General features: G+C 39.5%; 1 protein-coding gene, 1 long non-coding RNA gene and 1 other non-coding gene across 4 annotated transcripts; all 3 read right to left on the reverse strand.

The window, feature by feature from the left end:
* Positions 1 to 29,089: 29,089 nt before the first annotated feature.
* Positions 29,090 to 44,548, reverse strand: LOC125107944 (uncharacterized). 2 transcript variants are annotated; one of them, XR_007129709.1, is made up of 3 exons: positions 44,536 to 44,548; positions 41,470 to 41,480; positions 29,090 to 29,216 (listed from the first exon to the last, which is right to left on the reverse strand). It is a non-coding gene; the product is annotated as an uncharacterized LOC125107944 (long non-coding RNA). The 2 variants fall into 2 exon arrangements; XR_007129710.1 differs by lacking the exons at positions 41,470 to 41,480; positions 44,536 to 44,548 and adding exons at positions 37,878 to 37,881; positions 39,970 to 39,997.
* Positions 29,923 to 30,060, reverse strand: LOC125108025 (U4 spliceosomal RNA). Its single transcript, XR_007129734.1, has one exon. It is a non-coding gene; the product is annotated as a U4 spliceosomal RNA (small nuclear RNA).
* LOC125107943 (protein EFR3 homolog B-like) lies at positions 31,225 to 32,770 on the reverse strand. Its single transcript, XM_047743462.1, is given in 2 exon segments — positions 31,225 to 31,571; positions 31,573 to 32,770. Coding segments are annotated over 2 exon segments (1,251 nt in total). The 5' UTR covers positions 32,719 to 32,770; the 3' UTR covers positions 31,225 to 31,466.
* Positions 44,549 to 72,089: the final 27,541 nt, after the last annotated feature.

Raw genomic sequence — 72,089 nt, forward strand, 5'->3', positions numbered from 1 at the left:
AACCTACTGAAGTGTTCTATATTATCCCATAAGTTCTAGTGGGGAAAAAAAATTTTAAATGCATTGAGCTAGGATTTGGTGATTTTTTTCTAACTCATGCCCTACACTGCCAATGACAGTGTGTTTCTAAGATGGCTATAAGAGAGGTTAATGGAGTAGATGGAGCATATAGAGGAATCCTCAGGGCACTCAAGAAAACTGGTGAGCTACTGTACACACTTGGCAAAATGTTCTCAAAGCCACTTAACAAAGCTGCCCTCTCTGGGCTGGCTCATCTCACACTCTTTTCTCAAGGCTCTGCCACTTTTAAATATATTCTAGCCTTCTCTGGAGAAAAAGCAAAAAAGGAGGGGCGCCAGGGTGGTGTTGGCAGTTAAGCACGGGATTCTTGGTTTCGGCTCAGGTTAGGATCTAGGGATTGTGAGATGGAGCCCTGAGTTGGGCTCCGCGCTCAGCAGGAAGTCTGCCCAAGATTCTCTCTCTCCCTCTCCCTCTGCCCCTCCCACTCATGCTCTCTCTCACACAAGTAAATAAATAAATCTTAAAAAAAAAAAGTACATGGAAGAGAATCCAAAAAATGAATGACATTTTCAGGCCATTCATTTTGTTACAGACAGAAAACATACTAAGCATATCACATTGAGCAGAAGGACAAACACTGTATGATCTCACTTAATATGTGAAATCTCAGAAAGTCGAGCTCATACAAATGCAGAATAGAATGGGGCTGGGGGGCGGGTCAAAGGGTACAAACCTCCAGTTATAAGATGATTAAGTTTGGAAGTTCTAAATGTACAGGGTGGGGATTATAGTTAGGAATACTGTATTGTGTACTTGAAATTTGCTGAGAAAGTAGATTTTAAATGTTCTCACTTCAAAAGGAAAAATGGTAATTGTGTAAGGTGATATATGTGTTAATTATCTTGATTGTGGTAATCATTTCACAATGTATACATATAACACATCATCATGTTATATATATCAAATATAAAAACAATTTTTATTTGTCAGTTACACTTCAATAAGCTAAGGAAAAAACATTACAGGAAGAAGGTGTATTGTCTCAGTGAGTTTATAATAAATACATTTAGGATGTTTGCATTCATACATGGTCTGATCCCAGGACCTGGGGTTCATGACCTGAGCCAAAGACAGATGTTTAACCAAGTAAGCCACCCCATCTTACATTTATTTTCTTAAGAAACTGCCTATTTTCCAAAGTGGCTGCAGTACTTTACATTCCTACCAGTGATGCAAAAGACTTTCTCCACATTCTCACCAACATTTGGTATTGATAGACTTTTAAATTTTAGCCATTCTGAAAATGTACAGTAGCATCTCACTGTGGTTCTAATTTGCACTTCCCTAATGACTAATGATGCTAAGCATCTATTCACATGCTTGTTAGCCAATCATATTCTTTCCTTGCTTTATTACAGTCTTTGGCCCATTTTTATTGGACTTAATTTTTGTCCTCTTAGAGAGTTATAAGAATTCTTTATATAATCTGGAGTCCTTTATCAGACAGATGCAAAATCTTTTCCCAGTTTTTGGCTTGTCTTTCATTTCTTAATAATTAATTATTTCATTTTCTTAAACTTAAAAAACAAAGTTTTTAATTCTGATGAAGTTCAGTTTATCAAATTTTTCTTTCATGTGTCATGCTTTTGATATCTAAATTTTTGCCAACTTGAGGTCACAAAGATTTTCTATTTCTTGTGCAAGATATATAGTTTTACCTGTTATATTTTGGACTGTGATTCATTGAGTTAATTTTATATATGGAGTAAAGAAGGATCTAGATTCTCTTTTTTTTAATTTTTATTTTTAAAATTTCTTTTCAGTGCTCCAGAATTCATTGTTTATGCACTATACCCAGTGCTCCATGCAATACATGCCCTCCATAATAATCACCACTAGGCTCACCCAACCTCCCAACCCCCTCCCCTCCAAAACCCTCAGATTGTTTTTCAGAGTTCATAGGATCCATGGTTTGTCTCCCCCTCTAATTTCCCCCAATTCCCTTCTCCTCTCCATCTCCCCATGTCCTCAGTGTTCTTTCTTTTTTTTTTTAAGATTTTATTTATTTATTTGACAGAGAGATCACAAGTAGGCAGAGAGGCAGGCAGAGAGAAAGGGGGAAGCAGATCCCCTGCCAAGCAGAAAGCCCCATGTGGGGCTCGATCCCTGGACCCCAAGACCATGACCCGAGCTGAAGGCAGAGGCTTTAACTCACTGAGCCACCCAGATGCCCCTCTCCGTGTTATTTCTTATGCTCCACAAATAAGAAAACCATATGATAATTGGTTCTCTCTGCTTGACTTATTTCACTCAGCATAATCTCTTCCAGTCCCGTCCATGTTGATACAAAAGTTGGGTATTCATCCTTTCTGATGGAGGCATAATACTCCATAGTATATATGGACCATATCTTCCTTATCCATTCGTCCATTGAAAGGCATCTTGTTCTTTCCACAGTTTGGTGACTGTGGCCATTGCTGCTATGAACATTGGGGTACAGATGGCCCTTCTTTTCACTACATCTGTATCTTTGGGATAAATACTCAGTAGTGCAATTGCAGGATCATAGGGAAGCTCTATTTTCAATTTCTTAAGCAATCTCCACACTGTTTTCCAAAGTGGCTGCACCAGCTTGCATTCCCACCAACAGTGTAAGAGGGTTCCCCTTTCTCCACATCCTCTCCAACACTTGTTGTTCACTGTCTTGTTAATTTGGGCCATTCTAACTGGTGTAAGGTGATATCTCAATGTGGTTTTGATTTGAATCTCCCTGATGGCTAGTGATGATGAACATTTTTTTACGTGTCTGTTAGCCAATTATATGTCTTCTTTGGAGAAGTGTTTGTTCATATCTTCTGCCCATTTTTTGACATGATTATCTGCTTTGCGTTGTGTTGAGTTTGAGGAGTTCTTTATAGATCCTGGATATTAGCCCTTTGTCTGTAGTGTCATTTGCAAATATCATTCATTCTTCATTCCGTGGCTTGCCTCTTTGTTTTGTTGACTCTTTCCTTTGCTGTGCAGAAGCTTTTGAAATCAATGTACAAAAATAAGTTACTTTCTCATACACTAACAATGAAAATACAGAAAGGGAATTTCAAACCGATTCCATTTACTATAGCACCAAGAACCATAGATACCTGGGAATAAACCTAATCAAGGAGGTAAAGGATCTGTACTCGAGGAACTACAGAACACTCCTGAAAGAAACTGAGGAAGACACAAAAAGATGGAAGAACATTCCATGCTCATGGATTGGAAAAATAAACATTGTTAAAATGTCTATACTGCCTAGGGCAATCTATACTTTCAAGGTCATTCTGATCAAAATTCCACTGGCATTTTTCAAAGAGCTGGAGCAAATAATCCTAAAATTTGTATGGAATCAGAAGAGACCCCAAATCGCTAAGGAAATGTTGAAAAAGAAAAACAAAGCTGGGGGCATCACGTTGCCTGATTTCAAGCTTTACTACAAAGCTGTGATCACCAAGACAGCATGGTACTGGCATAAAAACAGACACATAGACCAGTGGAACAGAGTAGAGAGCCCAGATATGGACCCTCAACTCTATGGTCAAATAATCTTCAACAAAGCTGGAAAAAATACACAGTGGAAAAAAGACAGTCTCTTCAATAAATGGTGATGGGAAAATTGGACAGCTATGTGTAGAAGAATGAAATTTGACCATTCTCTTACACCATACACAAAGATAAACTCGAAATGGATAAAAGACCTCAACACGAGGCAGGAATCCATCAGAATCCTAGAGGAGAACATAGGCAGTAACCTCTTCAACATTGGCCACAGCAACTTCTTTCAAGATATGTCTCCAAAGGCAAAGGATCTAGATTCTTTTGAAAGGAGGGTAAAGATATGGTTATCCAATTGTGTCTCAACAGTTGTTGTAAATGCTCTCCTTTCCCAATTGAAATTACGTGGCACCTCTGTCACAAATCAATTCACCATAAATATGTAGTTTGGGGATTTTCTTACATTCTCCATTTTGTTCCTTAATTGATACATCTGTCTTTATATCAATATTACACTGCCTTGATTACTATGGTGTTATACTGTAAGTTTTAGATACATTTTCAACAGTTTGACTATATGTATCTGGTATGAATCTCTCTTTTTTTTTTTAAAGTTCAGTGTTCATAGATCTGTAGATTAATGCTCTTCATCAAATCTGGGCATCATTCAACCATTAATTTTAATTATTTTCTTGCCCCTTTCTCTTTCTCCTCTCCTTCTGAAATTTCCATGAAACATACATTGGCAGGTCAGTTTATTAAGTCCCCAAGTCTCCTCTCATTTTCATCAACATCCTTTTTCACATGATCATTGGAATGAATAATCCCCATTGATCTACCTTCAAATTTACTGATTCTTTCTTCCTTCTATCATCTTGAATCTGCTATTGAGATTATCTCAGGACTGTTCCATTTCATTTATTGGGGTTTTTTAACTCTAAGATTTTCTTTTGATTCCTTTCCCAGCTTCTGCTTCTTTAATGATATTTCCTATTTGTTGAGCTACTGTCATAGTTTCCTTTAACTCTTAAGAACATATTTGTAAGCACTGCTTTGAAGGTTTTGTCTGACAAATCCAATATTTGGGCAATTTTGGTGTTATTTCCTTTTTTTCCTAAACATGAGTCACACTTCATTGTTTAAATTGTGCTCTTAAATCGTGCTCTTAAATCGTGGTTGAAAAGATCTGGACATCTCAGATGATGATATATTGTAGAAATTAAGAGCTCTATTTTATTTTTTCTGAGGGTTTTGTTGCTGCTGTTGTAACTTGCCTGGCCTTCAACTTTGGAATCTGTCTCCCCTGCAGGATATAACCTCTGATGTCTCTGCTCACTTTTTCTGTTATTTTTATTTTTTGGCTTCATTTCCTAGAGGTTGCTTCTGGGGCTGCATACCTTCGAAGTTAGCTAATGACTAGGGCAGAGACTGACTAACCACCTTGAACTATACACCTTCCATCTTCTGTGAGACAATCTGTTTGAGGTTTGGGAGCATGTTCAGAACTGAAGCCAGTTCTTAGGTCTGTCTTGCCTTTTCCTGTTTGCTTGTGTGTAGTTTCTCAGTCTACCAGGCATAAGAGCAAAGCTTATCTCAGCCCTTTCTGACACTCTTATTTGAAGAACCGTGCTGTTGATTTTCTGGCTGTCCATACCTCACCTCAAACAGGAACAGGACACTGGACTCTCAAAAAGGTTCCACTGCATTTGAAAAGCTCATTTGACTAGACAGTGACGTGGCTCCTTATCTGAAATTGTTTGCTCCCTCTAGCAGCAAAGCTGTTGGTTAGTGTGTTTTGCATCCATCTTTATTCTGGTAAGCTGGCAAAACTACAGATGGAAATGTGGCTGGGAGTATTCCCAGGCAAGAAGGCTGCACATATCCTGCTAATATTACCTGAAGCTCAGTAATAAATGCTTCTCAGTATTTTGCCTGCCTTCATTCCATTTGCACAGCCCAGAGGGGGTTGTTTTTGACAGTTTTATGCAGTTTTGTACCTGCTTGTTGTGGAGAGATTTCTCCAAACTCTTCACTTTGCCACTTTGCCCTCTGATTTGTGTATTTTTAAAAATGGATACTGATGGATAACAAATTGCTCTGGTATTTAGATTTTACTGGGGATGCTTTTAAAAAGATAAAATAGTTTTCTTTTAACTCATTGACATTTACAGTATATGGGAAACGACATACCTTGTAAGCTCTTAACATGCTTAAAAATTTGAGATACCAACTTAAAAATGTGAGGGCATGTGCAGTTTGTGAAAATTTAGTAGGTACACAAACCGAAAGTTTAAAAGTTTAAACTCCCAGTCCTAGAAGACAGGAAAATTTCATGATCCAACTCCTGGGCCCAGAGATATGTTTGAAATATACCAGATCTGAAAGGAATCAAGCCCACTGATTTTTGCCTACATTGGCTCAACTTAAGTAAAAAATGACTCGGTTCCACATCCTAATGTATCCTTGCTTGAGCTTCACCACATACAAAATAAGTACTAAATATATTTAATAATTTCTAAGGCTTAAAAATTAGACTAGCAATTATATTCTTTAGTTTTGATGCTTCATGTTAGGCATAAGACTCTTTTTATACATATCCTACATCACCCACTACTAATAAGAAAGTATACAGTAATATTTACTAATTATCTTAGAATTCTCAAAATTTTATGATGTTAGGGTTTTACAAATTTTTACCAAAAAATATGTACCTTATAGTAGTATAACAGACCAATAAGTGCACTTCAGTTAGGCAAGTTGTCTCCTCACCTTTCAAAAGATTTATGATGAAGCAATGATAAGCACTCAGCAAAAATACATTGCAGATCACGGACAATGAATTAAAACTCTGAAAAGAAACATTATTGCACTTGTTACTGTGCATGCGATTTATAAAAGTACTAAAACAAGTAGAAGGCAATAATTCAAAAGCAGCCAAAAAAACCCTAAAGATCCAAGAGAGAGAAATGTATTTCACAAAGTAGTAAATTCTCCCTTCTGTGTCCCAATGCAAACCATATCACGGTCTCAGTGGTGCTCTCTAGGGAGGAAAGTGTAGCTGGAGACAAGGAGCAAGAGAGGTACTCATTTTCCTCTCACTACTCTTTTGGATATTTAGAATTTAACTTCTAATTCCAAGAAATAAATAATTTAAAAATATAAAATGAAGAAAATCTTCAACTTATTATATAAAACATGTTTCTTATTAACTCAGCTATTACGTTTCTAATGAAACTATTCAGTGTTCTTTGAATATACATTAGTAAATCAAGTATGAAGGAAAAGTAGAGATAAGTAATTAGAGTCAGGAAAACCAAATTAAAAACAAAGATGGTGGGGCACCTGGGTGGCTCAGTGGGTTAAGCCGCTGCCTTCGGCTCAGGTCATGATCTCAGGGTCCTGGGATCGAGTCCCGCATCGGGCTCTCTGCTCAGCAGGGAGCCTGCTTCCCTCTCTCTCTCTCTCTTTCTCTGCCTGCCTCTCTGTCTACTTGTGATCTCTCTCTGTCAAATAAACAAATAAAATCTTTAAAAAAAAAAAACAAAGATGGTGGGGGAAAAAAGACAAGTTTTAGGCTAGAGACACCAAATACAATATGAATTAAAGAATGGAGAATGTAGAATTCAGAGGGAAATCTGGGTTTTTATTCACTGTTTACATCACTTTCTACTTTGGGAGTAAATGGCAAGCTGACTGGAAAAATCTGATGATTTCAGAGCTAAAAGATAAAATATAATTCTCTGTAGCACCAATTTTTCCAAGATGATTATCTTACAAAAGATGCAGGTGTAGAGATTAAGAATGTTGGCTCAAAAGTTCAAATTAAGTTTCTGTCACTTATTAAGTGACCTGGGGTCCAGTATTTAGCCCTACTCACCTCCATTTTCATACCAGGGAAATAGGCTAATGACAGTAATGATCTAATGTGGTGGGTGCAAGATCTAATGTGGTGGGTGAGGCGGCACAGGTAACACCCAGAACAGCCCAGGCACACAATAACCATCCATAGATGTCCGTAGATGTCAGTTCTCACTGTTACATGTTAACAACAATGTTGATATGAATCCCATGGCTTAAAAACCAGTGAAAGAATTTGTCACTGTGCCAAAGACCTTCTGCTGCTCTATTACTGTTTCTATGTATTTGATCAGGCTTAACAAATGTGAGTTCATTAATAAGATTAAAAGTTGGTAGATTTTAGAATTTATGACATACTTCTCAGGTCAAAGCAATCACATTGCCATGGTGTCTATGTACCTGCTCCATGGTACCCAAATCAAAAGACTGGGTAAAGGGGTGCCTGGGTGGCTCAGTCAGTTAAGTGGCTGCCTTTGGCTCATGTCATGATCTCTGGATCCTGAGATGGAGTCCCACATCAGGTTTCCTGCTCAATGGGGAATCTGTTTCCCCCCTTCCTCTTCTGGTTTTCTTTCAGAGCAATTCAGGCCATAACAACAACCCATTAGAAAAGTGGGCAAAGACTTAAAACGGGCACTGCACAGAAAGGAAATCAGAGTGGCCAATAGTACAGTATGAAAATATGCTGAATCTCATTAGTGTTCATAGAAAACACAAGTTAGAATCCAGAGACATAGCATTTCACACCCACCAGATTGGTGAGAATTTAAAAGTCTGACAGTATCAAATATTGGCAAAGACATGGATCGAAGAGATTGCATATACTTGGTTGATGAGATTTGTCTAATGACTTTAGAAAAAAGTTTCACTCATTCAATAATGTTGATGGTGTCTAAGATTCACAAATATCAACCCTAGGAATATTAACTAGAAGAAGTCTTATACATTTACACCAATAAGCATGTAAAAATTGTACATGCCAGCACTGTTTGTGGTAGCAAAATTGTGGAAAACCAAAGTTCTATCAATAGCATGATGCATATATAGTGGTATAATCCTATAATGAAATAATCTATAGCCATTAAAAGTAATCAATTATAGCTAAAAATAAAAATGTAGATGAATCTCAGGAACATAAGGTGAGTGAGTGAAAAAACCTTATTTCAAAAATAATACTTACAGAATTATTTGATTTATACAGATTTCAAAAACATGAAAGCTACAAAGTGTATTTTTAGAGATACAAACATATGTGGTAAAACCATTTAAAAAAAGGAAAAATACAAACAGAATTCTGGATCATGGCACCTCTGCATCAATTGGAAGAGAATGCACTGGAGAAGAGGTACACAATACAAAGGCACTCACTGAATTCATCCAAAATTCTAAAGTTTATCGAACATTTTAGTAAAACCTTTGTGACAAATGCAACAGTTAATGAAAACAGTTTAAAATTAAAATGTTAGAATACATTAAAGTGCATGAAAGAATATGAGATTAAAATGCTACAGATTGTTTATTAGAAATGAGCAGTCTAAAAAAAAAATCTGTGTATAACTCAACTATCTCTGCCAAATCCTAAGCATTGTCATTTCTCATTTTAAATCACAAGATCACCGTGTAATAAAAGCAGAATTGAAAGAGTATTAGAGAATAATCTTGTTTATAAAACACTGGGTGTTATATGCAATCAATGAATCATGGAACATTATATCAAAAACAAATGATGTCCTGTATAGTGACTAACATAACATAATTTTAAAAATCATTTAAAAAATACAAACACTGCAAACATTGCAACCAGATAAATGCCAATAAAGTGATTATTTCCCCATAAATATTAATTAATTGAATGCTCTATAAAGGTAAGATGTTACAGTATTAGATTTTTGTCCTTTTTAAAATATATTCATTTTATCTATTTCACAATATTTTATGTGAAAATATTTTCCACTTTCCACATATAACATTTCAGAGCCATCAGAACTATACTGGAATTAATTGGGGGAGCGGGAACAATACACATATATTCCAATTTTTTATAGCAAATATACCAAATATTCAAATTCAAAATGCATGCAGGTGTATAAACACGCAAGTGATATTTCAAGAAAGGGAATCTGAACCCAAATTACAGACTATCTGGCAGAGACAGACAAATTCCATTATGGCCTCTTATACTTTGCCAGACCCAAGTCTTTACAGACAGAGCCATAACCTAGACCCAGGAATCCATGGCCTGACTGAGTTGCCAAGTATTGGCCCAAAAGGAAGAGAATAATCATACACCATGTTCTGGTTCATCTACCACTGCTTTAGGAAACACGAACCCCACAAGCCTGGGAGAGCTGAGGCCTGTTCTCTGGGGCTGCTAGGCTAGGTGTAGGTAGAATACAGGAGGTAAGGCCTGGGAGGAAAAGTAGTCTGTCTTGTGAAATCACCCCAGATTTTTGCCCTAACTTGTGTCCATTCAATAGATGTTTTTAATATTCTTACTATAATTCAAAAGCAGTTAACATGGAAGCTGCTTTTAGAGACATAGGGGATATTTAAATACAGTATTTACTCTGTTAGTAAAAAGGATTCTACCACCTTTCCAATCTTTGGAAAATCCCAAAGAATTGTTTCCTGGATTTTTATAGCACTCTTCCATCTATTCCAGATCTTCAACCCAACTGGGAATGGAGCATTCCGCCAACCCAGACATATGGACAGAGACACAGACCAACTGTGTTTCTCTTCAAAGGTTTTTGGAACCATCATCCCTCTCTTACCCATCATAAGCTTTACAACATTTCTTTTACTCTGTACCTTTTATCCTTTAACAATTCTAAAAATCCCATCCCTGCTTAAAAATTGGGCATACACAAGCAGAGAGAGTCAATTATCATATGGTTTCACTTATTTGTGGAGCATAACAAATAGCATGGAGGACAAGGGGAGATGGAGAGGAGAAGGGAGTTGAGGGAAATTGGAAGGGGAGGTGAATCATGAGAGACTATGGACTCTGAAAAACGATCTGAGAATTTTGAAGGGGTGGGGGGTGGGAGGTTGGGGGCACCAGGTGGTGGGTATTGTAGAGGGCACGGATTGCATGGAGCACTGGGTGTGGTGCAAAAATAATGAATACTTGGGACACCTGGGTGGCTCAGTGGGTTAAGCCTCTGCCTTCGGCTCAGGTCATGATCCCAGGGTCCTGGGATCGAGCCCCACATCGGGCTCTCTGCTCTGCAGGGAGCCTGCTTCCTCCTCTCTCTCTCTCTGCCCGCCTCTCTGCCTACTTGTGATCTCTATCTGTCAAATAGATAAATAAAATCTTTAAAAAAAATTAATGAATACTGTTATGCTGAAAAAATAAAAAATTAATTAAAAAAAAATTGGGCATACAACCCTAAACCATGGTTGGAATAATAATTGAGTAACAATGACACATAATAAAAACATCCCTAACTACAGATCAGGAAAAATTAGGAAGCCAAGACATTCAAATCCTCCACTATGAAGACCATTCAAAAGATGGAAAGACTTGTTTTTGCTTTATCTACTTGGAAATTAAATGCATGCTTAAAAGATTATCCTGTCCTAACATCTTCACGACTTGTAATTAGCCCTGATGTAGTTAAGAGATAATGAATTACATAAACATGGTAACAGGACAGCAAACACCCTTCACAACCTTCCAGAAGGCACTGCTGAGCACAGCAGGAGAATATCACTGCTGCTCTGGACTGATTCGGCTGATGGCATCATCAGAAGCAATTACATTTCACAAAATGTCAAAATGCAGCAAGGAAACCATAACACATAATGTCACAGAAGCTCTGCATCTGGAGAAATTCTTTGCATAACTTATTGAGCATGTGCTATAGTACTGCATGATCAAAACAAAAGGAAGGAAAAGAAAGGCCCACTATCATGGACCTGAATGATCAACTGAAACACAAATCCATGATTTGCACAGTGAATACATATCTGGGGATTACAGGGAAATGGAGCCCTAAATTGCATGTACATCACTTGGAGATTTAGGGAACCATAACAGTAAAATTTTCTTTGAAGTTTAAGTTGTAAGAGGGCTTATCACTTTCTACACAGGTTCTCACACCTATTAACAAAAGCAAAAATAGTTGGAAAATGGTGAGTTTTAAGCACAGCTTTGGCTAGACACACTGAGTTAAGTATCTCCCATTAGGTTTATAGTAGAAATCCTTTTAAAAGAGAAAAGAGCCTTGTGAAGACGCTGGGGCGGGGAGGTAGGGGGTGGTCCTCTTCACAAGAACAGGACAGTCTGGGGCTGCCATGACAGCCCGCACTCCAAAGATACAACGTGGTGCTCGAGTCCCAGGCTCCGTGTGTAGATCCAGCCCCCTAATCAGCTGCGACAGGGAATGAGAATCCATGAGGCAAAACCGAGCCATGCCAGATGCCGGTGAGCCTCTCTGATGTGGAAAGAGACAGCCGCTTGCAGAGCAGCCGCTGTCTGTCCCAAAGCTCCCACACTGTCATCGGAGCTCAGCCTACGGGGAGGCTCCCCTGTCTAGAACCCCCAGCTGGTCAGGACCAGGAGGGCGGCATCAATGGCAGCTTTAACAAGGGGCACCTTAAGTCTGAAATCGGGGTGGGGGGGCAGAGGGCAGTGCAAGGTTGGCAAGCTTGGTTGGGCTTCAAAACATGCCACCTGCTCATGGCACCCATCGGGAAAAGGAATGGCAAGGAGATGAACTGAACTGAGCTAACCAGAGTCTTATCCTTATGACTGGACTTCACTTTTCTCTCTCCACGTCCTTGATCCCTCACCACACAAAGCAGCTCAACAGGCTTTGGTGGAAATGCAGATGCTCAGGCCCCACCTCAGGCCAACAACTATTTTTATACAAGATCCCTAGAAGTTTCCCATGCACTTTAAGGTTTGAAAAGCAGGGCACTACAAAGTGTTTAACTCTTACAGTCCAGCAAAGCAGGACTAGAGACAAACTGCCTGGGTTTCTATCTAGTCTCCTTCACTTACTAGCTATGTGACCCTTCCATTCACTCTCTCTGTTCCTTCTGCAGAAGCATTACAATACTTACCTCACCCAGTTCTTGTGAGCAATACATAGATGAACATATAGGAAGTGCTTAGCATGATGCCTGGCATAAAAGAAATCTGATATAAGTTTTAGCAATTATTACTTTAATATCATTTTTATCAAGGGAAACCTCAGAAATTATCTACTTCTGCATTTATATATGACTCTGCTTAGAAATATGGACTTTGCAAGGCTTTTAAGAATTCATATAGTGATTCCCCAGTGTTTTCAAAGAACAGAGAAACTTCCAGGTTCAATATAAAAGAACTGCTTCCAATGTCCACAATAGCCAAACTATGGAGAGAGCCTAGATGTCCATCAACAGATAAATGGGTAAAGAAGATGTGGTATATATATACAACAGAATGCTACTCAACCATCAAAAAAATGAAATATTGTCATTTGCAAAGACTTGGATGGAACTAGAGTGTATTATGCTAAATGAAATAAGTCAATCAGAGGAAGAAAATTATCATATTATCTCAATGGTATGTGGAATGTGAGAAAAAAGGCAGAGGATCATAGAGGGAGAGAGGTAAAAAATGAAACAAGACAGAACCAGAGACAAACCATAAGAGACTCTTTTTTTTCTTAATTTTATATTCTTTCAGTGTTCCAAAATTTATTGTTTACGCACCACACCCAGTGCTCCATGCAAGACGTGCCCTCCTTCATACCTACCACAAGGCTCACCCAATCCCCCATCCGCCTCCCCTCTAAAACCCTCGGTTTCTTTCTCAGAGTCCACAGTCTCTCATGGTTTGCCATAAGAGGCTCTTAATTTCAGGAAACAAACTGGGGGTTGCTAGAGTGGAGGGTGTTGGGAAGGACAGAGTAGCTGGGTGATGGACATTGGGGAGGGTATCTGTCATGGTGAGTTGTGAGTTGTGTAAGACTGATGAATCACAGACCTGAACCCCTGAAACAAATAATACATTATATGTTAATTAAGATAAATTTTAAAATAAATAAAATTAAAAAGCTGCTTTGTGTCTTGTCTCTGCTTGTACTCCAATCTCATTTTTGTCATAATGCCCACAGAGTTCTGGATTACTCAGCAGGTCAACTAAGCATGCTTAGGAGACTTACAAAGCACTTAGGACACTTACAAAAAGCCACATTTCCACCCTACCCCCACAAAAAAACTGAGAACAGTGCATTTCTAGGAACATATTGTAATTTTGCAATCAGAAAATCTAGAAAGAAATTAATTTCTGCATTCAGGTAAGTTTTGAGTTATTTTAAAATGTAAAATCTTTCTCCAACTTTTATACATGTTATTTCTTTTCCTCATCTAATTACACAAGCTAGGAAAAAGCAAAATTTATTTCTGCATACACAAAGGGGGCACATTTATAGCCTCTAATGAACTTAGATAGTACCAACCCTTGTGAACTACTTGTATTTTCCCAAGGCAACAACGCATCCATTCTATGCATTTTTACGTGTTGTACCATTAATCTAAAATGCCTTTTCTCAATGTTAACCAGTGTTAACATGCTCCAGGTAAAACTCACCAGGAACACACCTGTGGTAGAACACGCTGAGTTTATTACTCATTGCAGAGAGGGATTATGCACAGCTTGGGGGAGCTCTGGGAGGCCTTGGTAAGAGGGGTTAGAAAGAGCCTATTAAAGGTCTGTGGCGAGTATTAGGTGAATCTGGGTTTGAAGGAAAAGCTTTGATCAGGACGGCTGATGTCTGTGCCTGAGTTCCAATAAATCTTATCAATCAGGTGGGTGAAACGAAGGAAAGTTAAATCTGTAATTTGTGAAGAAAGAGCAATCACTCATATTATCCAGGATGGAGGAATACTGGCCGTTTTGGTGACTGGAACATTTAAACTTTCATCTTTGATCAGACATGATTTCAGAGTGCCGTTGTTTTTTATTTAATCCATCTCAGTACAGATCCTTCAACATTTTCTGATGCTGATGTTTTGTGAAATTGTTTATGTGCAACAGAATAGCTAGGACTAACTGTGAGTGCCAGGCCAATTCCTAGCTGTCAGTGGCTAGCTTTCTCACCAGGAACACTCTGCATCATTCAAAATCCAGGAATGCCTCCTGTAAATCCCTTCATCCCCCCTCGCTCTGATTTAGGGACCTGTCCTCGATACTCCCCAACTGCATGCTGTGTGCACCACAGTTAGAGCACACGGCACACCAGGCTGTCCACATCTGCTCACCCCTTTTTCTCCCCACTAGATTGGGTGCTGTTACTAGCAGAACATTTGATCTGTATTTGCTGAGTGTCTTCTGTCTCCCTGACACCAATTCTTTTCCAGCCCTTTTCTCGGCTTGTTCCTCTACTCTATTCTATCCAGAAGCTTGCCTCATCTGGTCAGCAACTTGTTCCCATGCCCTCTGCCTTCCAGTTTGATTTCAGTGGGGTGAAGGGGAGACTGGTAGGAGAAGGGAGAAAGGGGAAAAAGGGAAGAACGGGAGTTTGGGGCATATTCCTATGGCACCCTCCCCACGAGGCTGCCTCAAGATGGATGTGCCACTCCTTGTAAGTCTCAAGGGAATATTTCTACAAGACTCTCTCTCCTGGGTTTAAGTAACTGTCTTCCCCTTCCCCTCAGGCCTAGATGCAATCACAGCAACTCTGCTCTTCCTAGCCTAGGGTACCACACCATTCCCTTGCAGGGCTCCCTACCTGCCTTTGTGAACAAAACCACCTTCAATTATCTTAGCTTGAGTGTGTCTTCCTGTCCTGTTGTGATTGTGGCCCACACACAGTGTCTCTCTCTGGTTATGGGTCTATCTCTGTGCCATATATGATTCTATTGCTGAGAATTAGAGCACAACTTCACGGGTTTATATTCTGGACCCAGCCCAGTGCCTGTCACTCATTTGAATGAATGGATATGTTTACTCTTCATGTTAAACCTTTCCCTTTTCTCTGTATTTAGCATGCTTTCCAGGCTGTTGGTTATGTGTGTGGCAGATTCTCCTGAAAAGGACTCAGGACAAGATGGGAATAAGCCAAACAAAGGGAATATTCCCAGAATCAGTGGCTGGTTGAGGGTTAAAGAGAGCTGGGGGTAGGGGTCCCATGAAGGGTGCTATAAATTGGGAAAATGGTATAATAACTTCCACCTAAATTCACTTATTCTTACCTCACTAATTCTAAGATTCTGAAGATATTTTACCTGAATGAGATTTAAAAATGAATACAGAATGGAGCTAGTTTTAGGACCTTACCTATCCAATTCAATGATCGTATGTAGCTCAACCTATCTTCCCAAGAATCATCCCCCACATAAAGTTCCAAGGTGGCTTTTAAAAAATGCATTTTGGGGGCACCTGGGTGGCTCAGTGGGTTAAGCCTCTGCCTTTGGCTCAGGTCATGATCTCAGGGTTCCGGGATCGAGCCCCGCATTGGGCTCTCTGCTCAGCAGGGAGCCTGCTTCCTCTTCTCTCTCTGCCTGCCTCTCTGCCTACTTGTGATCTCTATCTGTCAAATAAATAAATTAAAAAAAAATCTTTAAAAAAAAAATAAATAAAATAAATAAATAAATAATTGGGGCGCCTGGGTGGCTCAGTGGGTTAAGCCTCTGCCTTTGGCTCAGGTCATGATCCCAGGGTCCTGGGATCGAGCCCCACATTGGGCTCTCTGTTCTGTGGAGAGCCTGATTCCTCCTCTCTCTCTGCCTGCCTCTCTGCCTACTTGTGATCTCTCTGTCAAATAAATAAATAAAATCCTTAAAAATATATTTAAAAAAATAAAAAATAAATAAAAAATAAATTAAAAAAATAAAAAATGCATTTTGTAGAAAACAGCCACCTTTCTTCACATAAGAGGCAGATGGATTACACTAAATGTATTATTAGTAACATACACTCCTGGGCTTGAGTGCCTTGCAAAACCATCTTCCACATCTGTCTACAATTTCAACAAAATAATACCCATTCCTAAAGACGAGAAGATGTTATCATGTCCTTTCTTCCACTTATCCTTTAAAATAAAGTCAGACTTCCTGCAAACAAGCAGAGATTCTACATTTAGAGCCATCTCTGAGAAAGATCTTTGGAGGGTGACAGCATTGCCATCTGCAACAGAGGTATTAGCAAAAGGATGATATAATTATTTCTTGATGCCAACAGAGGTTCCACCTGATTGTTCTCCAGCTGTTGCATATTAAAATAAATTACACACATTTAAAAGAGCCAGTAAACAGGGTAATAATGATTCCTATGCTCTCGCATCTTGATAGTCAACTTTGTACAGAATTATTTGGAGTATAAATAAAGTAAGAATCATATTGAGAAATTCTACTTAATATTGACCCAAAAGGGGGAAAAGTCTCTTTGAGAATATTTTTAATTCTCTATTTTATGCAAGGTAATATTAACAATTATGCAGAACAGCTATATTCTGTCCTCTAAAAATAGCTGTAGGCAAGATGGGAAGGTATTCAAAAAGAGGAAAGTCATGAGAGTTTGGATCTCAGATTCTCTTACAAATATCATCCATTAGTATATGAAACAGAAACAGGTTCTACATATTTCTAAGGAAGGTGCGGAGAAAGGAGTGAGAAGTAAAGTAAAACTAATCATAAAAATCTGATTTTTTTTTGCAATATTCTATCAGTGAACTATATAGTTCCTACTAAAAGATTTAATTCAACAAGTATAAAAATGGATTAAATACCTAGCCAAGCAAATATGTATTTAAAATACACACACATACACAACACAAAACAACATGACAAAACACCAGAGTATAAATATTAAGTCCTTAAAAGAAAAAATTTTAAGACTAGGTAACAATATTCAAACCTACGTGACTACAGAAATTGCTTGCTCCTTGTGCAACCAAATACTGGAAGAAGACACAATAAAAATTTCTAAATCCAATACCAGTTTTACTTCTACATCATATTCTTCTCATTTACATGGATGAAGCAGATAATTAAATAACATCACCATATATAACAAATTCTGTTTAGGGGCACCTGGGTGGCTCATTTGGTTAAGCGGCTGCCTTTGACTCAGGTCATTATCTGGAGGTCCTGGGATCAATCCCCTCATAGGGCTCCCGGCTCTCAGGGAAGTTTCTTCTCCCTCTGCCTCTGTCCCTCTCCCTGAGCTCCTGCTCTCTCCATCTCTCTCTCAAATAAATAAATAATATTTTTAAAAAGTTATACAAAAAGATACATAAGAGAAATGAAATGCTACTTAATAGCTACATCTGATATCCATTTTCCTTTATTTTAGCTGCTGCATTTTGTTACACATTGAAGGATTTGAGGCACTTGGTTGATCAGTCTTCCAAACTGGTAGGCAAATCCCAATGTGACTCTTTTATGTTCCATCCCTTTTTTGCCTCTTTATTATAGCTTTTCTTTGGCTGTGACTTTCTGAATTCACTACTTTCTTTTCACTGAAATAATCAAGAGGATGAAGACTCCTAATTCTAATATCCATAAGCTGTGACGTGTGCTATAGTTTTATAAATTTGTTTTCTTTTATGTTTTAAAATTATCACCCTTAATGAGTATACTACCTTTTGAAAACTAATTAATTAATTAATATTTATTATGCTAGACGATGTGCAAAGTAAGGATTTCTAGAGGCTATAAAAAAGAAGACCTGGGCCACAAGGGTTTGGTCATGTATTTGAAAAGACAAGGCACAGACCCATGAAAGTGTAAGTAAGAATATGCACTAGCAACGACAATTACTGGGTGAATAAGCCAAGAAGAAGTTCTGTGGGTTCTCAGATAAGCTGCCGCAGGACTGAGCAAGATGTTCGAGAAATAGTATCAAATGGATTGCTTTACGTGAAAGAAATTATGGGGGAGAAGATATGGAGGTAAATGACAATACCAGAAAGCCAAGGCAATCGGAAAGCAAAAGGTACACTTTGTGGCGACAAGGAGGGGGATTTGGTAAGTACCACATATTTCAAAGGAGCAGTGTGGGGTCGGGGGGTCGGGCAGGGAGGCTGGCCAGAATCGTGGACATGAGGCCCCTCAGCCTACAGCAACAGAGAGAGACATGTTCGTTCCAATTTTAGTTCTGCCACCTACTGGCCCCATTTCCTCATGTGCAAAATGGAAATGATAACTGCAGCTACCTCAGAGAATTCCCATCAGTATTAAGTAGGAAAACATTTTTCATGGTGCGAAGCACATATCAAGGGACTAAAACCATATGAGTCTTGTTGTGTCACCACTGAGTGATGTGATGACTCATTCTATTACAGCCAGGGCTCTCCAGAACCAAGCCTCTGGCCTCTGTATTCAGCTGTCAGTTCACGATAAGCTCCACATCTGCCCTCACACTCGCTAAGCTTCACAGTACAGTTCACAAGAACTTGGATCAAGAAAGACCTAGACTCAAACAGTGACTCTAAGTGTCACTCTTGACAAGTTATTTGCCCTGAATTCAATTTTCTCACAGGTAAAAATATGTAAATAACAGCAACTTTTAAATGTTGTTTTGATGCTTAAGTGAGATGACTACAGCATCTTACCAAACGAGTGGGCATGCAATAAAGGTGACACTACCATGGACCCTGTCAGGGCCCCGCTTCATCCCCTGCAATGGTCACTGTCTTGTCTGATCATCAAACAATCCTCTGACAGAGGTGCTGTGACTGATCTCATACTGTAAATAAGGAAACTGAGGTTTAAAAAGCTCAAGTAACTTTTCAAGTCACAGGCAACAAGGATGGCAGAACTGTGTGTGAACCAAGCAATCTGACCCCAGAGACACCCCATCGTCCTCTCCTTCCCACCTTCCCAGAACCCCAAGAGAGTAACTGAAGGGGCCAGTATCAGCTGCCCCAGGCCCAGGACCTCCTTGGCCTCATTGACCCCCGCATGAGAATGGCTTTGGTAGATCAAACAGCCATAATCAAAGGGAAATCCTTTGTGTTCTCTAGGAAATTGTTACATATTACTCTCTGCATTTTATCCTTAAATTCAGACCCTGACACCATTACTAGTGTACAGAGAGGTGGCAAGAGTCAGCTAAGGTCTCAATTGTTCAACTGTCAAATCCTTTTTCCTTCCAGAGGAATGAGTTTTGATTAAAATTACCATCTTTTGAATACAGCTGGCCTTCTCCCTCTCCTAACTGTGACCTGACAAAATCTGTAATCAGGTTGATTTTATGCCTCAGAGTGCACCTGAACAGCTCCTCACTACTCTTCATTTCAATCCCTCACTCCTCATCAGCTGTCCCCTCAATCTTTGCCAACGGTAACTTTTCTGTACTCAACAGCTCCGCTCTTCTTCACCTGTTTCAATATTGCATCATTTGCTCTATTGTTTATCTTGAGGAGCTTCCTGTTTCTTTGCTTTGACAACACAAGGCCTATTTTCTTTAATGTCAGTTTCCACAGAAGAGTAATGAACCCAAAACTGTTCACTTCCATTTCTTTGAAGACCTACATTCAGCATTTTACTGAGGGAAATAAATATAATGTACTTCTAAGAATAGGGCTCAAGTCTTTTTACCTTTTTATAGTATAATGATCTACCACCGTCTTTTACTCTAACTATATAATGCATCTTAAAATATATGTTGAGACATCTGCCACCTCACCAAGCAGCCAAAAGCTATCTGCTTAAACTATGATTCACTCCTCTCAGATAGACCTTGACATTCTGTCTTTTTGCTCCTCCACATGCCTCCTGTGATGTCCACAGGGATGGTGTATTTCCTCTCAAGCACCCGTTGGGGTCAGCCTCTGTCTAATGAGGCCACATACCTTTGCTGACCTGAAGAAGAAGTGGCCTGATCTGATTTTGCCCTCGGTTATGGGAGATACAGCACATTTTTCATGTGAGTGAACCCCTAACCTTTACTTCAGACACCAATACTTCTTGACTCTCCCTCGCCGCTTCCAAGCCTTTCTCAGGGCTGCCCCAGTGAGCAGATGGGTGAGCACATCAGAAGCTGGAAGGTCACAAATTACACTGAGAAGTCTACCAACTAAACAGGAAGAAAAACCAAAATCATTTTGAACTGCATTATGGAAATAGTGAGAGAATCAATCATTAGGAATGTGCCAGATTCCCCATGCTATTCATGTGGGATCACCATTATCAATCTTTGTGAAACTCAACTTTATTTAACTTTATTTTACTTCAATTCAGGAGCTGGTGATTTGCATTTTTGCTTTGGCTTGTTTTGCTTTTTACAACTGAAACAGTTATAAGAGATACTTCCAGCAATCACAGGTCCCTCTGCCCAAGGTGGTTAGTGGTTTAGCGACAACCACGCTAAGCCACACTGTGATTACGGAAATTATGTGGGACCTGTGGGGTTTTTTCAGTTCTGTGTAAACATTTCAGAGCATAATTAGGTGCATGTCTTGGTGTGAACTTTGTTTCTTGACAACATTTGGCTCCTGTCTCAAGAATTAGCCCATTCCAGGCTATGTAAAAACTAAAATAACCAATCGTCTCACAACTGTGGGCTCATCAAGTGCAGAACCAGGCTGTACCTGGGTTAGGTGGACGGGGTAAAGCTCATGATAAAAGGAGAAAGCAACACCCACTTGGAAGGCTGCCCCATCCCCCAAATGGTATATATGGCCCTCAGTGTCAGCCACGGCAGTACCATCTTTAATGTAAAAATTCTGTCCAATTGTGAAGTTATGAGTTCCTGCCATAGCTAACTCTGTCTCTACATAAGGTGAGTGAATTAGTTAAGAGCAGGGACAAGGTATCAGCCTACAGAAGTCTGATTTCCAGCTTCACTAACCACTAGCTGTGTGATCCTAAGTAAACACTTCGTTTTATTTTTTTTTTATTTGTAAAATACAGATAATAATAGTACCAACTGCATAGAATTGTTGAGGGTTAAATAAGTATGAGCACATTGAGAACATGCACAAACATAGCAAAGGCTGAATAAATGTTAGTGTGATGCTTAATTTTAAGTATCAACTCAGCTCAGCTATGGTACCCAGTCATTCAAACAAACAGTATGCTAGAGTGCCGCGAAGGTATTTTGTAGATGTGATTGACCTCTATAGTCAGTTGACTTTAAGTAGAAATTCACTTTTATTATCTGGGAGAGCCTCACTGATTCAGCTGAAAGGCCTTAAGAGCAAAACTTAGATTTCCCTGAGGAAAAAGAAATTAAACATCTGGCCTGCATTGCTAGCCCCTGCCCAAGAGTTTTTGGCTGGCTGGCCTGCCCTACAGATTGTGAACTTCCCTAGCCAGATCCTGCAATTACATGAACCAACACAATTCCTTGACAAGAAGCTGATTCTCATTATTCCCAGCAGTGATATTCTACAAAGTTGCCATGATCACTGAATTCATACATATGCAACTGTTGTTCCTGGGAGAAACACAGCTTAGGTTCCTACAAGCCTCTGGCCACAACATTTTTGTCAACCGATCAATACATAATCTTGTTTCATGTGTTTCCACTTAAAAACACCTTATTTAATATGTATTTATTACAAATAATTAATTGCATGATCTTTGAATGACTTAAAGCTAGGAGATTTAGAGACTATTTGCATTATATAGGTTTGTTCCCCAGTGTTCTTATTAAACAAGCCAGTCTCAGTGTGAAAATCTGTTCTTTCATAGAATCCTTTTCCTGTCTACCATTTATCAGGTATTTTTAAAATTCTTATGCAGTCTCCTGATCTGCAGCACCTACCTCATCTGCAAGTTAATATTTTTCAAGCTGTATCACCTTTTGAAACATGTGAGCAAGTCAGCACTAGCCAAGAAGGCTTAAGCGTATTCCTGACCATGGGTAACATGGCCTTAAACTTCTTTCACTTTCAGCCTCACAACATTGCTGTTCACTGTTTTTTTTCTATGTGTTATTATCTCATGAATCCATAAACTTAGCCATTTTCCATCTTTTCTGTAGGTTCATTCTCACACTACAGTTGTTACTTTAGCACTTGGCAGAGCAGCCTCATGTCCAGACTAGTAAACATCTTGTTCGTTTTTCTGGATATGTTCTGTTGTTGATTCATTAACACTGAACTCACAACTAGCAGCACCCTGCATGAACCATGCTTGTCTAGCACACATATTCTTTCCAGAAGGCACAGCACAGCCTTCTGGAGCTGAGAACACCAGTCAGAACTTGGGGGCCACTGCAAACACTGAGATCACCAACAGAAAGAACAAAAATATGAAAAAATGTGGCATAAAGTGGACCAGGAAAGGACACTTGTTTACAGTATGGTAGCTGAAGCAAGAAGGCCATAGCCTTATTCAGCCTCAGCAGAAAGCGTGTGCCTCAGGCAAGCCAAAGCTTTCACCCTTCTGTGTGTGTCCATGAATGACCACACAAGCACCACAAATGTTGATTTTGGGGTTACAAAAATTTTACCAGATAGGTGAATTCACAAATACAAAATCTAAAAATAGTATCAACTATATATACCAGATATACATTGAGATGATAGAGATAGAGATCCTGCTGCTTTTGTAATTCTGGTAAAACCCTGGCTGTTACAGCTAGTACTATTAATTATTCCAGATACATCTAAATCCCTGCGGTGTTTTTTATTGAATTCAGAATTGCATCTGATTAGTAGGTGTTGAATAAACATGAATAAATATTTGTATAATTAAACTAACAGAAATGACTATGTTTCAGAAAACATTCTGGCACAAAATGCGATGGCAATGAAGGAAAGTTAGCCTACATGTACCTCGGATGCCTGCCTCACAGGGTGAGGTATGTGTCATTAAGAGTCACAGTTGGGAAGAGGTGCCTGGGTGCCTCAGTGGGTTAAGCCTCTGCCTTTGGCTCAGGTCAGGATCTCAGGGTCCTGGGATCCAGCCCCACGTCAGGCTCTCTGCATAGCAGGGAGCCTGCTTCGCCCTCTCTCTCTGCCTGCCTCTCTGCCTACCTGTGATCTCTCTCTCTTTGTCAAATAAATAAATAAAAATTTAAAAAAAAAAGAGTCACAGTTGGGGTCAGGGGCAGGTCATGTTTAGGGTCAGCATGAACTGGAAAGCAGCACCCACCCATACAGACTGAATGTCCACTGTGCAGAATGTGTTGTCTTAAGGGATAAGATAGGAGAAAAGAAAAACAAGCCACCTAAGAGGGAAGCAACACCATAGAACATCACTAATCAATGTAGTATTACTGCAAAATAAAGCAATTCATGTGAGCTAAAAATAACAAAATTAAGGGAAATATATCACACTTCAGGAAAGAAGGAGATATTAAGCTAAAGGGAGTAAGGGAGGGATTTCAGGGTCCTTCTAAAGAAAAAGCACAGTGACTTGCAACAAAGAGGAATGATTATGCTGAAAAAAAAAAAAGAACAATAATAATAAACAGGTTATGGCGGTTTGCCAGGAAAAGAAATATTTAAATGGTTTCTCTGAAATATAAATCCAGGTTTAACAACAAATTTCACAATAAAAATTGAGAGCCAGAACTATAGAGAATAACTCTGCAAACAAAAAATCCATGGCAAAAAGCATAAAGGTACATATACTTTTGTTAACAAAAGACACCTTAAACCTGTAGCACCCCAAAGGTATAATTATCTATAACTGAAATTGCAATATTCTTAAGATGTAGCCAAATATGCCTAAGTACCAAAAGCAATAAAGAGAATTCTTCCAACAAAACACATAAAGGGAAGGACAGATGTTGGATGTGGAGAAGTCAATATTTGTCTTGCAGAGGAAAAGAAGATGTCTTTTGGGTTGTTTTGTCTGGACTGGAACATCCCAAAGAATTCTCAACAAGCTAAATAGTTCCCAAGTAATTTTTTTTTTCTTGTGATAACCTAGATATTCCAGGGTAATTCAATCTAAATGACACCAAGAAAGGTACCTTAGTGAATGTTTAGTTAAGAACTATTAGTTTTTAACTCAGAAGTCATTTTTTGAGCCTTTAATACAAGCCAGACACTATTCTAGGAGCTGGGAATATAGCAGTCAACATGAGACTTGAGGCCTCTATATTTGTGAAGTTTATTTCCCACTAAGGGGTACAAACAATAAACAAAGAAGCAAAAAAACATCAGACAGTGTTAAGTGTTCCACAGAAAATAAGGTGATGTGATAAAGAATGACCTGGAGCTGTACTAGATGGAATGATCAGGTCTGGCTACTCTGAGGAGGTTGGACTTATATAAGCCGGGATCTGAATGACAAGATAGATAGGACTACACCAAGATCGAGGGGAGGGGCATTTCAGAGTGAAAGCCAGCACAAAATGTCCCGCTTGGGATGCACTGAGCATGAGCCAAGATCAGAAGACAAACAAGTATGGATGGGATTTCGTCAACCAGGGAAAAAGTAGTAGAAAATGGGGTTGTAGAGGAGTAGAGATGCCATGGATGGAAGGCCTTTCAGGCGGGTGAATGGGAAGAATGGGAAGCCAACAGAGGTATTTAAGTATGATTAAGACATAATATTAACCTTTTTTAAGGATGACTCTGATGAATAGTGGATTGCTAGAAACGGAGAAGCTAATTAGAAGCTTTCAATGTAGACTAGATAAGAAATAATGACAGTTCGGATCAAGATAGCAGCAGCAGAGGTGAAGCAAAGTAGACAAATGTGAGATATGGTTTGAAGGTATTATTAACAATCTCATCAGGAAAAAGGGAAATTCAAGGTAACTCTCTCAGATTTCTGGCATGGCAATGGCATTGAAGCTGATGCCATTTATTGAGATAAGGAGGCTTGGAAAATATTTTAGAAGGAAGGTTGAGACACCTATTAGACATCTAACTGAAAACACCAAGTAGGCATTTGATTGTACGGATCTAGTGTTTAGGGGTGGAGACAAATTTGAGTGCCAATAGCTTATACATGATATATAAAACCACAAGACTGGATGAGAAAACTAAGGGAGAGACTATAGACACAGAAGAAAGGAAACCTCTCTTCAGAGACCTAGGGAATGCCAACATTTAGCAATCAGACTGACATGTAGTGGCAACCAGCCTCTAAGATGGACTCCAAGGATCCTCATCTCCTGGTATCCATGCCTTGTGTACTTCCCCCTAAACCCAGCCACTGAGCAATGAATCTGGGCTAGTATGTGTGACCAACAGAATACTGTGGAAGTAATGGTATATGACTTTCAAGGTGTGGCCATTAAAAAAACTGCAGTGTCTGCTCAGCTCTCTTTGTCTTCTCAAAGGAGAGCCAATCACTGTACAGGGATGGCACACGAGCAGCACCACAGACAGGCCACATGAGTGAGTCAGTCCAAATTAAACCTTCAGATGACTGCAGACCCTGCTGACATCTGACTGCAACTTCATGAGACCTTAAGCCATTCCCAAATTCCTGACCCACAGAAACTGAGCAAGATCATTAGAAACTGTTGTTTTAAGCCAGCTAAGTTTTGAGGTAATTTGTAAAGCAAATTATTACAGTATTGATGAGGAACAAGCAAAGGAGACCAGAGGGGGGAAAAGCCAATTAGGAAGACAGTCAGGAAAACTGAGGCAATAGAACAAGAATTATAGGTTTGAAGAGAAAGAATGTATAAACAATCATTTTGGAATATGGGAAGTGAACAGAGTAGGAAGTTTAGTAGGACTGACTGGCAAGTTGAGTCCCCATTTAAGCTTTATATTCATAAATCTGCAAGTTACATAGTTTTCTTCATGAACATTTAATTGCTTGGATTCTTGCAGAATAGGTAGAAAACTGTAATTAAGGTAGAGTTGTGGTTCTGCCAGGTGAATATAAAGAAGGTAGAGAGGAAGAGAGAAGTTGATGTTGCATGAGAACTATAATGAGGAGCCACAGACTCTACCAAGGGTAGGAAGTCAGCGGCACATGGAGGATGACTGAGAGTGAAAGGCAGTAGGATCCAAATCTTGGAGATGGTGGTGGAATGGAAGAAATGGTGGAGAGGAAGTCTCAGAGAAAGTGAGGTGAAAGGGAAAGAGCCAGTGTTCAGACATCAGTGTGCTTGAAACTGGGATCTAAGGGAGATTGATGTATCTGCAATGTTTCATTTCCTGAAGGACCTGGAAGAATTTCAAATGTTCAAAGTTTTCTTTCTGGGCCAGGAAGACTATGGATACTTATGTTTTTTCCTATATAGTTTTTCCTAATTTTTTTAACTTTTTAGAAAAGAAAAAAAAAAAACAGGAAAAACAGTCTATGAAAGAATACCAGAAAGTATGTTTGAGTAAGGAATAGTATATTCTAGATAACGAATTGAAAAGTATAAACACAAAAGTCAAAATTCGAGAACATTTCATTTCTAAAAGGACACATATTAGACCACTACTTACTTGAATTAACTGCCTCACCTTTTTTCCCCAAGAAACTAATGAGTCGCTAGTATATGACCATGACCAATTGCGGTGAAACACTGTTTTGGCAATGCCCACAGTGAACTCCCACACCGACATGCATTCACTTTGAAGAGTTTTGGACAAAAGCTCAAAAAAGTAATTAGGACCTTGCAAAGAGAGTCCATCCTGAAGAAATGTTAAATGTAAAGTTATTTCACTGAGGAGCACAACAATTCAACAACAACAACAACAACAACAAAAACCCCATCATCAGAGCTCTGATTTTCATTCTATCATCTAGCTGGCTGTCACTTCACAGCTGTTCAAAAATGTTTTAAAGGGCTACTTAGAGATGGAGTGTGACACATTTCATATTTTACTTCAGGGTGAATAAGGTCCTTCTGAAATGTGCTAAGCCCAAGGCCCTGGACAGTGAAATCCCACTAATCTCCAGCATGATGATGACATGGAAGAGTAGAATAAATTGTCAGTGCCCAACATGTGTGAAGTGTAAGCTAAAGACACTTGAGACTCACAGGGTAAATGTCAACAATGTCTTCGTGTCCAGTGAATGCTTCCAGCTATCTAAGATGACACTGTGGGCTCAGTCTCCAGAACTTGGTGCAGCTACAGAGTAAAATCAGAAAACTCTGGGTTTCACACCCTGGACCTTCAACTACTGGCTGTGGAATTTTGTGCAAATTATGCAACCTCCTCAAGCTTTCCTTTCACAGTGTGGCAAAAAGAACAACTTCACAGGGACATGCTGACTGATAAATGTATTAATTTGCTGGCTTCTGGTAGGCACTCCATGGTAGTTCCCTTTTCCTCCCCAAATGCAGAGAGGTAATGAAAAAATAATCTAAAACTCAAGAAATTGAAGAACAGCCTCACAAATGCATTAGACAGTTAGCTTCTCTGTTCTGACACTATATCCCTGCATTCCCAATTTCGGAAAAACTGGCCAACTGCAGGAGATTATCATACAATAATAACAACATCAAGGAATTGTCTACTGAACGCTTTAAGTTGTGTTGGGTCTTATGCTAAATTATTTCTATACTTAACTCCGTTTAAATCTTACAACTACCTAATGAGGTTGTATTATCATTATCCCATTTTTGGAGCAAAGGAATAACCTAACTTCGCACTACTACTAAATGATAAAGCTGAGACTTGAACCCAGTACTTTTAATTCCAAAGAACCCAGTACTTTTAACTACCTATGTACCAAATCACAGAGCCATGCTACTCCATCATTATTAAGTAATAAAGGAAAATCCAGGACCATTTTTCAGGAAAAAAAGAAGGTATACCAGTGTAGCCCTCCAAGTCATTCAATTTTCCTTATGTGAAAACCAAACTCTGTTTCTTACTATTCGAGTCTTAACTGTAAGAGCTTTGATACTACAGGCTTTGTCATCTATTCTTGATCAAAGTGAATTCTTGACAATTAATGGCTACAGTCCAATGTTGAGCTGCACTTGCCATATTACTTATGAAAACACAATCAATAGTAGGTTACAAAGCTTCTGAATTATCAAACTAGAAAAATACATTTATTGTGCATCTGTTTATTTTCCTTGCCAAGTAAATAAGCAATAAGTTGCTCTGGTACAAAATTCATCAGTTGCCTGGATGCAACAAGCATGAGTTAAAGACACTTGAGACTCACAGGGTAAATGTCAACAATGTCTTCGTGTCCAGTGAATGCTTCCAGCTATCTAAGATGACACTGTGGGCTCAGTCTCCAGAACTTGGTGCAGCTACAGAGTAAAATCAGAAAACTCTGGGTTTCACACCCTGGACCTTCAACTGCTGGCTGTGGAATTTTGTGCAAATTATGCAACCTCCTCAAGCTTTCCTTTCACATATGTAAGTGTGGCAAAAAGAACAACTTCACAGGGACATGCTGACTGATAAATGTATTAATTTGCTGGCTTCTGGTAGGCACTCCATGGTGTGCCTTTTTTTTTTTTTTTTTTTTGTATTTGTTACAACCTTTTAATGTAGAATGTGACTTGAGCACTACATTTCCACTCACAGAACTTGTGGAGTTACTTCTCCAACAGCTTTACAACATGCCTAAGTAGGCCTAGAATGTCGCTACTCTAAACAACGCTCCTCTTTGGAAAACAAGCCCTATACACGGTTACTCCCATCCGGTTGGTTAAACTAGTAGTTTCTAGAGGCCTGGTACATGCAGCTGGTAACTACAGGGGACAGAAGATTTAAAAAGTAGATCCTAGAGGGTGAGAGCTGTTTTAACCAACATTTCTCTTTAAAACATCAAGGTATAGCTCGGAACACTTCAGTGACAGACAAATTTGGTCTTACTAAGGAATCCACTTGGTAGCTAAACACTGTAGATCACAGTTAACGTTAGGTTACGCACACCTCACAACAAAGGTCACCTTGTCCGGTTACAATGAGCCGGCGTGGCACTAGGGAAGAAAAACTAGCTGGGCTTTAGTTCCTACACATCACAGTATCACACTCGAACTCAAACAGAAATTACCATGTAATTAGTTGAGCTTTTCATATCAACCAGGTACCCCAGAATAATCAGATGGAGGCATGCTTAATACATAGACTTTATTTTACTTCTCACTGGAAGACCATTAATGAAATAACATTCTCTATTCTTTCCCCAAGGGAATTCATATGTTCCTTTATCAATATAAACTAGCTGCCATTTCATTATTAGAACATCATCATCATAACTGGATAACAAACTTGCAAATGAGGTTGCAAATGAGGCTAAAATGCTTAATGTGTTTGTAATAACAAGAAAACAAGACTTACTGCCAATGTATTCATTTTATTTCCAATTACCAATTTTGTGGGAACAAATTTCCCCTCTTCCAAACAAGGTCTCAAATCTCATTGGCCAGTAGACAACTCTCATTTTACCCAACTATATCCAACTGTACATGTTCAGAAATGATGAAATGAATTAAAAGCCAGAAATAAATTTATAAAATTAACACACTAGATAAATATTCAGGAAGTTCCCAATGATTTTATGTTCTTTGGAGGAGAATCGAAATTTTTAGAGGCTCAACTCAATTAATATATATGTATAATGATATAGTTTCTCCATCCCATGTGATAAAATCATACCCTGAAAGCTCCTAATACCATTTGTTTAATATTAGAATTCTTTCAAGCTACAAATATATAGAGAGAAAATTTTACTTAAGAGATAATCAATATTGAGCTTTCACAGATATGCAAGATTCAATTATGGGAAAAATCTCAGAACCATTGCTTTGTCATTCTCAATTAGCAATAATCGTGCCTCAGATAAACTTCATTGGCTATGATACTGCCACTGAGCAAAGCTTGCTTTGTCATTCTCAACAGTTAGTCATCACACTCAGTAAACTGTTAAAAAAAATAATAATATCAAGTGGCTTAAGTTTTTTTTAATCTTCACATTTAAGAAATAGTTCTTTCTGGATCTGACCATGTTTTGTCACACAGGAATCTAAATCAAAGATGGCCAGGCCACCACACTTGTTGCCAGAGATAAGAATCCCCTTGGCATCTCCCTCCATGGCCAGACTCAGTGCCTGCCTCCCCAGCCTCGCCCTTCTCGCTACACAAGTTCTGAGCTGGTTGCTGTCGCACACACACATTTTGTGGCTGCAAACGGCACATGCTGCTTGTGCTGCTCCTTCTGCCTAGAGACATTCCCACCTTTCTTCGCTCACTGTCTTGGGACTCAGCTCCTGCTAAACATTCCAAGCTGGGTAAGATGCTCTGTCCAGGGTCCTGTAGCACCTTATGCATACATCTATCATTGTGCTTTTTAGTTTTATGAATTATCTACTAAAGTATAAGCAGACATCTAACCCAGGCTGGGTCAATCAGTCTCTTTTATGAGAACCTGGATTCAGAACACAGTAATTCTAGTATGCTCTTCTCAAGACAAACTGAGAGATCACACAAAGCTAGAACGGAGGTAACTCTGCAATCACCAAACCGGGAAAGCCACTCTTTGAAACCAGAGGAAAAGGAAAAAGACATGAACAAAAATGAAAAGGGAAGCCACAAATCCTGACGAGGCAAAAACAAATCAGTTTGATATGCTGCTCCCTGTGTTCAGAAACCAGGTTCACAAATGCAACCTTGGGTTCTGGGAGATTCTCATATATCCTTCCAAGACAGTCTCCATTTCACTTAAGCAATTTGAAAGCATTTCTGTTTTGAACAAGCAAATGATCTCTAAGACACTTACGTATTGTAAGCAGAAAATATACGCCTGTTAAATGAATCTGTGACTTTGTCTTAATGAATTAAGTCAGAGCAAGGATTCCCTCTCAGCCCCCATCATGAGGAGAACCTCCAAGTTGGCATCTACCATTGGAAGAATAGCAATTAAAAAAAAAAGAAAGAAAGAAAAATGGCAGTGCAGTTTGACATGATTCTGGATACAGAAAGACCTTAAAAAGTATACAAGAACTTGAACCTCCTCCAACTGCTACCATTTTTTTTTTTTTTTTTTTTTTTTTTTTGCAGGTGAGATGCTTATTGGCTCCAGAGGCTGATCTCCTTCAGGGAAGACGAGGAGGAAGTGGGAGGGCTGAGAGGGGGCCCAAGGCTCCCCCTTGCTTAGCTGGGGAGGTGCTGCCAACCAAGCTGCTTTTTCTCTGACATCTCAGTTCCATTTCCAGGCCACAGGGGTGGGTTGTGAGGGCTAGCCCCTCCCTCAGACCCCACCCCGCCGAGGAGCTCTGTCTTCTGGATTCAGTATATGCACAGATCGGGAAACTTCATCTCGTAGACCGGGATGGAGTGGTTTTGAGGCTGGCCATAGGCTGCGGTGATGGTGCCTGATGGGCTTGGGGGGGGGCCGGATGGTGATTTCAAAGATCTGATTGAGTTTGCTCTGCAGCAGTGATGTCCTGGCCCCGCAGTGTGCCGCGATCTCCTCAAAGGGTGCCTTCTGGAACTTCTCTACCACCTGTCGCCGCCGTTCACGTTCCTGCTCCTCAACTGCTACGCTGTCCACGATGGCCTTCTTTAGGGTCTCATAGGTGATCTCCTCGGCAGGCACTCGCTCCTCCTTCTCTGGGCTGTTCCTGGATTCCACCTCCACCTGCAGGGAAATGGTTTCTCCAATGCTCTTCCTCTTGGATAAGCGATCCTCATCTGTCAGCTGAGGGACGTAGGGCAGGCAGAGCCTGTCGGAGTTGTAGCCGCTGCCCCCCAGGACCTCGCTGATCTTGTTCTGGCGGAAGAGGAACTCAATCACTACTCCGTCTAGATTTTGGGACAACCTGGGCTCCTCCACAAACACAGCCTCAGGGAGCATGTAGGGAGCCTCCTTCTTCCGGGTCTCTATCACCTCATGGATGTGTTGGCAGAAGGCAGGGACTGTGGTGAGCTGGCTGATGAGGTTCAGGTAGGCTGCACCCAGCGTGTAGAGGGCACAGCGGTTGTACACAGGCAAGTTCTCTTCATTGACCTGGGCCACGTCCTGAACAGCCAGCACCAGGCGGATGAGGTCGACCACCACCTCCTCATTGGCCAGCTCAATGCTGATGAGTGCCAGCAAGCCGTAGAGCGCCTCATAGTGCTTCTGTACGTTCGACTCCTCCTTGCAGCTCAGGTAGATATGTCTGTAGAGCTGCTGGGAGTGCTTCTTCATGAAGACGGTGTCCTGTCGGGAGCACTTGTCCACTTTCAGCTTCAGGACAGAGATGTCACTGAGGGTACTGATGGTAGAGAACTTGTGGCGGTTGCCATGACGATCGATGAAACTGATGAGAATCTCTAGAACAAAGAGGCGGATCTCTGCGTCCTCCATGAGGGCGGTGGACAGAAGGCGGTCCAGGAAGTTGCTGGGCAGGGCTGACATCATGTTGTTGCACTGGAAACCCGTGGACACCTGAAGGAGGGATTTCAGCAGCATAATCTGGGTCAGCCGGTTCCTGTTCTCTCCTGTCTTCCCTGTCTCCATGGGATGATGCAGGGAAGGCAGTGGGACCTTGCTCATGATGAAGAGGATCACCTCGGAGCGCTGATACGTGGGCAACGTGCTGGCAAAGGAGCCTTCGCTTGTCATTCTGCAGGCTGTGGTCAGCGTCTCTGGGAAAGAGAGGGGAGAGCGCCCTGGTGCTAAGCCAGGGCGGCTCTGCAGTGACCATCTCTGCAAGCTCGGAGGTGGCCGTCGGGTTCTCGCCGTCCGGTTCTCCCCGTCCGCATCGACGTGCGCATCCACGGCCTTCTCCCTTTCCTCCCTCCCGCCTCTCCTCTTCCTCGCTTCTCCCCACCAATCGCTCCCGCGTGGCGGCATCCAACCGGCCGGCTGGGGGCGGGAAGAGTTCGCGGCTCTCCGCCTCTGATCCGAAGTCCCGCCTGAGCAACCCACGGACGTCGTTCTGCGCTCTCCCTCACGCCCGACCCCGGCCAGTCCGAGAGCTGTGCGCGCCGCCGACGGACTCCATCTCCTCCGAGGTCCGCGGGTAACGCAACCTGAGCGGATGACTTTCCTGCAGCGTCCGAGCGCGGGCCAGGTGGAGGCCCCAACTGCTACCATTTTAAAGGATGAGAAAATGGAGACCCAGAGGAGAAATAACCTGCCTGGGGTCATATACCAAAATCAGAATCACAACAGAGCCCAGGCTTCTTATCAGACAAGCCATCTCTCCTCTTCCCCCCAACATGTTTTCAAATACCTTTGACTCAAGCACAACCAGGGAAACATTTAGGCTGTGACATGAGCTTTCAGAAGAGCAGAACAACAGTGGTTTTATAGCCTGCAGATTTTTCAAAAGTAGGATAAGGATCAATGTAAGAGTTCAGAACTTTAAGATATTCTGTTCTTTTTATCTTCGACCATAATCAACATTAAAGTGTTAAAGATGGTACAGGGCAGCTCTCAATCCTAGCTGTCAATGTGTTGATTTAGCAAAGAATCACTAGAGATATAAAAGACGATCTCTTATTTTCTTTGCATAAAAACCAAAATTGCAGTTACCAAAGTAAGGAATCAGTCATTTTTACAGATAATATATGTTCCTCATATTTGACATATGTATCATGATTGCTTTCAGTCACAAATAAAGTTTACTTAAAGCTAAATGCAAAATATAAATATCTATAATAAAGACTTAGCTATTCAGTTACATAAAGCTCTATCAATCATTAATGAAGATGCATTGATTATTCAGTAGGTGCCAGATGGGTGCCAGCCCTTAAGCTCAACACGAGCATTATTCTTTCACTCATCCACCTCTGGATGGCTATTTGAGTGTGTTTTATTTCTTTTTCAAATTATGATAAATGAGTTGCCTCCATCCCCTAGAAATGCAGATTTACGTTCTCTTTAAACACTCCATCAATACTTTAGGAGGTTAAATTTTTAAGGGTAAATCTTTAACATTAGTCTTCTCATAGAGGCTACTGCTTAGAATGATTTCAAAATCAATATGCGTTTTCTAGCTTATATATAATAATGATACCATGATTTGTATAATGCAAGCCATATTAATATTTGTAAATTCTACATACAGAAAGTAGAGCTTCCCAAATGAAAATAAAGTTTATTTATCTAAAAATTGGTAAACTATGTCTGTTTATTTCTTGTATTTCAACCTAATTACTTGTCCATTTAATGAATGCTGCTTTAGTCAGTAAGGACTCTAAAAATGTGAAAAGGGTATTTTTTCCTTCACTAATTGTTAGTCATAGAAAAATAAAGAATACATATAAGCAATTCTTTTCAGTCGATTTATAATGAGGATGGCATTCATCGGTTAAAAAAATACACCCTTCTGTTAAGAATGAGCACTAACTCAGGCATTCATGAGTTTTCTAAACACTAATGAACTTTGTAACATTACCTCAGAATACTTTTTATTTTCTACTTTTTTATAGTCTGTTTTTATTCCATTTCAACTGCTATAAGCTCGTATAAAGATAGCAATAATTTATATCACAGATATGTCAAATCAAGACTATCTCATTTTTCCTAATGAACATGACAGAAAACAAGGAGACATTTTAGAAAGAACAACGGTTGCAACAGTAATTCTTCAACACTGATCTGACATAAAATAGGTATGGGGAAATCCTAGCACTTATTAGCTGCCTCTATGTCTTGGCTTGTTTTAGGTCTTTTCATGTATTATGCCATTTATTCCTCATAACAATCCTGTGGGGTAGGTGCTACTATTTTTGCCACTGTACATATGAGGAACCTAAGGCACAGAGTTTAAGACATTTGCCCAAGATCATACCTGACAAATTGTGGAGAAGAAGAGAATCCCAGGCACTCCAGCATGAAATCAGTGCTCTTAACGACTCTGTATACTGCATACTTCCTATGCTTTTGTAATAGTTAAATTAAAAAATATATGTAAAACAAGCAGCATATTTCCTACCCTTTAATGAGTACCCAGCCAAATGTAACTATAGTGGTCACCATCATGCCTATTGGGCTGATAATGATGATTATGAATCATGATGCTTTTTACTTTTGTATTCTAAATTATTTTTATATGCACAATCCCACTTTTTATAACTGGCCCTCTAAACTCATCATGTTTTTTTAAATATTTCAAACGTGAATTTCTGGCATCTGTCACAAGCATTCTACAAAACACAGTATCACTCAGTGTTCAAAATGTGACATATGGTTTCAGGGGAGGGGAGTTGCTGAAGTTTTTAACCAAGTAATTTGGATCATAGGATTTGCTATCTCCTCTAGAATTATTTTCTCATGAAAGAACTCTCTCTATAGCTTCTCAATTTTTATGCTATAAAAATTAACTGAGACTGCTTTTATTATAATCACCATTGTTCCACAGGCTACATTACAAGCAAAGTGGGAAGAATGGAGGAAAACAGGGCGAGCAAGTGAGAAGTGCTAATTTGTGTTTTGTAAAAGGATGGAGAGATGTTTGGTGATCTTAAAATCACAGCTTTTAACAAAAGCTAGAAGATTCCGTGTGGTAGCTATTTGATGGGTAAGCTTGAGACTGGGGATACACCAGCAAGAAGCCAGTATGACAGTGACTCAATTGTCTGTTGATCAGAAATGCCTACATTCTGATGGTATCTCTCCAAATATAGGACCCTGGGCATTTACTACAAAGTAGGTATCTAAACTTGATGAGTTTCAACTGATAAAAGGAAAGAATTTATCTTCCATTAACTGAAATTCACCTAGGCCATCAAAGATTGCCAAGCACCAGTACTTAATCAACATCAAGCAAAATGAACCAAGGACAACAGTAGCTAGAATCTTTACCAAATGCTACCCATAAATCAAAGAAATGTTGTCTCCTTAGCAAGTAATTTATTTGGAAAAAACTTTTAATGCTAATTTCTGAATGAAACCAAGAAGCATTTTATTGAAATGAACCATTTTAGTGTTGAGCTCAGTTCAAGTACTAACCAACACAGTCCTCAATAAACTTTCAAATGAACATGTCGAAGTAATTCTTGTTTTACTACTTATTCTGGGGACTCAATTAGAAAGAATAACAATATAAATAAAACAGTCACTCCATTTCACTATAAAGGAATTTGATAGTCCAGCTTTGGTATATCAGCTAATCCCACCTAAAACAGAGACAGAACTTTTCAGAACAAAACCCTCTTCCCTAATGAGGATCCCCCAGTGGAAGATGGCTCATAATTTAGAAAGCTATCAATACTAATTTGTTTAATTTATTTTAAAATAAATTTCTTAATGGTTCCCATTACTTCTATTGTTCCTATGCAAAAACTGAGGTTATCTGAGCATGTTTTCAGTTAAGTATTTCCTTACCTACTTAGGAACATTTGCCTGGGCATCAGTATCATCCAACTTCCTCTCTAATGCCTTAATAGTCACTAAGAATTCTGTACCTCAGGGTACTCAGTGGTAACAGAATCTATGAACAGTTCATCATTCTTAAAAATAAAGAATATTTTGTAAACAATATTAAATCATTTTTATGCAATTGGGTAAAGATTTTAAAAGGTCACAGGAGTATCTGAATTATTAAATTCAAATAATACAACATGTTATAAAGGATTTTTTTCATAATAAATTCTTTTAAAGCAACAAGTTATATTGAAATCCAACAGATGACAAGCTCTGCTGAAGAAGAAGTTTTCACCTTTGGCATAGTACCATTATAAAAGTAAGAAAAAACAGGTAAAATTTTAAGAAATTCTTAAATGCTAGGTATGGACTAGTCTGTCATTTTAGATCTCTGGGATCCCCAGACTTAAAAAGAGTCTATTCTCATTCACCAGCTTTCATTCAAGGGTCTCTCCAGGGTGCTCACAAAAATGGACAGAGATTGTACCTGGCACAGCACCCTCTCAGTGCACTATCTAGTCTGAAGCAAAATCTGGAAGACACAAGAGGTGGTGTACGAAAGCCTGTTGGCCTGCTCTCAGACACAGGCTGCAAGCTGCGGCTGAGGAAGGGACAGGACAGCTGCTTGAGCCCAGGCCCCTAAATTGGCTCAAAGTAGACGTCTACTGTCACTGAGGGAGGGCAGGACACATGCACCCACTTAAGTGGTCCCTTCAAGACCCCTTCCTAAATTGAGGGCCGACTATGGTTATGTGGCAGGGTGAGGTGGGGAAGGGCTGTAGTGAGGACAGAGGTTTGAATCATTAAGAAAGCTCCACCCCCAAAACGTAAGCAAACAAGGCCTTCCTGAGACAAAGGCTAGATCAGGAGAACCAAACATCCTATCTACCCTCCACACAATTTTCCACCAAATAACAAGCAATAGCAATCTGCTGCTTGAGAGGAGCCAGACCAGGGAAAATACCCATGGGTGGTAGTTCAGATATGCAAGACCTCCTGACAGCAGAACAGAAACCCTGAGAAAAGCCCTATGGTAATGCAGGCCTTAAGCTAAGCACAAAGTGGCAGTAGCCCACCACTGGAGGAAACTGAAGACAGACACACTGACAGCAACGATATCGACAACAAACCCAGCACAACTACTGATAACCACTCAGGGCCTGACAAAAGAGGTGTGCCAGTTTCAGGTGTAAATAGTATTGACCTCCAGCTTTTCTGCTCTTTAAAAAAAAAAAAAAATCCAGTATTCAATGAAAAACTGTGATACAAACAAAAAAAAAGAAAGAAAAGAAAAAAAACAAAAGACGTATTGTCAAGTAAAAAAAAGTAGTCAAAAGAACCAGACTGAGAAATGACTCACATGTTAGAAGTCTCATATAGGCAGGGACTTAAAAATAATTATGATTAATGTGTTAAAAAATTTAGTGAAAAAGGCAGACAACAGGCATTCACAAATAGGAAATTTCCACAGAGAGATAGAAACTATAAAAAAAGAACAAAATAGATAATCCAGAATCTATAAATACATATATATACACACACATTTATGTACATATATATATACATATACATAAATGAAAAATTCATTGCATAGGCTTACCAACAGGATACCACAGAATAAGGAATCAATGAGTTTAAAAATAGGCCATCAGAAATTATCCAAACTCAACAACAAAGGGAAAAAAACAGGCGAGGAAAAAAAAAAAACCCAGATCATCTAAGAGATGTTGGATGATATCAAATAGTCTTATACACATGTACTGGGAGTACTAGATGGATAAAAAAGAATAGGATAGAAAGAGATAGTTGAAAAGATAACTTTCAAAATTAGCAAAAAACAACAAACCACACATCTAAGAAGTTCAGAGAGCCCAAGCAGTATAAATAGCAAGAGAAACTCACTGGTCACATTATAGTCCAAATGCCGAAACCTAAAGATAAAAGAAAAATCTTGATGGTAGCCAGAGAAAAAGAAATATTTCCTAGAGAGGTACAAAGATAGGGAAGTAGACCAGATTTCTTATCAGAAATTAAGCAAGCAGAAGACAATGAAGTCATATTTTTATTTTATTTTTTTAAAGATTTTATTTATTTGATAGAGATCACAAGTAGGCAGAGAGGCAGGCAGAGAGAGAGGCGGAAGCAGGCTCCCTGCCTAGCAGAGAGCCCAATGTGGGGCCTGATCCCAGGACCCTGGGACCATGACCTGAGCCGAAAGCAGAGGCTTTAACCCACTGAGCCACTCAGGCCCCCAGAAGTCATATTTTTAAAGAACTGAAAGAAAGAAAAAAAGTTGGACAAGTCATAACTCTGGCCAGTGAAAACACCTTTCAAAAATGAAGATGCAATGAAGATTTTTCCAGACAAACAAAAGCTGAGAGAATTAATCACAAGCAGACCTGCACAACAAAGAATGTTAAAGGATGTTCTTAAAAGAAGTTCCTCAGTTCAAAGGAATCTGATACAAAATAGAAATAAAGAAATAAAGAACCCAGGAGAAGGAAAAATCTGGATAAATAAGACAGACATTTTTCTTAATTTTAATGTCTTTAAAAGATAACTGAAGCAAAAACACTTAAGAAGCATTGTACATTTCATAAAATATGTTGAAGTAAAACATATGAGAACAGTAGCATGAAGGAAAAGGAGGAGTAAATGAAAGTTGAACCTTGAACAATGTGGAGATAAAGGGTACTGACCCCCACCATGCAGCCAAAAATCCACATATAATTTTGACTCTCCAAAAACATAACTACTAGTAGCCTACTATTGATTAACTTATTTGTTTATTAACATAAACAGTCCATTAACACATATTTTGTATAACTATTATATACTATACTCTTATGAAGGAAATCATAAGAGAAAATATATTTACATTGCTGTACTGTATTTATTTAATTAAAAAAAAATCCACATGTAAGTGGACCTATGTAATTCAAACTGTGTTGTTCAAGGGTCAAGTGTATGCTATGATAAGATTCTTAACAATACAGGAAGTCTTATAATATTCTTTGAAATTGAACTGTCATAAGTGAAAGATATTAATTAAAAACCACTGAACCAAAATAATTAAAAATATGTAAGCTAATAGGAGGCAAAAATAGAAACATGAAAAATAGTCAAAAGGAGTAAAAGAGACACAAAGGAACAAAGAACAGGTGGGATGGATAGAAAAGAGCTAGAACTACATAGAAAAGACGGCAGATTTAAATGCAAACATCAATAATTACATTAATGGTAGACACATTTCAATTAAAGGTGAAGATTACTAATTGGATGAAGAAAAGCAAGACCCAATTATATAATTTTTAAAGGAAATTAACTTTAAATATAAAGGTATAGTTGGATTAAAAGGATGGGGAAAATATACCATTCAAATACATATCAAAGGAAAGCTAATATGACTATATTAATATTAGACTATCTAACAAGAAATATTACTTTGAAATATTACTATTGATAAAGAGGGGCATTTCATAGTGATAAAGTCATCAAGAAGACGTAACAATCCCAAATGTGTATACACTTAAGTACAGAGTTCAAACACACAAATAATAAGTGATATTATAATAATTTTGTTAGGGACGCCTGGGTGGCTCAGTTGGTTAAGCAGCTGCCTTCGGCTCAGGTCATGATCCCAGCGTCCTGGGATCGAGTCCCACATCGGGCTCCTTGTTCTGTGGGGAGCCTGCTTCTCCCTCTGCCTCTGTCTGCCACTCTGTCTGCCTGTGCTCGCTCGCTCTCTCTCTGACAAATAAATAAATAAAATCTTTAAAAAAATAATAATAATAATTTTGTTAGTTGTTTGATTTGTACCATTAAAAATGCTGCAGCAAAGTTTCTCCTCCCTTAGTGCCCAACACCCCCATCCTCGTGCTTTGCCAAGTTAAGTGATAATGGTGTTGATGTAGCCATCATAAGGTCTACCACTAAAGACTAGAATATTTCTATCTCCCAAGAAAATAAAAACTTTCATAGAAGGATATGTCCTAAGACTTCTTTAGACAAAGAAATTTCACATAAAAATGAACGAAAGGAAGTAGGAAGAAACCAGTAGTGACATGCAGAGAAGCTAGAGCAAAAAAAACCTCAAATAACGGAAATGTCATAATCATGCATGTCACTGCTTATGCTCTGAATTAAGAACATGTACTTATTAATTAGGCTAAAACATTTATTAAGACATTTTAAAAGTAAGAGATTAATAAATTAAGCAAACATGACTTCACAACATGACTTTAACTGTTGGCTATATATTCTGTGTAGACTCATTATTCAACTTCACACCTTGTTCGTTCCATTATTTCATTTTTGACAGGTAGCAGCTGAATAAAGTGAAGAACTACTCATCTGAATTCAGTCAATAAGGAAAGGTGTAAAGAGTAATAATAGGTGACCAACTACCTTCAGAAGAAAATGTTACCATCTATTAAAAATACATGATGTGGTCACAGATTTATTTTTCTATCACTTACAAATCTCACTGCCCTAGCTTACCAAGTTGCTTTCAAACCAGTATAATGCTGTTAATAATGATTTGAAATACATTTGGCGTCTTGTAGCATCATATGCATGAAATAAAATTTTAACATTCCACCTAAGGAGATTAAATAATATAAGGATAATTTATACAATGTTTTCTTAACTTGAAGAAAAAGAACAAAGCATAAAGGTCTATGAAAATATTAAAATGATATTTAAAAGTTTGGTTACCACAATGGACTGAATACTTGTGCCCCCCCAACATTCACACATTGAGGCTTAGATTCCCGATGGGATGGTATTTGGAGATGGGGCATTTGAGAGGTAAGTAGGACATGAGGGCAGATCCCTCATAAATGTTATTAGTGCCCTCAGAAAGGCTAAAGAGGTAAGAGTTTCTTCCTTCTACCATGTGAAAACACAGCAAAAAGACAGCCATCTATGAACCAGGAAGCAAGCTGTCACCAGATACCAACTCTGCTGATGCCCCAATCTTGTATTTCTAGACTCCAGAGCTGTGAGAAATAAACTTCCATTGTTTACAAGCTACCCAGTCCATGGTACTCTGTTACAGCAGCCTGAATGGACCAATAGGGTTACTCATTCCAACAATGCCAGTAGAGATAGTTATATGCTCCTTATGTCTCCTAATTTTATATATCTTACAATTTCACCTTAGTGACAAATGTAAAAATGTTCTCTAAATCTAACCCTGTCTTAGTACCTTGATTAACATGCTCTGTGCAAGGTAATTAAAGAGTTTTAAGATTCACTGAGTGGAAATCTAACCAATGGTAGATTTCCACAAAAGGTAGAAAATGAGTGCATTTTAAGAAAAACATAGCAGTCATCAACCAGATGAATTCCATGAGGGCAGGACTTTGTTTAGTTGACTGCCACATCCCTCCAAAAGCTGAAATAATGTCTGACAGATAACAGACACTCAACAAATATTGTTAAATTAATGAGGGAATATTAGAGACCCTACAGCATAAACTACTGCAGAGAAGAAAAATAAATTACCCATGAATTCACTGAGCCAGGAATCATCTCAGTGCATATTATGGTGACTGCCATCAAAATACGAAACACACACTCCTACATGTGTAAGGAATAAGAAAAATAAAGATAAGACTTCATATACAAATCCCTGAGCTTTCTAATTTTTAAAAGTTGTGTGCATTACTTTGATATATTGGCAGGTTGGGGGGGAAAGTACCTAAATACAAAGCATTTCTCATTTCACAAGTAGCAATTCAGGGAAAAGATAACAGTAAATGAACTTCTAATCTGGAGCTGGGTATATACCCGCAGTCCAGGACTTCCAATACAATAAATTCTACTTTTAAGCCAATTGTTACAAAGAAGATCAAATCAGGCAACTAAACAAATGAAATGAGGAAAGGATTTTCCCCATGCTTCCTGACATCTGTAACCCATATTTTATTTGCCTGATAAAGTATTTGTGTCAGCCTCAGAGTAATGAGCTCAATATAATTTCACCCTAGAGTTTTGCTCAGAAACACATCTCACAAATGAACTAAACAACAGCAACGAAAAAACTCACACAACTTCAATATTTCCTTCTCCAACTATGTGTTTCAGAATCTCAGATTCACTCTCTCTCAGATTGCATTTATGTTTTTTTTTAAAGATTTTTTATTTATTTATTTGACAGACAGAGATCACAAGTAGGCAGAGAGGCAGGCAGAGAGAGAGGAGGAAGCAGGCTCCCTGCTGAGCAGAGAGCCCGATGCGGGGCTCGATCCCAGGACCCTGGGACCATGACCCGAGCCGAAGGCAGAGGCTTCAACCCACTGAGCCACCCAGGTGCCCCCTGCATTTATGTTTTGCTATGAACTGAACTGTGTTCCCCAAAACTCATGTGTTGAAGCCCTACCCCACAATGTGATGGTATTTGGTAGTGGGACCTTTGGGAGGTAATTAGATTTAGATGAGATCATGAGCAGCAGACCCTTGATAGGATTAGCGCCCTTATAAAAAGAAACACCAGAAAAGCTTGCCTATCCACCTACAGGAGCTCTCTCGCTCTTGCTCTCTCACGCTCTCTCTCATTCTCTCTGTCAGGTGAGGGCACAGTGGGGAGACAGGCATCTGCAAGCCAGGAGCAGAGCCCTCACCAAGGAAGTGAATCAGCCAGCACCGTGATCTCGGGCTTTCTGACCTCCAGAAATAAATTTCTATTGTTTACAAGCACCCCATCTATGGTATTCTGTTGTAGCAACCTATGGCGACTAAGACATACATAAAAGAAAATAATAGGAGTGATAAGAAAGTCCCACTGTGAAAGAGTTTTCTCTGCATTAGGAGTATAGATTTGCACTGCCACATTTAACCTCACAACCTGTCATTTTACACATGAAGAAACAGGCTTCGAGAGATGGAAAAAATCTCCTAGGAAGCACCAGAATTGTGATTTAAACCAAGGCTCTCTGCCTATAGGGTCTTAAGTCCCACACATATCACCTCTTCAGACTTTTTATTAAGTTCAACTAACCCACCTCCTGATACAAAAGAACAAAAATAATTCCCCAAATTACAAATACTTTGACAATACACACAGAATTATAATAGCTTTCTTTTCAAAAGAAAGAAGTTGCCCTCCTTGCTCACAAAAAGGACAACCTATAAACCCCTGTCCCAATTTTAACAGAGCTAGTATTGCAATCTAGTTACCTCTCTCTAAAATTGCTGGTGTTTGGGGCTAAACATGAAAACAGTCTCAAAAGCCCACCACCTGACCCCTCACCTATGCTAGCTCCTCACCAGGGCTCAGAACTCCAATGTGCCAGCAACACAGCCTAAGTCTGTGAGTCACCTTCCAACACAAATCCACCTGCGCTACCCCTTATTCACCTGGGAACCTCAGGTAGTGATTTCAACTCTTAGCCCTTAGTCACCTCACATGTAAACTGAGAATTATAATATCTATCCCAAATGGTTATGTGATGGCTACAGGTAAACATACTCCTAAACACCAAGCACACCTTGGTACTTAGGAGACTGGACCCCATGCTAGTTCTGCTCCTTCTCCCCTTCTCCCCTCCTTGTCCCCAACACCCTGCTCCTCCTCTCCACCACCTCCCCTAGGACCTCCTTCTATCAGTTACTCTCTGGTTTCACCATCTTCATTGGTCCTCCTTTGGGGTCTCCTTCCCTGAGACCAAAACTATGCCTGGGAATCCCTTGTCTATGACATTGAAAATAAATATAAAACCAGCCATTGTCCCAGCTACTATCCTTTCTCTCCATGTGTTCATTGCCAAATGTTCATTGTCACTTCCAACACTGCATTACCGCCTGTCCATTTGTTTATTCATTTCACAAATATTGGAGCAGCTGCCGTTTGCCAAGCCTTATGCTGGGAACTGGGGATACAACTATTAGCAAAAACTGACACCCCACTCTCATGGTGCTCATCAGTATTTGTTCATTGTTCATTATTTAGGTTTTGTCCTCCTGTACTCAAAGGGGATACACAGGGGCAAAGACCTTATCTTCCTTATTTGCCCAGGACATCCCTGGTGCTTGCAACATGCCAGGCACATAGTAGATGCTCACTAAGTATTTGCTGAATGAATGGATAGAAGGTAAAGGAGGGAGTAACTAGGAGCAGAGACCCTGAAAAGACACTGTTTTCCAGGACTGCACAGAAGATGAACCTTGAAGTGGTTAAGTACCAACACTATAAGTAGAACTTTCATATTTATTAAAATTCTTGTCCATTAGAAGCAGACTAACTGTTCACTGAGTGAACACCTGTGCTTGTAAATCTACATCAATCTCCAGTTAGGTCAAAAAAGACAACAATGAAACTATGAAGGCTTCGGAAAATCCCATACTCTAATTGTTGTTTTTTTTTAAAGATTTTATTTATTTATTTGACAGAGAGAGAACACAAGCAGGCAGAGAGGCAGGCAGAGAGAGAGGAGGAAGCAGGCCCCCTGCCGAGCAGAGAGCCCGATGCGGGGCTCGATCCCAGGACTCTGAGATCATGACCTGAGCCGAAGGCAGCGGCTTAACCCACTGAGCCACCCAGGCACCCCAGAAAATCCCATACTCTAAAAGCATTTTCCTGTCAATCCAAAATCCTATCCCCTGGGCTTCCAGAATTCTTCTGGGCTTCCTCCCATACTTGTGCTGAAATAAATTCCTAACACACAGAGAGAGTATGGAGAGACAGCAAGAGGCAAGTAGAGTACTCTCCTCCCCTACAGAACCCAATGCGCCTGCTCTCTGATGCCTGGGGCACCTCCACCAGGGAAGCAGCAAAATGTTTGCTCTTCTTAATTTAGGCTTTTCAGAACATCTCAGGTTTCCAACTGATGGCAAACAGCAGGGTTTCTACTTCCTCCTCTCTCTCTCCTTCCACTGTTCCTTTCTCTAATTTAATATAGGAAAAAAAGGAGAAAAGAAGAACGGGTAGTAGGTAGGGTGGAAGGAAGGGAGAGAAAAGTGGAAGTCACAAAGAATTGACTGCCAACTGTATTCTCCACCAGCTTCATTCATCACCAGCAGCTTTATTCTGCACTAGGTGATGCTGAACATTAAAATCCACACAGAGGGACGTCTGGGTGGCTCAGTTGGTTAAGCGTCAGACTCTTAATTTTGGCTCAAGTCATCATCTTAGGGCCATGAGATCAAGCTCTGCTCCAAGCGTGGAGTCTGTTTGGGATGGTCTCCTCTGCTCCTCCTTTTTTTTCTCTCAAAATAAATAAATAAAATCTTAAATAAAATAAAACCAACATGGATGAGAAGCCCAGCCCAGTGCCATATCGTGGACCACCCAGCTTGAGGAGACATGAGGAATGCACTGCTTTTGGATTCTGGTGGTGATGGTGAGTGGCAGCAACCCCAAGCTCTGCAGTGAGGAAACTGCTGCTGCTTCCTATTTTCCCAGTGAGGGTGCACTGGTAGTGAGGGGAGCTGGAGGCTCCCAGGCTGCTGTGGGCTGCACTGATGGGGGGCCCCAGTGCCCTGAGTACTCATGGAATTGAGAGGAAACAAGAAGAATGACAAGACTTGCAACTAGAAACAGCAGTGTCCTGATCCATCCATCCCTTTCTCAAGTCCTGCTCCCTAGAAGCAAACATTCTTACATCTTTTTTTTCTAGTATTTTCTTCCATATTTTAAAATAATACAAGTTTACTACTACTAGTACCTGATATTTCAATTTTTTAGCATTACCACATTCACTTATTTCTGTGGAAAACTAGGAATTGGCTGCCTTACATACATCATCACCATCAGCTACCCCCACACACGTGCTCACAAGTATATACATATAGGAACACACATGTCCCTTCCCTACATCCTCCAAAGACTATACTTTCACGGTATCAGTTAAATCAGTTTTCATATTTCATTATGGCCAGGTAAGTATCATTTGTTACTAATCTACAGTTTACCACAATTACACTTTCTCCCTGGAACCACACCAGGATATAATTTCCTACCTATTAAAATTGTGAAAAATTAAAAATCTGATATGTCAAAGTACCGGCGAGGATGTGGCACAAAGGGAATTCTCTTACCCTGTGAGTGCAAATGACTACCTTCAGACTGTGTGACTTGGGATGGTACGTCCATGCCTCTGTCTCCCCCTCTGTAAAACAAGGATAATGGGCTAGCTGTGAGCATGACATGATTTCCTGCCTGTAATGGCATGGCACAGTGCCTGGTACACGGCAAGGTCTCCCTGTTCCATGCTCTCATTATGCATGTATCCTTTACAGCAATGATCATACCTGTAATCAAATGTTCATGTAATTATTTATGTGATGTCTGTTTCCTCACCAGATTATAAGCTCTTCCAGGGTAAGAACTGCACCTATTTTATTCTCAGCTATTGTCTTAATGCTAACAGAGTGCCAAGAACAAAGTAAACCTATGTTGCATGGACACATGAGGGAAGAATGAGTGAATGAGTGCCCCTGCTGATGCTGACATACTGAGTGTGAGGGCTACAAGTTTCCTTTCAAGTACAGAATCAGAAACTCTGAGCTAGGAGGTTTCTAAACCACATTTTGTTAGCAATGTAATTCCTTATACACACTTGGAAATTTCTTATGAGGAAGGTCAAGGATGGTTCATGGAACAGAAAGAAGAATTATCCTCTTTGAAAAAAGAAGCCTGATTCTACTGAGATAGGATGAAAAGGAGTAAGAAGCATAGACGACAGTTGGCTGGAGAGTCCTAGGACCACAGGAGACACCAATTCACAGATAAAATGAAAGGAGCTCTGGACTGGACCAGACGACAGTGTTTGCAGTTAGTTGTCACACCCACGTGCTGTCAGAAGCAAAGTGAAAGGAAGTTAGAGGCATCTTTTGTGTCCATTTGAGAAGAAAGAGGAAAGAAAGCATGGGAGAGGAGTCACTTGGTCTCTGATAAGTAAGGCTGGTCTGCCAATTTCTACATGACATTACTTTACAACTGTTCCATTGGTTAAAGGGAAAGAAAAGAAAGAAAAATTAATATGACCCCAAGGGAGGGTCTCAGGCTCATGGCATTTGGGTACTGGGGCATTTGGCATAAAAGCCATGTTCCAGATGAGCTTGAGTTATAGTAATAACTGGGCTCTTTGCCTTTTACAAATGGCTAGGATTTACAGAGAGCCAACAGAGCAGCAGGCTCTATTAAGTGATCTCCAATTATCAACTTCACAGGCAGGAAAGTGATTAAAATTTAATAACATAGCCCAGCTTGTTGCCATTCAATAGAGCTACTATCATCTTCCTGTCAAGGAGAATAAAGAAGAGGAAAATGTTGGGGGTGGGGGGGGAACATTTTAAGGTAGAATTCTTCATCTGACAAGGTAGGAGAATAAATCAGCCACGTGAAGAGGAAGGAAGATCAAAAGTGATTTTGCCTTGTAATTACTGACTTAGAGTCTGCATGTCAAATGATTGCTATTTATGGATTTAATAGGGAAAGAAATTCTCATTATGTGCTTTGACTTCTAACATGCTTAGTCAGGACATTCTTATCAATATTCCACACATGAAAATGCTTTACACTTTTTTCCTTAAGTTAAACGGACTATTATATAAAGTTATGCTTTAGTTTGAATATTATGTACAACAACAAAGTAACAATGTGCATATGTATTTCAAACTGACCCTCTGCAGAACTGCAATTGACAACTCCCAAAACTGTTTTGGGCAGTTTTTCTCCAGCAGCATCACTGGAGAAAGTAACAGGCTCCAAGGTCAGCAGCATCTCTTGTTGGACAGCGCCCATGTGGCCACCTAGTCACAGGGGAAGTTCCTGCCCTAGGGCTTCACACTGGGAGGATATAGGCAGCTCAAAGAAAGTCCTAAAGACAACACAGGTCAGACTCTGGAGAAGGGCAGGGATGTGCACATGTGGCATAAAGACCTAGAAGCAAAGGGTGTGTGTAGCAACTTTTCATTAGTGATCTTAATCCATAAATGACATCAATGTGATTATAACATGTGACAAACACAGTAGCTCTCTCTGTGTGAGCAACTGCCTGAAAGTAATTTGCAGTGAAGCAAATCATGCAGGCTACAAGATGGATCTTTGAAAGTCTTGATTACACCGACTTTCATACCAGGCTGTCACGGAGACAGATCCCAGGACGGCATCTATTTACTGGAAGCCGGCACCAGCCAGTCTGCGTAGTCCTGGATGGGCATCCTCACCCATCCCACATGGTCCCAGATTGCTGCCCCAGCCAATAGGGGTAACTCTGTTTTTCTCTTTTCCGCACCCAGTCTCTCTCTCTCTACTTGTATCTCATGCCAGTCAGCTGTTGGTGACACCTATAGGCACAGCCTCGGTTAATTTACTATATTTCAGAGCTAGCAGTTTAGCAAGGGCTGTTGTGCCCTCAGAAAAGCTCGGAAAGAGGATCGCAGAGCTATTCAGCACAGGCACTGGTGATTAGCCATGATGTGGTCACCCTGATATGCACCCTGACTGCCTTTCAAAAGAAGCCTTGTTTTCCCAGCTCTTCAGACATGGCTTCAGTAGAAGAGCTGCCTCACCTAAGGTTGCATTCCTTCCCAGAAGGCCAGTAAGCAACGACTGATCAATGAAGGAGTATAAAGATGTCGCTCTCAAGAGCACTTTTCTATAAACAGCCTGCAGATAAAACTCCATTTGGGAATTTTCTCTTTAGGACTCAATCTAAACATTTGGTACCATGAATGGTCCAGAAAAGGTGCTAAGATGGGGTTTGGAGCTGGATGATGGATCACTATCTGCCAGAGAGCAGAAAGGACCCTCTTCCTCATGGTAAGGGAAGCACACATGTCCCTGGCACAGAACAGCAATTCCATTTTTAAAGCTTTTGTCATTGGTCAGTATACTAATAGAAGGTATACTAACAGAAGGGAATGCATTAGTTGGTATCTAAAATATATAGGGGAAGGAGCAGCTATAGGACAATGGCATTAGCTGGTTATTGCTATGTTAGATATTACAGAGGAGGTGGCAGGGACAGAAAGGTAGGTAATGAGGAGTTGAAGGATTACTTGCCAATTAAAAGCTATGTGTGACAGCCTCCTTGGTAACCTATGAAAAGGCTTCTCGTCTGCAGAGAGAGCAGAGAAAGCTAAGGAACAAGATTCAGGAATTTATTGTCTTAGTAGCTGAGCTCCAAAGAATGCTACACTCCCATCCAAGCCAGGTCTGCTCTGCCGAGGTCAGGTCCCTGGTGGGGAAAGAATGGGACTCTGAATGGAAGAAATATATGGATTGATGCCCATAAAAAAAGTCTTTAATTCCCACATTGGAATTCCCAGAACACTCTGAAGGCTACAAAAGTGATCCACTTCTTCTATCAAAATAACACTCCTCTCAGCCTGGCTCAAAAGATGATGCAGGGACCTCTCCCTCCAGGAGAGACCACATATCTCCTCAATGAGACACTCTCCCCCAAAGCTACTTCAAGAGCTAGACAGCCTGGACAAGCAAGAATGCATGTGGAATTGTATTCTGAGGGTACATGGTCAAGAGAGCCAAGGCATAAAGTTAGAGAAAAGAAAAATTATCATTTTGGGCACATTCTTCTGGGAAACAATATCTAACCCCTTAGCAAAAAGTCCAGGAGTTGTTATGAACTTACTACTAGCAAGGCTCCAAGAAGTATGGTGAAAGCCAAGACCTATGATAAATTAGACTGAAATTCCAGAACTGGTTGCAGTGGTAAAAAAAAAAAAAAAAAAAAAAAGGCTTAAAACACTGAGAGAACACTGAGAGAAGAGACATGCTGAAGTGGATATCCTGTGTAAGGTCTGAAAACCCACCAATGACTATATTTCCCCAGAAGGCCTGGAGGATATTAGATGTCCTAAGGCCACAAGGAACAAACTGGTAAGAGGGGCATCAACATCTCTCTTCTATAGACCAGAACTGGCAGTAGGAGAGGCCATTCCACAGGAGATTCATTAATTACAATATGGAAGATGGAATCTCCAAGCAGTAGAGGCCACTTAGCAGTATAGAACTGTCAAAATCCAAGTGAGAGCAATTATCATAATAAGTGACCTGAACTGCAGAGAGTTACTAATGTGTTTAAAAGAATGCAGTGGTCCTAGGGATTGAACAGATTACCAAACAATAAGAATACCCCTCAGTCTGAACCATCAAAATAAATCAAGCATGGATTATTAACAATATATCCAATTAAAAGTCAGAGTCCCTTACAAAGTTTTCAGGCATGAACAAGTTTTCATACATGGAACCCACTGGCTGAGGAAGAGGGAAAGTCTCTATGAAGAAGGAACTCTCCCGGGCGCCTGGGTGGCTCAGTGGGTTAAGCTGCTGCCTTCGGCTCAGGTCATGATCTCAGGGTCCTGGGATCGAGTCCCGCATCGGGCTCTCTGCTCAGCAAGAAGCCTGCTTCCCTCTCTCTCTCTCTCTCTCTCTGCCTGCCTCTCCGTCTACTTGTGATCTCTCTCTGTCAAATAAATAAAAATAAAAATCTTTAAAAAAAAAAAAAAAAAAAAAAAGAAGGAACTCTCCAACACCCTGTAACACCACCACCAAGTAAACACAGAAATGATTGCCCAGATCCTTCCCCAAAGGAACCCATGGCTATTTACTCAGGTTACTGTGCACTGGGAAAAGGTCCAAACATTTTTTAAATTAATCTATTAATTATTTTTAATAAAAGTATACTTGACATACAGTATTTTATTAGTTTAAAGTGTGCAACATAGTGATTTGACATTTGCATACATTATGAAACACTTACCACAGTAAGTATAGCCACCATCTGTGATCATACAGTGTTATTACAATATTATTGACTATATTCCCTATGCTATACTTTTCATCCCTATGACTCATTTATTTTATAACTGGAAGTTTGTACCTCTTATTTTCCTTCACCCATCTCACCCATCCCCGTGCCCCATGCCCTATGGTAACTACCAGTTTGTACTCTATTTATGAATCACTTTCTGTTCTGTTTTGTTTGTTGAGTTTTATAGATTCTACATATAAGTGAAATTTTGTGGTATTTGTTCTTTTCTGTCTTATTTCAATCAGCAGAAGACTCTCTAGGTCCATTCATGTTGTTGAAAATAGCAAAATTTCATTCTTCTATGGTTGAATAATATTACACTGTGTATACATACCACAACCTCTTTATCCATTCATCTGTTGATAGACACTTAGGTTGCTTCCATATCTTGACAATTGTAACAAATGCTATAAAGAACATAGGGGTGCACGTATCTTTTTTTTTTTAATCACTTTTTCATCATGATAAGTACACTCTTTAATCCCCATCCCCTATCTCTCCCATCCCCCCAGCCACCTCCCCTCTGGTAACCAAGAATTTGTTCTGTATACTTAAAAGCCTATTTCTTGGCTTACCCTGTCTCTCTCTTTTTTCCCTTTGTTCCTTTGTTTCTTAAATGCCACGTGAGTAAGATTCCATGATACCTGTCTTTCTCTGACTTATTTTGCTTAGTGTTATACTCACTAGCTCTATCCATGCAGCTGCAAGTAGCAAAATATTATTCTTTTATTCTTTTTTTTAAAAGGCTGAATAATATTCCATTGTATATATATACCACATCTTCTTTAACCATTCATCTATCAATGGACATTAGGGCTATTTCCATAGTTTGGCTATTATAAATAATGTTGCTATAAACATAGGGGTACACGCCCTTTGAATTAGTGGTTTTGTATTTGGGGGTAAACATCCAGTAGTGCAATTATTGGATTGTAGGGTACTTCTATTTTTAATTTTTTGAGAAAACTCCATAGTTTTCCACAATGGCTAAACCAATTTGCATTCCCACCAACAGTATAAGAGGGTTTCTTTTTCTCCACATCCTCACCAACATTTGGTGTTTTTTTGTATTTTTTATTTTAGCTATTCTCACAGGTATGAGGTGGCATCGCATTATGGTCTTGATTAGCATTTCCCTGTGATGAGTAAGGCTGAGCATTTTTTCATGTGCCTATTGGCCATCTAGAGGTCTTCTTTGGAAAAGTGTCTATTCCTATCTTCTGCTCATTTTTCAACTGGATTATTTGTGTTTTTTGGTGTTGAGTTTAGTAAGTTCTTTATAGATTTTGGATACTAACATTTTATCAGATGTTATTTCCAAATATCTTCTCCCATTCCATAAGCTGCCTTTTAGTTTTGTTGATTGTTTCTTTTGTTGTACAAAAGCTTCTTTTGGTGAAGTCCCAATAGTTCATTTTTGCTTTTGTCTCCCTTGCCTCTGGCGATGTGTCTAATAAGAAGTTGCTACAGCTGATGTTAAAGAGGTTACTGCCTGTGTTCTCCTCTAGGATTTTGATGATTTCCTGTCTCACATTTAGGTCTTTCATCCATTTCAAACTTATTTTTGTATATGGTGTAAGAAAATGGTCTGTTTCATTTTTTTGTATATTGCTGCCCGTTTTTCCCAACATCACTTGCTTATTTTTTTTAAGATTTTATTTATTTATTTGACAGAGAGAGAGAGTTCACAAGCAGGCAGAGAGGCAGGCGGCGGGGAGGGCAGGGAGCAGGCTCCCCGCTGAGCAGAGAGCCTGATGCGGGGTTCAATCCCAGGATGCGGGGCTCAATCCCAGGACTCTGGGATCATGACCTAAGCCGAAGGCAGAGGCTTAACGCACTGAGCCACCGAGGCACCCCCAACATCATTTGTTTAAAAGACTGTCTTTCTTCCATTGGATATTCATTCCTACTTTGTCAAAGATTAGTTGACCATATAGCTGTGGGTTTGTTTCTGAGTTTTCTATTCTGGTCCATTGACCTATGTATCTGTTTCGTTGTGTCAGTAACATTCTGTCCTGAAGACTACAGCTTGTAATATAGCTTGAAGTCCAGAATTGTGATGTCTCCGGCTTTGCTTTGCTTTTTCAGGATTGCTTTGGTTATTCAGGTTTTTTTGTGGTTCTATACATTTTTCAGGATTGTGCAAAATGCTGGTGGTACATTGATAAGGGTTGTATTAAATGTGTAGATTGCTTTGGGTAATAAAGACGTTTTAACAATGTTTGTTCTTCCCATCAATGAGCATGGAATGCTTTTCCCTTTCTTTGTGTCCTCTTCAATTTCTTTCCTCAGTGTTTTATGGTTTTCAGAGTACTGATCTTTTACCTCTTTGGTTAGGTTTATTCGTAAGTACCTTATTTGTTTTGATGCAGTTACAAATGGGATCAATTCCTTGATTTCTTTTTCTGCTGCTTCATTATTGGTGTATAGAAATGCAACAGATTTCAGTACATTGATTTTATATCCTCCAACTTTGCTGAATTTATGTATGAGTTCTAGCAATTTTTTGGTGGAGTCTTTTGGGTTTTCTACATATAGTATCATGTCATCTAAAAATACTGAAAGTTTGACTTCTTCCTTCCCAGTTTGGATGTCTTTTATTTATTTCTGCATTCTGATTGCTGAGGCTAAGACTTCTAATACTATGTTAAATAATAATGGTGAGAGTGGAATTCCTTTTTTTTTCCTGACCGTAGGGGAAAAGCTCTCAGTTCTTCCCCATTGAGGACGATACTAGTTGTCAGTGTTTCATATATGGCCTTTATGATGTTGGAGTATGTTCCATCTATCCCTACTTTGTTGAGAGTTTTTAATCAAAAATCGATGCTATATTTTGTCAAAACTTTTTCTGCATCTATTGAGAGGATCATATGGTTCTTATCCTTTCTTTTTTTAATGTGGTATATCACATTGATTGATTTGCAAATATTGAACCACCCCTGAAGCCGAGGAGTAAGTCCCACTTGATCATGGTGAATAATTCTTTTAATGTGTTGTTGGGTTCAATCTGCTAGTATCCTGTTGAGAATCTTTGCAACCATGTTCATGAGGGATATTGACCTATAGTTCTCCTTTTTAGTGAAGTCATCATCAGGTTTTAGAATCAAAGTGATGCTGGCCTCGTAGACAGACTTTGGAAGTTTTCCTTCCTTTTTTTTTTTTTTTTTTTTTTTTTGGAACAGTTTGAGAAGAATAGGTATTAACTCTTTTTAAATGTCTGGAAAGCCAACTGACTCTGGACTTTTGTTTTTTGGGATATTTCTGTTACTGATTCCGTTTCTTTGCTGGTTACAGATCTGTTCAAGTTTCTATTTCTTCCTGCTTCAGTTTTGGTAGTTGGTATATTTCTGGGCATTTGTCCATTTCTTCCAGATGGACCCCGTTAGTTGGCATATAATTTTTCTTAATATTCTCTTATAATTGTTTGTATTTCTGTGGTATTGATCTCTCTTTTTTCATTCATGATTTTATTTATTTGGGTCCTTTCTCTTTTCTTTTTGATAAGTCTGGCTAAAGGTTTATTAATTTTATTAATTCTTTCAAAGAAATAGCTCTTCATTTCATTGATCTGCTCTACTGGTTTTTTTTGTTTGTTTCTATATCACTTATTTCTGGTCTAATCTTTATTATTTCCCTTCTTCTGCTAGCTTTTATTTGCTGTTCCTTTTCTAGCTCATTTCAGTGTAAGATTAGGTTGTGTATTTGAGACTTTTCTTCCTTCTTAAGGTAGGCTGTACTGCAATATATTTTCCTGTTAGGTCTGCCTTTGCTGCACCCCAAAAGCTTTGGAGTATTGTGTTTTTTTTTTTAAAGATTTTTATTTATTTATGACAGAGAGAGAGATCACAAGTAGGCAGAGAGGCAGGCAGAGAGAGAGGAGGAAGCAGACTCCCTGCTGAGCAGAGAGCCCGATGTGGGGCTCGATCCCAGGACCCTGAGATCATGACCCGAGCCGAAGGCAGTGGCTTAATCCACTGAGCCACCCAGGCGCCCCTGGACTATTGTGTTTTTATTTTCATTTGCTTCCATGTACTTTTAAATTTCCACTTTAATTTCCCAGTTAACCAGTCATTCTATAGCAGGATATTCTTTAACCTCCATATCAATAGCATGTGTATTTAACCTTCATGCATTTGTGGTCTTTCCAGACTGTTTCTTGTGGTTGATGTCTAGTTTCATAACATTGTAGTCAGAAAAGATGCTTGGAATGAGCTCAATTTTTCTGAATTTGTTGAGACTTGTTTGGGGGCCTAATGTGTAATCTATTCTGGAAAAATGTTCCATGTGCACTTGAAAAGAATGTGTATTCTGCTGTTTCAGTGTGGATTGTTCTGAATATATCTGTTAAATCCATCTGGTCCAGTGCATTATTCAAAGCCACTGTTTCCTTGTTGATTTTCTGCTTGGATGATCCATCAATGTAAGTGGAGTGTTTCCTACTATTATTGTATTATTATCAATTAGTTTATGTATGTTAATAGTGGCTTTATGTATTTGAGCGCTCCTATGTTGAGGTCATAAATATTTATAATCATTATATCCTCTTGATGGATTGTGCCTTCAATTAACCTATAGTGTCCTTCTTTGTCTCTTGTTACAGTCTTTGTTTTAAAGTCTATTTTGCCCAGGGCACCTGGGTGGCTTAGTTGGAGGAGTGTTCCACTCTTGATTTCAGCTCTGCTCATGGTCTCAAGGTCGTGGGATCAAGCCCCAGGTTAGGCTCTGCACCCAGTGGGGAGTCTGCTTGAGATTACCTCTATCTCCTTCTCCCTTTCCCCCTCCAAGTACACACACATACATGAGCTCTCTCTTCCTCTCTCTCTCTAATATAAATAAATAAATAAATAAATAAATAAATAAAATCTTTAAAAAAAAGAAGAGTCTATTTTGTCTGATACAAGTATCGCTGCTCCAACTTTCTTTTGGCTTCCACTTGCATAAGTATTTCTCCACTCTCTCACTTTCAATATTCAGGTGTCTCTGGTCTGAAATGAGCCTCTTATAGGCTGCAGGTAGATGGGTTTTATCTTTTCAATCCACTCTGTCACCCTATGTCTTGTGATTAGAGCAATTAGTCTATTTATATTTGAAGTAGTGATTAATAGATATGTAGTTATTGCCATTTTGTTACTTGTTTCGTGGTTTCTACAGATTTTCTCTGATCCTTCCTCTCCTGCTCTCTGTCATGGTTTGTTGGATCTCTTCAGTGATATATTTGGATTCCTTTCTCTTTATTCTTTGCATATCTATTACTAGGTTTTTGATTTATGGTTACCATTAGATTTGTATATAACATCTTCTGCATATATCAGTCTATATTAAGTTGATGGTTGCTTAAGTTTAAACCTATTCTTTACTCTTCTCCCTCCCATATTTTAGGTATGGTGCCATATTTTACCTCGCTTTATTTTATGACTCCCCTGACTGACTTTTACAGAAAAATTTATTTTTACTGATTTTTCTTCTACTTTCCATACTCTTACTTATGGTCTTCCTTTCTGCTCAAAGAATCCCCATTAATATTCTTGTAGGGCTGGTTTAGTGATCATGAACTCCTTTAGTTTTGTTTATATAAGAAACTTTTTATCTCTCCTTGTATTCTGGATGATAGCCTTGCTGGATAGAGTATTCTTGGCTGCAAATTCTTCCTTTCCAGGACTTTCAATATATCACAGCACTCCTTTCTGCCCTGCAAAGTTTCTGCTGAAAAATCCCCTGATAACATGATGGGTTTTTCCATATGTTTCCCTTGTATGTAACTGTCTTCTTTTCTCTTGATGCTTTAAAAATTTTTTCTTTATCATTACTTTTTGCCATTTTAATTACTATGTGTCTTATTTTGGACCTACTTATGTCGAATTTTGGGGAGATCTCTGTGCCTCTTAGATCTGGATGTTTGTTTTCTTCTCCAGATTAGGGGAGTACTCAGCAATTATTTCTTCAAATAAACTTTCTGCTCCTTTCTCTCTCTCTTCTTCTTTTTCTGAGATCCCTATAACACAGATGTTATTATTCTTGATAAAGTCTCTGAGTTTCCTAAGACTATTCTCAATTTGCATAATCTTCATTCCTCTCCTTTGCCCACAGTGCCGGGACTCAGGCTAGAATGACTGGGAAGGGCAGATGCATGACTGGGAAGGGCAAATCCACCCAAGCACTAGGCGGGGGGGTTGGTGGGGAGGGGTCTTGCTGGTACAAGCAAGTTAGGTAAGGAATATGGGTGCCCTACTAGTTTCCTAGTTTCCACAAGTGCCCATTGTTTATGCTAGGGGGGATGGGGAAGGAAATGGCACCTGCCAGTTCCTTTGTTCCTGGAGGGGGAGGGGTCTCCCTGTGATCCCTATCTCTCCAGGCCATGCTCTGAGTTAGCAAATCACTCTCCCTTCCATCTGCCACCTTCAAACTGCTGGTTCTACATTGTATCTGCATGGGCTATTTGTCATGCTGTCTAAAAGCAGGGACTCCACTTCCTGATGCTTTCTGGGCTCCCCCAGCAAAGCTTGCTGATTTTTAAAATTCCAGGCTTTAAGTTTCACTCATTTTAAGAACTCACAAAATTCAGCCTCACTTTCAAAGGCAAATATTACTGAAATTCATCCTCCCCTTCACAGGCTCCCTGGTGTGAAAGTCTGTTTTCTGCTCCCTCTCCACTGTGGTCAGCCATGGTCATTTTACTCCCAGGCCACCTCTTTCCCATTTATACATTCAATGTAGATTCTTTCTTGCCTTTAGTTGTAGAATCTGTTCTGCCAAGCTTCAGGTTGTTTCCTGGGTTATTTACACTGATATGGGTGTTACCCAGTCCTCCTAGTCCACCATCTTCACAGCTAACTAGGTCCAACTGACTAATGCCTGGAGTCCCGAAACACCACCATAGCCTTTCTCAGATTGGAAGTATATGTGAACCAGGTAATATGTGGAGTCCTGGCCGAGATACTGCTCACAGTATGTCAGCAGGGTCCACATTCTCACCTGATAATCATTTTCCAAATTCCTGAATATACAACTAGCACAAACATACTTAGTAGGTAGCACAATACACATATTAAGTCCTTGGCCAATGAGGTAAACACTATCATAATGGGGAAATGCCAAATTTAAGCTTCTTAAATTGCCCCCAAGCCCACAGACAGTGGCTCTACTTCAGCTTCATTCCATAGTATACTTGAAGAATAGAGGCAAGAGAAAACTGTCCCAATGGGCAGAAACTGAGTAGCATACCTGGTCTTCCACTTCGTGCTGAATAAAAGTAGCCCAAGATTAAAATATATATGTGGAATTATGGATAGTGGAAACTGGCTTGGGTTATCAGGAGACTCGAGGGAGAAATACTGGAGATATCAGGGACAAAGATGTCTTGTGTAGGGGCATGTGGATGGACCTATGAAAGAGGTGTGAAATATGATCTTTATTTGCATATTAATGCTTCCTCAGAGAGCACTAAACAACCAACTCAATCAGCTGGCAGCAGTGAACCTCTGTAATCAGCTATCCCAGTGTTGACATGATGGGCACAGGAGAAAAACTAGGCAGCAGGGATGGAGAGTATGTCTGGGTCAACAGCATGAGCCCAATAGCCTTTAACTTCTGCCACTGGAAAATATCCAACCTGCTAGCAATAGAGACCAATAGTGCATGGCAAGTTGACAACAGTGAGTCCCCTCTACCCTAGAAGGGTAAGAAATTTCTTGCCTGTAAGGCCTCAGCCAACACCACTCTGATGACATATAAACGTCTGTTTTACTGGCACAGAATCCGACATTTCCTTGTATCAGACCAGGGAACACTCTTGATAATAAAGAAGATGTGAAAATGGATCCATGACCATGGGATCCATTGGACATAGCAAATAACACAGAACCAGAAGCTGCCAGCCTGATATAGTACTGGAATGAAGGCGTAAATGAAATAATACTTTAAAGAATGGGACACCATCCTCCAGGATGCAGTATATATGTTGAATCAAAGACCTTTATATGGCACTGTGTCTCCAAAAGGAAAAATATATGACTCTAGGCACCAAGGGTTGGAAGCTAGAGTGACCCCACTTCCCATCACTCTCAGTGACCTACTTGACAAATCTGTGCTCTTCTCCCACAGGTTGTACCAGTTTAGAGGTTCTGGTTCTTAAACGGAGGTCACTTCTGACAAAGGATACATGAAGAACCTCATTTAATTATAAACAATGATTTCTCCTGGGCACTTCAGTCTTCTCGTGCCAAGGGACAAGCAGGCATGAAAAAGAGTAACCATTCTAAGCAGGAGTAATTTCCCCTGGGCACCAAGAAGATGTAGGGTTGCTGTTACACAACAGAAATAGACAGGAATAAGTCTGATGTCCAGGCAATCCAGAAGGGTACCTTTTGGCACTTCCTTGGCCAATTTTTATTATAATTAGACAAGTGTAATAACCCAGACCTTAGAAAAGCCTGGTGAACAGGGTGCTGACTTCTGATTAAGAATCTGGATCCTTCCACCAAGTAAGCACTAAACTGGCAGAGGTGCTAGCTGAATGCAGGAGGAATCTAGAATGAGTACTGGGGAAGGACATGAGCAGCAACTACGGCCCTGAGCCCAGCACCAACAATGAACTCATAGTTTCATCCCACTAATCTTCCTCTTCCAAGTTTCCCCCAGGAAGAGATCTGTTGGAATTCTGGAAGAGCCAGTCCCAGAATGAAAGGGAAAACCTCATTCAAGCAGAATGAGGAATGGACTGCCCAAATCTCCCTCCAATGAAGAACTCTCCTGGGACTAAGAGTGCTGTGGACAGAGAGTTCTTAGCTGTCAGGCTGTTCAGGGTTTGCCTTAGTGGCAGAGTGCTGCCTTGCCCAAGGTAATGTCCCTTCCCAGAATGGCCCACATCCAACTGATGGCCTGGCCATCTCAGCCCAACTCATGACAACACTGAAGGGCCATTTTAGCTAGAAAGATCTACATGGGGCACCAAGGCTATCATTAGGCCTGCATCACATTTCAGTGTTTCCCTCTGCCTAGTCTTGCTTCCTTCCCGCATCTTCCACAGGTATTAATCCCAGGTATTAAACCTTCATAAACATTCTGCACACTAAATTCTACCTCAGTCTGTGTCCTTGAAATCAACCTAGCAGAGGTCATATAACTTCAGTGTCTTCAACTCAAAATGGAAGGAAATAACAACCCTATTTATTTCACAGGGAAACAACTAAATGGCATAATCTATAGATAAGCACTTCTAAAACCATAAAGAGTTATAAAATTACAATGCTGTGATTACTACTGCTATTATCTAAATACTCATATCCCCAATTCTTCCACTCCCTACATATTTTTAGTGTGATCCAATTTTTGATAATACTAAATCTTGAAAAACATTGTGTGGTTCTAGCTATAAGGTGGATTTGCTACACTGAGAAAGCAAAGAGAGGTTTGAACGCAAACATGAATCCTATTTCTCCTTCACAAATTAAAGATCTACCTAGTACCAGCACTTTTTTTTTTTAAATTATGGGCTTCCATCACATTATCTATGCATTGTTACAAGAAGCAGAAAGAAAAAAATCCTTATCTACCTTCATAGATTTTAAAAATAAAGAAAACAAGTATTAATCAAAATAAAACCATTGGCCTCAATCAGCTTGTCCCTTGCCATCAGTGCTAACTCAATGAAGCAGGAGTGGTCACCACCTGTTCTCTCCCTGGGGGTGACCAAACAGTTCATCTCTACTCTATTAATTAATTCAGCATTTCCACACATCACATTAATTCCTCCAGTGGGCAGAAAATGGGTGTCAAATAAGCTAGCATCTCACCACTGTGGTCTTGTAGTCTAAAAAGGTAGCCCACTGGTTTGCAAATAGGTCCAGCTGCCTAAATCTGTTGTGGTTGCTCTAGGTGGATGATAAGACAAGAACTGTCTGGATGAGCTAGCAACTCAAAAAATATTCAGTGGCCTAATCACTTTACCCTTCCCATTTGATTTAGCTGTCATTTGCTTCATGCCAGACCCTGAGGTTGCAGACACTTTTCATAATTTAAGGAGCTCATAAGCTGAGAATAGACACTCAAACATGATTTACCCATCTGCTGCTAAACCTGAACTTCTATAAATGTGTCATCAATTTAGAAGCTACACTTTGCCTAGACCTTTTTAAAATTCAGAGCTGCCCAAATAAGCTTGTGGAAAATTGTCCAAGCAAGTGCACAACTACACACAGGTGTCCAGCTCAAAATCATGACACAAGGCTTATAAATAATGCTGCTATAAACATCAAGGTGCCTGCATCCCCTTAAATTAGTGTTTTTGTACTTTGGGGTAAATACCCAGTAGTTCAATTATTAGATTGTACAGTAGTTCTATTTTTAACTTTTTGAGGAGCCTCCATACTGTTTTCAACAGTGGCTGCATCAGTTTGCACTCCCATCAACAGGGCGAGAGGGTTCCTTTTTCTCCACATCCTTGTCAACAATTGTTGCTTCTTGTGTGTCAACTTTAGTCATTCTGACATGTGTGAGGTGTATTGTAGTTTTGATTTGCATTTCTCTGATGATAAGTGATAATGAACATCTTTTCATGTGTCTGTTGGCCATCTGGATGTCTTCGTTGGAGAAATGTCTGTTCATGTCTTCTGCTCATTTTTTAATTAGATTATTTGTTTTTGGGGTGTTGAGTTGTATGTTCTTCATACATTTTGGATACTCACCCTTTATTGGATTCATCATTTGCAAACATCTTCTCCCATTCTGTAGGCTACCTTTTGTTTTGTTGCTTGTTTCCTTTGCGGTTCAGAAGCTTTTTATTTTTAATGTAGTCCAAACAGTTTATTTTTGCTTTTGTTTTCCTTGCCTCGGTAGACATATTTAGAAAAAAAGCTGCTTCAGCCAATGTCAAAGAGCCTACTGCCTTTTTTTACTAGGATTTTTATGGTTTCCTGTCTCACCTTTAGGTATTTCATCCATTTTTAGTTTATTTTTGTGTATGGTGTAATAAAGTGATCCAGTTTCATTCTTCTGCATGTTGTTGTCCAGTTTTCCCAACATTTGTTGAAAAGACTATCCTTTTCCCATTGGATTTCTTGCTTTCTTGAAGATAGTATAATGGTGGGTTTGTTTTTGGGTTTTCTATTCTGTTACATTAATTTATGTGCCTATTTTTGTGCCAATACCATATTGTTTTAGTTACTACAGCTTTGTAATATAACTGAATTCCAGAATTGTGCTGCCTCTAGCTTTGCTTTTCTTTTTCAAGACTCCTTTGGCTATTCAAAGTCTTTTGTAGTTCCATATTTTAGGACTGTTTGTTCTAGTTCCGTGAAAAATGCTGTTGATGTTTTGTTAGGGATTGCATTAAACTGGCATTTGATAGGGATTGGTTGTGTAGTACAGACGTTTTAACAATATTTGTTCTTTCAACCCATGAGCATAGAATGTCCTTCCATTTCTTTGCATCATCTTCAATTTCTTTCATCAGTGTTTTATAATTTTCAGAATACAGGTCTTTCATCTCTTTAGTGAAGAGATATTTTATTGTTTTTGGTGCAATTATAAACAAGACTATTTTCTTTTTTTTTTTAAGATTTTATTTATTTGTTTGACAGACAGAGATCACAAGTAGGCAGAGAGGCAGGCAGAGAAAGAGGAAGGGAAGCAGGCTCCCTGCTAAGCAGAAAGCCCCATGCAGAGCTCGATCCCAGGACCCTGGGATCATGACCGGAGCCAAAGGCAGGGGCTTTAATCCACTGAGCCACCCAGGCGCCCCTAAATGAGACTATTTTCTTGATTTCTCTTTCTGCATTTCATTATTAGTGTATATGAATGCAACAGATTTCTGTACATTGATATTGTACCCTGTGACGTTAATGAATTCATTTATTAATTATAGTAGCTTTTTCCTCGAGTCTTCCAGGTTTTCTGTATAAAGTATCATGCCATACACAAATAGTGAAAGTTTTACTTCTTCCTTACCAGTCTGGATGCCTTTATTTCTCTAAGTTGTCTAATTGCTATAGCTAGGACTTCCAGTACTATGTTGAATAAAAGTGGTAAGAGTGGATATCCTTGTTTTCTTCCTGACCTTAGGGGAAAAGTCCTGTTTGTCACCACTGAGTATGATATTGGCTGTGGGCTTTTCATATAAGGCCTTTATTATGTTGAGCTATGTTCCCTTTAGACCAACTTTACAAAGATTTTCATCATGAATGAAAGTTATACTTTGTCAAGTGCTTTTTCTGCATCTACTGAAATCATCATATTGTTCTCATTTTTCTCTTGTTAATGTGATTCATCACACTGATTGATTTGCAAATATTGAGCCACCCCTGCAACACAAGAATCAGTCCCACTTGGTTGTGGTGAATAATTGTTTTAATATATTGTTGAATTCAGTTTGCTAAAATTTTTCTGAGGATTTTTGCATCTATGTTCATCAGAGATATTGACCTGTAGTTATCTTTCTTCTGTGGTATCTTTATCTGGTTTTGTTATCAGGATAATACTGGCCTCATAGAATGAATTTGGAAGTTTTCCTTCCTTTTCTATTTTTAGAATAGTTTGAGAATAATGGATATTAACTCTTCTTTAAATGTTTGGTAGGATTTGTCTGTGAAGCCATCTGGTGCTGGAAATTTGTTGGGAATTTTCTGATTGCTGATTCAATTTCATTGTTGGTTATTAGTCTCTTCAAATTTTCTATTTCTTGGGGCGCCTGGGTGGCTCGGTGGGTTGGACCGCTGCCTTTGGCTTGGGTCGTGGTCTCGGGGTCCTGGGATCGGGCCCCGCGTCGGGCTCTCTGCTCAATGGGGAGCCTGCTTCCCTCTCTCTCTCTCTCTCTCTCTCTCTGCCTGCCTCTCTGTCTACTTGTGATCTCTCTCTGTCAAATAAATAAAATCTTAAAAAAAATTTCTATTTCTTCCTGTTTCCATTTTGGTAATTTATATCTTTCTAGAAATGTATCCCTTTCTTCCACGTTGTCCAATTTGTTGGCATGTAGTTTTCTATAATAATTTCTTATAATTGTTTGTATTTATTTGGTGTTTGTTAATTCTCTTCTCTTTTTTATGATTTTATTTGATTCCTCTCTCTCTCTCTGTCTTTTAATTAAGTCAGCTAGAGGTTTATCAATTTTGTTAATTTTTTCAAAGAACCAGCTACTGGTTTCATTGGTCTGTTCCACTGCATTTTTTTTTTTTTTGGTCAGGGGGAGGTTGTTTTGTTTTGTTAGTTTCTATCTCATGTACTTCCTGCTCTATTCTTCATTATTTCCTTCCTGCTGTTAACTTGGCTTTGTTTGTTGTTCTTTTTCTTTCCTTCTGCTGGCTTGGCTTCATTATTCTTTTTCTAACTCCTTTAGTTGTAAGTTTAGATACTTGGAGATTTTTCTTGATTCTTGAGGTAGACCTATATTGCTATGTACTTAAGGTTTTAGACCATGTGTTTTCATTTTCATTTGTACCCTTTTATTTCTTCTTTTATTTCCTGGTTGACTCATTCATTGTTTAGTAGCATGTTACTTAACTTCCATGCATTTGGGGCCTTCATATTTTTTTTTGCGGTTGACTTCCAGTTTCATAGTTTTATGGTCAGAAAAGGTGCATGGTATGACTTTGGTTTTCTTGAAATTGTTGAGGCCTGCTTTCTGGCCTAATATGTGATCTATTGTGGAGAATGTTCCATGTGCACTTGCTGTTTTAGGATGAAATGCTCTGAATATATCTGTTAAATCCATCTGGCCCAGTGTGTCATTCAAAGCCACTGTTTCCTTATAGATTTTCTGTTTGGATAATCTGTCCATCAATGTAAGTGGGGTGTTAAAATCTTCTACTATTATTGTAGAATTATCAGTTAGTTTCTCTATGTTTGTTATTAACTGTTTTATATATTTGGATGTTCCTGTGTTGGATGCATAAATATTTACAATCGTTATATCTTCTTATTGGATTGTCCCCTTTATTATCATATTGTGCCCTTCTCTGTCTCTTGTTATAGTCTTTGTTTTAAAGTCTATTTTTTTCTAATACAACTGTTGTTACTCTGGCTTTCTTTTGACATCCATTTGCATGATAAATGTTCCTCCATCCCCTCACTTTCAAACTTCAAGTGTCTTTAGGTCTAAAACGAGTCTCTTAGAGAGCATATAGATAGGTCTTGTTTGTTTTTTTATCCATTCTGACACCCTACATCTTTTGATTAGAATGTTTAGTCCATTTACATTCAAAGTAATTGAAAGATATGTATTTATTGCCATTTTATTATTGTTTTATGATTGTTTCTGGAACTATCTCTGATGCTTTCTTGTATTTCTCTTTTGTGGTTTGCTGGTCTTCTTTAGTGATATATTTGGATTTCTCTTTATTCTTTGCATATTAGTAATTTTTTATTTGTGTTTACTGTTATGTTTATATAGAACATCATCTGCATAAAGCAATCTATATTAAGTTGATGGTGACTTAAGTTTGAACCCATTCTTTACTCCTGTCCTCCCCACATTATAGATATATGGTGTCATATTTTACATCCTTTTATTTTGTGAGTTCCTTGACTTATTTTTTTATAGAAATCTTCACTTTTACTGCTTCTGTGCTTCCTATCTCCAAATTGACACTTTCAGTCTTTCTTTTCCACTCACAGTGTCCTCTTCAGTATTTGTTACAGGACTGGTTTAGTACCATGAACTTCATTAATTTTTTTGTCTGTAAAACTCTTTATTTCTCCTTCTATTTTGAATGTTAGTCTTGATGGCTATTGGCTGCTGATTTTTCCCCACTGAGCAATTTTACTACATTATGCCAGTCCCTTCTGGCTTGGAGAGTTTCTACTGAAAAGTCTGCTGATAGCTCTATAGGCTTTCCCTCATAAGTAACTGTTTTCTTTTGTCTTGCTGCTTTTGGGATTTTTTTCCTTATCACTGTATTTTGTCAGTTTAACTACAATATGTCTTGGAGTGGGTCCATTTTTGCTAATTTTGATGGGAATTCTCTGTGCCTCCTGGATCTGGATATCTCTTTCCTTCCCCAGATTAGGGAAGTTTTCAGCTACTATCTCTTCAAATAAATTTTCTGTCCCCCTTTTCTCTCTTCTTCTGGGATGCCTATAACATGATGTTATTACATTTGATGGAGTCAGTGAGTTTCCTAAGCCTACTTCATTTTGCATAATTCTTCCTCCTCTCTTTTGTTTAGCTTCCTTGCTTCCCATCACTTTTTCTTCTAAGTCATTAATTCATTCCTCTGCTTCTTTCAGTCTGCTTTTCATTGCTTCAAGGGTGTTTCTAATCTCATTTATTGCACTCTTCTGAATCTTTTTTAACTCTTTTATCTCTGTAGTAAGGTATCACTGATATCTTCAATTCTTTTCTCAAGTCCAGTGAGTATCCTTATGATCACTCCTTTAAATTCTTCATCAAGCATATTACTTATATTTGTTTTACTTCCACCAAAACTGAAGCCCTGCAAAACTCTCTGGGGTCAGGAGATATGGTGTGGGCAGGTGTTTGTGCTGGTCTTCTGCAGGACTGGGGCTAGGGGTGTGAGCTGGGACTGAGATAAGTATGACTGAGAAGGGCAGTCCCACTGGAGGACAAAGGGGTGGAGCCTAGTGTAAGCAGATTAAACAGCAGTGTCCATACTGTGCTAGTTCCTGCATGTGGCTCTGTGTTTGTGCTGAGGGGAAGAGGAGGGAAATGGTGCTTTCCAGTTCCTCTAATACTGGAGAGGTCTTTCCATGAATGCTGCCCCTCAGGGGCACACTCCAAGATGAGCAAATTCTCCTCACTGTGTGACCCAGATGCCCTTCAGATTGCTGTTCCACACTATATGTTCCTGGGTTGTTTTCCTGCCTTCTTTCTAAGAGCAGCCCTGATGCCTCCAGACTCCATCTCTAAGTTTTCTGGGGCCCACCCAACCCAGCCCACTGACACTTAAAACTTCAGGCTTTAAGCCACTCTGGTTGCAAGAACTCACCAAATTTGCCCTTCTCACTTTTTTATGGGGAACTGTTCTCCTTGTGTCCTCCTTTCTCTCTCACCTCTCTGTGATCACAGCTCCCCCCCCCTCTGCAGCAGCTGGGATCTATTTCTCTTCTAAACCACATCCCCACATTTCCTACCTTCTTTGATGTGGTCTCTTCTCTACCTTTATTTGTGGAGTTTGTTCTGCCAGTCTTCAGGTTGATTTCTGGAGTATTTAGGGTGATTTGACAGTTATCTAGTCACATTCATGGGACAAGGAAAACCTAGGGTCCTCCTACACCATTGCCATCATACCCTCTCCCATGGATACAATTTTATTTAAACCCTCTGAGTTCATGGATCAGAAAGGTTTTACTGAATAATAAACTACCACAATACCTAGTAGCTTAAATTTTTTTTTATTTAATACAGGATCATGTTGGTCAGCAATTTGGGTATAGTCCAATTGGGTGGCTCTCCTGGGCTCACTCATGTATCTTCAGTCTACTGCTAATTTTAGCTACCATGGGCCTCTACTAGGACAGTTCATCTTTGCACTAGGCAGTCTCTCCTCCTCTCATCTTCTAGCAGGTGGCCTAGATTGTTCCCATGGAGGTGACAAAGTTCAAAGAGTGAGACAGATGTATGCAAAACCTCTGTCGCCCAAGCTCAGAACTTCCCCACTGTCACTTCCACTGCATTCTGTGTGGCAAAGCAGGGCACACGGCGAGCACAAATCCAAAGGCTAGAGAAAGAGAATCCCCCGCTTTATGGTAAGGGAAGAATTTGTGGTCATTTTTGCAACCACCTGCCTGGTTTTCTTGTCTATAAATACAAGAAGCCTTATATAATTTTGTATTAAATGGGATAATATATAAAAAAATCATGGGATAAATTGGATTGAAAGTGCTCAGTAAATATCAGGGCCTTTCCTCTATTCCCTTTCAGACTAAGTGGGGGACACAAACCAATAAGATAAGTTTTCTTGTATAGCTTATGGATATTGTCTTATTCATTTAAGGCTTAAATGGATGTTGGTTTTAGTTAACTTTATTAGATTATCTAGTAAATCTATTCATTACGAATCCACATAAAGTCAATGATATGCATACATATGTACTGATACCTAGTACACATACAGAGAAATTTTATACCACCTATACTGGCAGGAAAGCTTATCTTCAAAGAGACCCCAGTGAAACAACTCCCCCAAGCATTCAGTCTTGAGTCTGGTCTGGCTCCGTGACTCCAACCAACTGAATACAATGAAACTAGTGCCAGTTTCCAGGCCCAGACTGCAAAAGACTGGCAGCTTCCACTTCCTGTATCTTGAAACACTAACGTGTAGAGCCCTGAAACACCATGTAAGAAGACCAACTATGCCTCACCACCTTCAGTTCCAGCCTTCCACTATTTGAAGCATCACAGACCAATCTCCAAGCAACATGGAGCAGAGATGCATCATCCCTCCTGTGCCCTGAATTCCTGATCCACAGAATCATTGATATAGTAATAATAATAAAATATTTTAAGCCTCTAAGTAGTTTCTAATGCAGCAATAGATTTTTGGTACACCCAGGAAACCCTGGACATAGCTGAATATTGTCGCTGGGAACAGAGAGCTGCAGCCACTGTCATGCTGCTGCTGCTAGAACACACACTGGCCATTGATCTATGAGTCGGAGAGGAACTAAGAACTCAAGAAGGCCAGCATGATCTAAAGGAGGCAGGCAAGGAAAGTGTGGTTTCACCATGGTGTCAAGACTCACATCTGACTCACTCTGATGCACTCTGACTCACAGTCTGAAAAGCAATGATTATGAGCAGAGCAGCTGTGAGGCCGAGATCTGTTCCATCTACATAGCCTCCTTCAGTGCTGTGCTCAGCATCACCTGAAGGCCTCCTGAAGGTGAAACAGACAACTAGGCTCATCAGCAGCAAGGTCTTGGAGCAAAGCCAGGTGTCTGGGCCTGGATGAACACCCAGCCCTGCACATGTGGGTATACAAAACACAGATAACACAATGACTTACAAATGCTCCTTGGGTGGTAAGCCGGAATGAGGAAATCACAGACTGGGCAAGCATAGCTCATGCTTTCACAGTAGCCCGAAGCTCTACTTGTCACCTCCCTGTCCCACTAGGCACCACTAGGAAGCCTCAAGAGCAGTAGAATGTGCCTGGACAAGGTACAATGCTATAAAAAATGTAGCATCCCTTGGAGCAGAGCTTCAGGGAGTAAAATAATGTCAGAGATGCTAGCACTAATGCCAGACTGAAAACCAACTACCATGTGAATAAATGCACTGAGAAGAAGCTATTCATCTGACCTCTTCAGCCACAACTGTACATTCAGACATAAGCACCAAGCAAGCATTGAGCACTTACCCTGTATCCCATGTTCTTCTGGAGTCCTTGGAGGGTGGGATCAAATTTCTGAAAAACAAGGTACTAGAAATCAACCACTAAATGTCTACACATTTGATTAGTGAATTAGTGATTCGATTAGTGAACACTACCAGATTCAATAACTGAGAATTTTATTCCAGTGAACAAATATTTTTTAAAGTACCTATTTGTCAAGTGCTGTTCAAGGAGTTCAAGATCTGATGGGGAGTCAAGACACCTGGAAATTATGTACATCATAAAGAAAACTAAGTTCCATGGGAAAATACAGAAGGAAGGGAATAATTTTGACTGGAGGATCTGGGAGGGTTTCATAAAAGAACTAACCTGTAAACTGAGACTGAAAAGACAGATCAGGAGAATTTCAGGAAGCTCTGCATTCAAGATCCAAAAGGAAAAGGAGCATTTCAGGTAAAATAATCAACAAGAACAAAGGAACAGAGGTCTAAAATAATGGGGGATGTTTCTGGAAGCAAAGCATAAATTGATAAGCAAATGAAATAAATGGAAGGTGTGGGAGAGAGTATTGGGAGACAAAGCTGGAGGGGAGTTGGGGCCACACTATGAAAGGCCTTGAATGCCATGCTAAGACAAATAGAATTAAGTGTATTATTAGGATTAAGAATTAAGTGTATTATTATCCTATTACTAGGAACTACTAAAAGACAAATTCAAAGCAATAGAAAAAATGCATGCAAATGAGCAAAAAAGTATTTCTGCCTCAAACTGCAAGCCAGTAGCACCAGGGTGACTTCATATCCCTCTGCACAATCAGCATGACCAGGAGGGTGGGGACTAGGTCCCTTATTGTCACTGCTGCATCCCAGCTCCTCTCAGGACTGTTGTGCACTGTAGACATGAATATTTGTAAAAAGGAATAATTAATTCTTCCCTGTCTACCAAGTTGAAAATTGCTTTTCTTGTTTACTGCTTGCTTCTGTAGACATTGATGTGTTTTGGTATTTTTCTTTGATATTTTAAGTAATGTATGGACAGGGACAAGACTGTATCTATTAAAAAAAAACCCTAAAACCTAGGAGAGAACCTTGCAAACTAGTTACTCATTATTTGTTCAGTGTGTAAATAATATGGAAGATAAGATAGTCTCATTACATCACATCAACATGTTATTCTAGGGTGCTTGGGTGGCTCAGTTGGTTGGGTGTCTGCCTTTAGCTCAGGTCATGATCCTGGGGTCCTGGGCTAGACTTCTGCATTGGGCTCCCCCTGCTCTGCAGGGAGCCTGCTTCTCCCTCTCCCTACCACTCCCCCTGCTTGTGCTCTCTCTGTCAAATAAATAGTCTTTAAAAAAAAAAAACAAAATAAAACATGTTATTCTAGGCCAAAAAGAAAACAATCTAAGTTTGCTGTTCCACATCTGGTAATGTATATGAAAGAAATGAAATCACTACCTCAAAGAGGTATCTTTATCCCTATATTCACAGCAGCATTATTTACATTAGTCATGACATGTATATGGTCTAAGTATCCACTGACAGATGAATGAACAAATAAAATGTAATATATATAATGCAATACTATTCAGCCATAGAAAAGAAGGAAATCCTGCCATTTGCAACATGGATGGACTGTGAGGGCATTAATGCTACATGAGATAAGACAGAGGAAGAAAAACAGACAAACAAACTGTGATCTCACTTGTATGTAAAATCTAAAAAAAAACCCCAAAAAACCAAAGACCCAAAAACCAAACTCACAAATACAGAGAATGGTTTGGTGGTAGCAGAGATGGGGGTTGGGAGGTGGGGAAAATAGATGAAGGTAGTTAAAAGGTACAAACTTTCAGTTATAAGAAAAATAAGTTCTGGGGATTTAACATATAGCATGGTAACTATAGTTAACAATACTGCATTGTACACCTGAAAGTTGCTAAGAGAGCAGATCTTTTTTTTTTTAATTAATCAATTTAAACTAAAAAAAGTAGAACCTAAAGTTCTCATCACAAGAAAAAATTTATAAATATGTGAGTTCATGGATGGTAATTAAAGTTACTGTGGGAATCATGTTTTTAGAAGATTTTATTTATTTTACAGAGAGAAAATATGCATGAGCAAGGTGAGGGGCAGAGGAAGGAAAGAGAATCTCAAGCAGACTCTGCACTGAGCACAAAGCCCGACATAGGGCTTGATTTCAAGATCCTGAGCTCATGATCTGAGCTGAAATGGAGAGTCTGGTGCTTAACCGACTGAGCTACCCAGGTGGTAGCTAATCATTTACTGGTAATTAAATTGTGATAATCATTTAATAACTACACATATATCAAATCATTATGTTGTACACTTAAAATTAAGACAATATTGGGGTACCTGTGCCGCACCCGCACCAGCGACTGTGCAGCATGGCAAGCAAATCGCTTCAATGGCTGCTAGTCCAGGGGTACGTGCCTGAAGTGGCTAAGCCCTCTGGTATTGGGTCGCAGAAG

The sequence above is a fragment of the Lutra lutra genome, chromosome 8 (genome assembly GCF_902655055.1).
Source record: "Lutra lutra chromosome 8, mLutLut1.2, whole genome shotgun sequence".
Taxonomy (NCBI): domain Eukaryota; kingdom Metazoa; phylum Chordata; class Mammalia; order Carnivora; family Mustelidae; genus Lutra; species Lutra lutra.